Genomic DNA, 63,717 nt, shown 5'->3' with positions numbered 1-63,717 from the left:
CATAAATTTTTATTCGGATGAAAATTTATCCGGATAAAACACTCTAGTAGAAGCGGGGTTTTAGTTCAAGCACCAGGCGTGGCGGAGTGCGGGCCGAGCACATAGTCTAAGCATAAAGCCTTGGCCAAACTTGGCAACATTGTTGCCCGACAAAGTTGATCGAAATTTTGTTAATTTTTTCGTCGCCGAAACATGGTGGCCAAACTGGGCAACATTGTCGTGCAGCATCTTTTGATGATGTTGTCAAAACAGCGTGCCAAATATGATCTGATATGTGATTTTCCGCGCCATATTTGATTTGAGCCAAAATTTGGATAATAATGGCAGATAGAAAGCCAGCTGCAGCTACTGGAAGCTGTTTTGACATCACAACACCTTTGTTGCTTAGCACTCTATGGTCGAGCACGCTGGTAGCATTTGGCTGATTTGTTTTTTCAAAGAGCTTGCATTTGGACTTGTTTGAGACGAGACTTTTTATTCTTCCTAAACTATTCTTCTACTCCATGGTTTTCTTCCCATTCGGTCAATCAACTTGAAAGCTTTCAATTTTGACAGGCCATTTTATTTGAATCGAGTAGAGCATACTGTTTTGCAATACATCACTGTGCACGTTGGTTTTTCAGATGGGAAATTAAGGTGAATTGTTGCCCGACAATGTGGCCAAACTGGACAACATAGAGCTGAGCAACAAATGTTGCCGAAAAATGTTTGAGCATGTTCAAACATTCGAGCAACATTAGGAATTTGAGAATGTTGCCCGACAATGTTGCCCAGTTTGGCCAAGGCTTAAGGAAATACCTTGCACAAAGTTGGCGGCATGCCAGTGTGTGACACCTTGTTGTTGTAATTTTTTTTATTTCGATATAAGAAACAATAGCTAACAATATATACATAAATATACAATGTTAACTAATCAAAATCGAATATAGCTACCAGTTAGTACATAAAAAGGAATTATGGATACAAAATTAAAGATTACATTGCATTTTCTGGCAGAAACTGACAGGCACTGCATTTGCAATTCGGTCCGTCCCATTGTTTTATTGGATTTTTAAAACTCTTCAAATCTTCTGCGGATTTCAACTCGTTGGGTAGGCCATTCCAAATCTGTGGCCCGATTGACATAAGACTTTTGGATCCAAATGTTGTTTGCTTAGGTCTTACATGGCCTAAGTTATTCTGATTTCTTAATTAGGTCTAAGATGGGCTAAGTTATTCGGAGTTATTCGTATGATCATTATAGAGAAATCTTAGGGCACGTTCTTGTATTTGTTCAATTTTCTGTAATGATTTCGACGATGAAAAATACCAGACCAAGGGAGAATAACTGAAATTGGAATATACGAAGCTCTGGAAAAAAACTTCAATCTCCTGGAAACCCATAAACGTCTTTAATCTTTAAAGAACATTCAATTGTGTTGCAGCTTTTTTGCAAAGATTCGAAATATGTGAGTCGAAATCAAGTTTGTAATCCGTTACTCCAAAAAGCTTGACGGTCTCATCAGATTGAATTTTTGATCATTAATGATCATTTGTTCTCCACTAGTATTTGTCTTGTTTTTCTTAAGAATTAAAGCATGAAATTTTTCAGGGTTTCCAATCTTTTCCTTTTGTTCTAACCATGATAAGGTAATTCCCGTTTCTTTTTGCAAGGTATTTACAAGATCACGCATGTTTCTAGAAAAATAAGAAAGTGTATTGTCGTCTGCATAATTATAGAGCGTTGCTTGTTTTATGAGTAGAAATAAGTCACTTATGTAAAAATTGAACAGGACTGGTCCTAGCACAGAGCCCTGGGGTACACCAGACATAACCTCTTGAAAAGAGCTGTATGAATTGTTTATCCGAACACACTGATTTCGTTTTTTGAGATAGGAATAAATTAGAACTAGAGCATTTTCATCAAATCCATACGCATGCAGTTTGGCGATAACCAAATCATATGGGATACAATCGAAAGCTTTCGAAAGATCGATTAAGACTGCACCAACGAAATAGCCATTGTCAAGGCTAGTCTTCCAGTCTTCTATCAAACGTATCAAAACATGTTGGGTTGCAAACGTGCTTATAGAGAGTCGGAAACCCCTTCTATCCAATGATGCCATCTCGGAAGTTGTACCCAGCCACCACAAAAAACCATGTTAAAAATTAACACACAGAATCCTACCGATTCCTTGTGCTTATAGAGAGACGGAAACCCCTTCTATCCAAATGCCCATGGCAAATGATGCCACCTCGGAAGTTGTATCCAGTCACCACAAATAACCATGTTAAAAATTTACACACAGAATCCTACCGATTTCTTGTGCTTATAGAGAGACTGAGACCCCTTCTATCCAAGTGCCCATGGCGAACGATGCCACCTAGGAAGTTGTATTCAGCCACCACAAATAACCATGCTAAAAATTTATACACAGAATCCTACCTATTCCTTGTGCTTATAGAGAGACGGAAACCCCTTCTATCCAAGTGCACATGGCAAACGTTGCCACCTCAATATGATTGTACCCAGCCCCCACAAATAACCATGTTCAGAATTTATACACAGAATCCTACGGATTCTTTGTGCTTATAGAGAGACGGAAACCCCTTCTATCCAAGTGCCCATGGCAAACGATGCCACGTCAGTATGATTGTACCCAGCCCCCACAAATAATCATGTTTAGAATTTATACACAGAATCCTACCGATTCCATATGCTTATAGAAAGACAGAAACCCATGTCAAACGATGACACCTCATTATGATTGTACCATAGTTATGACTATGATTGTACCCAGCCACCACAATTAACCATGTTAAAAATTAATATACAGAATCCTACCGATTCTTTTTGCTTACAGAGAGTCGGAAAACCCCTTCCATCCTAGTGCCCATGACAAATTATGCCATCTCAGTATGATTGTACCCAGCCACCACAAATAATGATGTTAAAAATTGATATACAAAATCCCATCGTTTCCTTGTGCTTATAGAAAGACGGAAGAACCCTTTCCACCCCCCTCCCTCTAAACCTATTGGCCTAGTTAGGCCCCTGACTGCAGTCATACTAAATTGACTGACGATAATAAATGAAAACAACTACCTTAAAATGCCACACATAAAATTAATATAAATTGTTTTTTTTCTACTTACTCTTGTTTAAAGGGGAACTGAAGTGAAAAACGATTTTTTTACCACTGATAAAGGTTCCCGTGCTGATTCCAAAACCGTTTGAATTTTTTTAATACGTTATGTAGTTTTTAAGTTATTAAGTTTTTAAAGTCGAAATTTGCCCTCATCGATGGCGGAGCGAGAACGCGGTCGGACCACTGTGTCACGTGACCTTGTGACGTAAAGTGGTGGACACGAAGAGATGTTTTGATGTAATGTAGTAGTGAGTTTGATAAGGTTCATGACAGATAACAATCGTGAAAATTGTGATAAAAGCATGAAACTTGGTGAAAATATAGAATTCGGTATGCGTAACAAGATAGAATATAGAATCATTTTGGGAAAAAAACCCTTGTGCTATTTTTAGCCTGGAGTACTTGTGCCCAGTACTCAGAATACGTTAGTATGGTAAATCTATTTCTGTTAACTATACAACCATGAAACTTGGCAAACCGACACAATTTGACTTGCTGAAAATGATAAGAATGGTCCCCATCCTCAGAAATACCCCTTGTGCTATTTTTAGACTGGGGTACTTGTGCCCAGTACTCAAAATACGTTAGTATGGTAAATCTATTTCTGTTAACTATACAACCATGAAACTTGGCAAACCGACACAATTTGACTTGCTGAAAATGATAAGAATGGTCCCCATCCTCAGAAATACCCCTTGTGCTATTTTTAGACTGGGGTACTTGTGCCCAGTACTCAAAATACGTTAGTATGGTCAATCTATTTCTGTTAACTATACAACCATGAAACTTGGCAAACCGACACAATTTGACTTGCTGAAAATGATAAGAATGGTCCCCATCCTCAGAAATACCCCTTGTGCTATTTTTAGACTGGGGTACTTGTGCCCAGTACTCAAAATACGTTAGTATGGTCAATCTATTTCTGTTAACTATACAACCATGAAACTTGGCAAACCGACACAATTTGACTTGCTGAAAATGATAAGAATGGTCCCCATCCTCAGAAATACCCCTTGTGCTATTTTTAGACTGGGGTACTTGTGCCCAGTACTCAAAATACGTTAGTATGGTCAATCTATTTCTGTTAACTATACAGCCATGAAACTTGGCAAACCGACACAATTTGACTTGCTGAAAATGATAAGAATGGTCCCCTCCCTCAGAAATACCCCTTGTGCTATTTTTAGACTGGGGTACTTGTGCCCAGTACTCAGAATACATTAGTATGGTAAATCTATTTCTGTTAACTATACAGCCATGAAACTTGGCAAACCCACATAATTTACTTGCAGAAAATGATTGAGTGGTCCCCATTTCAGAAATACCTCTTTCGCTAGTTTTAGAATGGGGGTCCTGTGCCCAGCACTCAGAGGACATAACTATGGTTAATCCATTTCTGTTAGCTTTAAAGCCATGAAACTTGCCGAACCTACACAATCCGATTTGCTGAAAAAGACAAAAGTAGTCCCCCACCTCAGAAATACCCCTTTAAACATGATTTCTCATGCTTTGTCTATAGAACATGATATCAAAGCATTTTCTGGTATAACTCCAGGCACAAAAAACAATTCATACCAGGATGTACATAAAGGAGAAGGATTTAAAGCACAACCATTAAATGATGTATATGTTTCCAAGTTTATTAAAAGACCTTATCTTAACAAAAGATATGTCAGGGTTTCTATCTCATAACTGTTCTATGAAAAATGTTGAGTTGAAGCAAATTTCAGAAAAATATAACCATTGGGCACCAAAAAACTTCATTCTCAAAATTTGAAAACAGTGTATCTAAACAACAGGCAGTGACAGAATACATTAAAAGAACATTGTACTGTGAAGGTAAAACATTTTCTTCTGATTATGTATAAAAAATGTTACCAAGCAGGTGGTACAGGACCATTATTGTAAGAGAAAAACTTTATCAAATCCAAACTATTCTACACATTTGGATGTGAGTAAAATATCAGTGATTTGGCCTAGGGCTGACAAGATTTGGCCATTGCCCCACTAGTTTTAACAAATTTCTAACTTATAACATGACCCCACTAGTTCTAAATTTCTCTTCTTGCTATTATGAACTGAAAGTCTGGTCCCTTTGAATAACCCCTGTATATAACCCTGTACTCCACTGTATTTGTAGTAGGTAGCTGATTTTTGCATTTTCATTGTCTCTCTGCATAATTTTGAAACCCTTGTCTTCTTTGACTAAAGTTCTTTTCTTTACATTTTGTGATAAATTCATACTTAAAGTTGTCCAGTTTTTCCAGCACAAATACCCAAAAACCAGCAAACCATCCATTGATCGGCCACTGTTTGTAGATACCTAGCAAAATGGATATAATTTTAGGTATTAATCTATTTTAGGCATATTTATGCAATTCTATTAAATATTTGACATTTTCGAATTATCAGTCCAAAAATCTTAATTGCAGTAAGATTTAATAATACTTGTCAATGTACAAAAAACAAGCCAGTTCTAAAACCAAAGTGGATTAGGTCGATGTATAAACGTTTTATATCAAAGCAAATATTTATTAAATTGTAACATGTAATAATCCTTATTATTTCAGATTTTAGAAATGGAAAGATTATAATATGTAGCCTACATTCTCAGTTGTATCTTACTTTTTATAAGGATATAAGGAAATTGTGTTTGAGTTGTTCTTGCCTTCATTGTCAGAAAAGAAACAAAGATCGACGTACCATTGATTTACTTCCTCATTTCTACCGACAAAACGAGCATGTCGCGAGAGATAATTCATCCTCATCCTCTGGGATCTCATCGGGCCTAGGCTAATCTTCATCGCCACTTTCACAGTTCCCGTTCGCCCTTGGTAGGGCAAGTACTTCACCACCACATGCTCCAAATTCATCGTCGCTCGATCTTAAGTCTGTTGTCATTCCTGAAGAGCTGTCGTGAAAATTGCGAACTGAAATTCTAACCACTAACCGAATTCCCTCCCTCCGATTCACTCTACTACCTACTACAATGTTGTTTTCGTTGCGATCGGGGCACGTGTCCACGACTTTACGTCAGCGCCTGAAACTTGTCTCCAGACCTCTCCGCCACCGAAATGGAGAAATTTCACACTTCGCGTGGTGAATGCAGGAAAACGAAAAGAAAAACACTAATTTCGTGTCGATATTCGAAATCAGCATGATGAAAACTACTAAATAATTGATTTTCATTTTTCACTTCAGTTCCCCTTTAAATTTATAAAATGATAAAAAAACGTACCTGCATTTTAATATTTAATATTGAATAAGCTTAAAGGAAATGTTATTATATTTTTTTCATGCCCATTGCAAATGCAAATATAATTTTTTCTGTCGAATCTTTCTGGGAAAGTATAAAACGAGAATTTCGTGATACATCTATAACAACGTTTCCTGGCGTTACGGCCTCAGGAAGGATTGCTAGTGGTAGTTTGTCTTCTCTTTGATTTTGGCGCGCAGTTTGAGTGGATGGTTTGCAACGGCTTGAAAGGTATGTTACTCTTGACAAATTACTTTTACTGGCGTTATTAAAGATTTTGGAGTTCCATTTTGGTATTAAGGACCTGGTTTATCGCCAGTGTTTGTAGTAATTGTGCTTGCAGTGGCTCGGAGAACCCAAAGGAGTAATTTTGTAAGTTAGATATTCATTTGAACCAAATTTTAAAGTTTTTTTGAATGATCTGCACCTATTTACCTTTGTTTAATTTATTCCTATGAAAAATATCAGTGCAAAGGAAACATTGCTTTTATACACAACGTTACATTATTTCACTAACTTGATAGAATTAAATTACTTCTACGAATTAAAAAACAGTCTGTTTTAGTATAAATTTTGTTGACAATTGCTGACCATGTTTGAACTTGCCGTAACTTCAAAAATAATCTGTTGAATTTTCGTTTCAGTATCTTGCATAGTTTCAGAGAAAATTGCATTCATACAAAGATAAATCAAGATTTTTTGTTTCATATACAAAAACAGAAATCTAAGGGTTTTCTTTGTACGGTTGAGATTTTACAAAAAACTATGAAACTAAGGAACTAGAAAAAGTCAAAATTATCAATTAGAAAGTCAACCACACCAGAAGAACAAGTTTTTGGGACATTTAAAAACACTTTTGAGTTCTCAACTGCCGCTGAAATTTTGAAATTACAAAGTATTTGAGGAATTTTTTCAAGCTACAATATGAAAACTAACATTTCAATTGTGAAAAAACATGAACCAAATATTTTGTTGACGATTGCTGACCATATTTGAACTCGCCGTACCTTCAAGAATAATCTGTTGAATTTTCGTTTCAGTATCTTGCATAGTTTCAGAGAGAATTGCATTCATACAAAGATAAATCAAGATTTTTGTTTCATATACAAAAACAGAAATCTAAGGGTTTACTTTGTACGGTTGAGATTTTACACAAAACTATGAAACTAAGGAACTAGAAAAAGTCAAGATTATCAATTAGAAAGTCAACCACACCAGAAAAACAAGTTTTTGGGACATTTAAAAACGCTTTCGAGTTCTCTAATGCCGCTGAAAGTTTAAAATTACAAAGTTTTTAAGGAAATTTTTTAAGCTGCAAATAGAAAACTAACATTTCAATTGTGAATAAACCATGAACCAAATATTTTTTTGGCAATTTCTGACAATATTTAAACTTACCGTACCTTCAAGAATAATCTGTTGAATTTGCGTTTCAGTATCTTGCATAGTTTCAGAGAAAATTGCGTTCATACAAAGATAAATCAAGATTTTTTGTTTCATATACAAAAACAGAAATCAAATGGTTTACTTTGTACGGTTGAGATTTCACACAAAACTATGAAACTAAGGAACTAGAAGAAGTCAAAATTATCAATTAGAAAGTCAACCACACAAGAAAAACAAGTTTTTGGGACATTTAAAAACGCTTTCGAGTTCTCTAATGCCGCTGAAAGTTTGAAATTACAAAGGTTTTAAGGAAATTTTTTAAGCTGCAAATAGAAAACTAACATTTCAAATGTCAATAAACCATGAACCAAATATTTTTTTTCGCAATTGCTGACAATATTTAAACTTGCCGTACCTTCAAGAATAATCTGTTCAATTTGCGTTTCAGTATCTTGCATAGTTTCAGAGAAAATTGCGTTCATACAAAGATAAATCAAGATTTTTTGTTTCATATACAAAAACAGAAATCTCAGGGGTTACTTTGTACGGTTGAGATTTTACAAAAAACTATGAAACTAAGGAACTAGAAAAAATCAAAATTATCAATTAGAAGGTCAACCACACCAGAAAAATAAGTTTTTTGGACATTTAAAAACACTTTTGAGTTTTCTATTACCGCTGAAAGTTTGAAATTACAAAGTTTTTAAGGAAATTTTTTAAGCTGCAAATAGAAAACTAACATTTCAATTGCTAATTAAACATGAACCAAACATTTTGTTCGCAATTACTGACCATATTTGAACTCGCAGTACCTTCAAGAATAATCTGTTGAATTTTTGTTTCAGTATCTTGCATAGTTTCAGAGAGAATTGCATTCATACAAAGATAAATCAAGATTTTTGTTTCATATACAAAAACAGAAATCGAAGGTTTTACTTTGTACGGTTGAGATTTTACACAAAACTATGAAACTAAGGAACTAGAAAAGGTCAAAATTATCAATTAGAAAGTCAACCAAACCAGAAAAGCAAGTTTTTGGGACATTTAAAAACACTTTTGAGTTCTCTAATGCCGCTGAAAGCGCTGAAATGAACTAGAAAAAGTCAAAATTATCAATTAGAAAGTCAATCACACCAGAAAAACAAGTTTTTGGGACATTTAAAAACACTTTTGAGTTCTCTAATGCCGCTGAAATTTTGAAATTACAAAGTATTTGAAGAATTTTTTCAAGCTACAATATGAAAACTAACATTTCAATTGTGAAAAAAACATGAATCAAATATTTTGTTGACAATTGCTGACCATATTTGAACTCGCCGTACCTTCAAGAATAATCTGTTGAATTTTCGTTTCAGTATCTTGCATAGTTTCAGAGAAAATTGCATTCATACAAAGATAAATCAAGATTTTTTGTTTCATATACAAAAACAGAAATCTAAGGGTTTTCTTTGTACGGTTGAGATTTTACAAAAAACTATGAAACTAAGGAACTAGAAAAAGTCAAAATTATCAATTAGAAAGTCAACCACACCAGAAGAACAAGTTTTTGGGACATTTAAAAACACTTTTGAGTTCTCAACTGCCGCTGAAATTTTGAAATTACAAAGTATTTGAGGAATTTTTTCAAGCTACAATATGAAAACTAACATTTCAATTGTGAAAAAACATGAACCAAATATTTTGTTGACGATTGCTGACCATATTTGAACTCGCCGTACCTTCAAGAATAATCTGTTGAATTTTCGTTTCAGTATCTTGCATAGTTTCAGAGAGAATTGCATTCATACAAAGATAAATCAAGATTTTTGTTTCATATACAAAAACAGAAATCTAAGGGTTTACTTTGTACGGTTGAGATTTTACACAAAACTATGAAACTAAGGAACTAGAAAAAGTCAAGATTATCAATTAGAAAGTCAACCACACCAGAAAAACAAGTTTTTGGGACATTTAAAAACACTTTTGAGTTCTCTAATGCCGCTGAAATTTTGAAATTACAAAATATTTGAGGAATTTTTTCAAGCTACGATATGAAAACTAACATTTCAATTGTGAAAAAACATGAACCAAATATTTTGTTGACAATTGCTGACCATATTTGAACTCGCCGTACTTTCAAGAATAATCTGTTGAATTTTCGTTTCAGTATCTTGCATAGTTTCAAAGCAAATTGCATTCATACAAAGATAAATCAAAATTTTTTGTTTCATATACAAAATAAGAAATCTAAGGTTTTACTTTGTACGGTTGAGATTTTACAAAAAACTATGAAACTAAGGAACTAGTAAAGGTCAAAATTATCAATTAGAAAGTCAACCACACCAGAAAAGCAAGTTTTTGGGACATTTAAAAACACTTTTGAGTTCTCTAATGCCGCTGAAAGTTTGAAATTACAAAGTTTTTAAGGAAATTTTTTAAGCTGCAAATAGAAAGCTAACATTTCATTTGTGAATAAAACATGAACCAAATATTTTTTTGACATTTGCTGACCACATTTGAGCTTGCCGTACCTTCAAGAATGATCTGTTGAATGTTCGTTTCAGTATCTTGCATAGTTTCAGAGAAAATTGCATTCATACAAAGATAAATCAAGATTTTTTGTTTCATATACAGAAACAGAAATCAAATGGTTTACTTTGTACGGTTTAGATTTCACACAAAACTATGAAACTAAGGAACTAGAAAAAGTCAAAATTATCACTTAGAAAGTCAACCACACAAGAAAAACAAGTTTTTGGGACATTTAAAAACGCTTTCGAGTTCTCTAATGCCGCTGAAAGTTTAAAATTACAAAGTTTTTAAGGAAATTTTTTAAGCTGCAAATAGAAAACTAACATTTCAATTGTGAATAAACCATGAACCAAATATTTTTTTGGCAATTTCTGACAATATTTAAACTTGCCGTACCTTCAAGAATAATCTGTTGAATTTGCGTTTCAGTATCTTGCATAGTTTCAGAGAAAATTGCGTTCATACAAAGATAAATCAAGATTTTTTGTTTCATATACAAAAACAGAAATCAAATGGTTTACTTTGTACGGTTGAGATTTCACACAAAACTATGAAACTAAGGAACTAGAAGAAGTCAAAATTATCAATTAGAAAGTCAACCACACAAGAAAAACAAGTTTTTGGGACATTTAAAAACGCTTTCGAGTTCTCTAATGCCGCTGAAAGTTTGAAATTACAAAGGTTTTAAGGAAATTTTTTAAGCTGCAAATAGAAAACTAACATTTCAAATGTCAATAAACCATGAACCAAATATTTTTTTTCGCAATTGCTGACAATATTTAAACTTGCCGTACCTTCAAGAATAATCTGTTCAATTTGCGTTTCAGTATCTTGCATAGTTTCAGAGAAAATTGCGTTCATACAAAGATAAATCAAGATTTTTTGTTTCATATACAAAAACAGAAATCTCAGGGGTTACTTTGTACGGTTGAGATTTTACAAAAAACTATGAAACTAAGGAACTAGAAAAAATCAAAATTATCAATTAGAAGGTCAACCACACCAGAAAAATAAGTTTTTTGGACATTTAAAAACACTTTTGAGTTTTCTATTACCGCTGAAAGTTTGAAATTACAAAGTTTTTAAGGAAATTTTTTAAGCTGCAAATAGAAAACTAACATTTCAATTGCTAATTAAACATGAACCAAACATTTTGTTCGCAATTACTGACCATATTTGAACTCGCAGTACCTTCAAGAATAATCTGTTGAATTTTTGTTTCAGTATCTTGCATAGTTTCAGAGAGAATTGCATTCATACAAAGATAAATCAAGATTTTTGTTTCATATACAAAAACAGAAATCGAAGGTTTTACTTTGTACGGTTGAGATTTTACACAAAACTATGAAACTAAGGAACTAGAAAAGGTCAAAATTATCAATTAGAAAGTCAACCACACCAGAAAAGCAAGTTTTTGGGACATTTAAAAACACTTTTGAGTTCTCTAATGCCGCTGAAAGCGCTGAAATGAACTAGAAAAAGTCAAAATTATCAATTAGAAAGTCAATCACACCAGAAAAACAAGTTTTTGGGACATTTAAAAACACTTTTGAGTTCTCTAATGCCGCTGAAATTTTGAAATTACAAAGTATTTGAAGAATTTTTTCAAGCTACAATATGAAAACTAACATTTCAATTGTGAAAAAAACATGAATCAAATATTTTGTTGACAATTGCTGACCATATTTGAACTCGCCGTACCTTCAAGAATAATCTGTTAAATTTTCGTTTCAGTATCTTGCATAGTTTCAGAGCAAATTGCATTCATACAAAGATAAATCAAGATTTTTTGTTTGATATACAAAATCAGAAATCTAAGGTTTTACTTTGTACGGTTGAGATTTTACACAAAACTATGAAACTAAGGAACTAGGAAAAGTCAAAATTATCAATTAGAAGGTCAACCACACCAGAAAAATAAGTTTTTAGGACATTTAAAAACACTTTTGAGTTCTCTAATGCCGCTGAAAGTTTGAAATTACAAAGTTTTTAAGGAAATTTTTTAAGCTACAATATGAAAACTAACATTTCAATTGTAAAAAAAACATGAACCAAATATTTTGTTGACAATTGCTGACCATATTTGAACTCGCCGTTCCTTCAAGAATAGTCTGTTGAATTTTCGTTTCAGTATCTTGCATAGTTTCAGAGCAAATTGCATTCATACAAAGATAAATCAAAATTTTTTGTTTCATATACAAAATCAGAAATCTAAGGTTTTACTTTGTACGGTTGAGATTTTACAAAAAACTATGAAACTAAGGAACTAGTAAAGGTCAAAATTGTCAATTAGAGAGTCAACCACACCAGAAAAGCAAGTTTTTGGGACATTTAAAAACACTTTTGAGTTCTCTAATGCCGCTGAAAGTTTGAAATTACAAAGTTTTTAAGGAAATTTTTTAAGCTGCAAATAGAAAGCTAACATTTCATTTGTGAATAAAACATGAACCAAATATTTTTTTGACATTTGCTGACCATATTTGAACTTGCCGTACTTTCAAGAATGATCTGTTGAATGTTCGTTTCAGTATCTTGCATAGTTTCAGAGAAAATTGCGTTCATACAAAGATAAATCAAGATTTTTTGTTTCATATACAAAAACAGAAATCAAATGGTTTACTTTGTACGGTTGAGATTTCACACAAAACTATGAAACTAAGGAACTAGAAAAAGTCAAAATTATCAATTAGAAAGTCAACCACACAAGAAAATCAAGTTTTTGGGACATTTAAAAACGCTTTCGAGTTCTCTAATGCCGCTGAAAGTTTGAAATTACAAAGATTTTAAGGAAATTTTTTAAGCTGCAAATAGAAAACTAACATTTCCATTGTGAATAAACCATGAACCAAATATTTTTTTGGCAATTTCTGACAATATTTAAACTTGCCGTACCTTCAAGAATAATCTGTTGAATTTGCGTTTCAGTATCTTGCATAGTTTCAGAGAAAATTGCGTTCATACAAAGATAAATCAAGATTTTTTGTTTCATATACAAAAACAGAAATCAAATGGTTTACTTTGTACGGTTGAGATTTCACACAAAACTATGAAACTAAGGAACTAGAAAAAGTCAAAATTATCAATTAGAAAGTCAACCACACAAGAAAAACAAGTTTTTGGGACATTTAAAAACGCTTTCGAGTTCTCTAATGCCGCTGAAAGTTTGAAATTACAAAGATTTTAAGGAAATTTTTTAAGCTGCAAATAGAAAACTAACATTTCAATTGTGAATAAACCATGAACCAAATATTTTTTTTGGCAATTGCTGACAATATTTAAACTTACCGTACCTTCAAGAATAATCTGTTCAATTTGCGTTTCAGTATCTTGCATAGTTTCAGAGAAAATTGCGTTCATACAAAGATAAATCAAGATTTTTTGTTTCATATACAAAAACAGAAATCTCAGGGGTTACTTTGTACGGTTGAGATTTTACAAAAAACTATGAAACTAAGGAACTAGAAAAAATCAAAATTATCAATTAGAAGGTCAACCACACCAGAAAAATAAGTTTTTAGGACATTTAAAAACACTTTTGAGTTCTCTAATGCCGCTGAAAGTTTGAAATTACAAAGTTTTTAAGGAAATTTTTTAAGCTACAATATGAAAACTAACATTTCAATTGTAAAAAAAACATGAACCAAAAATTTTGTTGACAATTGCTGACCATATTTGAACTCGCCGTTCCTTCAAGAATAATCTGTTGAATTTTCGTTTCAGTATCTTGCATAGTTTCAGAGCAAATTGCATTCATACAAAGATAAATCAAAATTTTTTGTTTCATATACAAAATCAGAAATCTAAGGTTTTACTTTGTACGGTTGAGATTTTACAAAAAACTATGAAACTAAGGAACTAGTAAAGGTCAAAATTGTCAATTAGAGAGTCAACCACACCAGAAAAGCAAGTTTTTGGGACATTTAAAAACACTTTTGAGTTCTCTAATGCCGCTGAAAGTTTGAAATTACAAAGTTTTTAAGGAAATTTTTTAAGCTGCAAATAGAAAGCTAACATTTCATTTGTGAATAAAACATGAACCAAATATTTTTTTGACATTTGCTGACCATATTTGAACTTGCCGTAGTTTCAAGAATGATCTGTTGAATGTTCGTTTAAGTATCTTGCATAGTTTCAGAGAAAATTGCGTTCATACAAAGATAAATCAAGATTTTTTGTTTCATATACAAAAACAGAAATCAAATGGTTTACTTTGTACGGTTGAGATTTCACACAAAACTATGAAACTAAGGAACTAGAAAAAGTCAAAATTATCAATTAGAAAGTCAACCACACAAGAAAATCAAGTTTTTGGGACATTTAAAAACGCTTTCGAGTTCTCTAATGCCGCTGAAAGTTTGAAATTACAAAGATTTTAAGGAAATTTTTTAAGCTGCAAATAGAAAACTAACATTTCAATTGTGAATAAACCATAAACCAAATATTTTTTTGGCAATTTCTGACAATATTTAAACTTGCCGTACCTTCAAGAATAATCTGTTGAATTTGCGTTTCAGTATCTTGCATAGTTTCAGAGAAAATTGCGTTCATACAAAGATAAATCAAGATTTTTTGTTTCATATACAAAAACAGAAATCAAATGGTTTACTTTGTACGGTTGAGATTTCACACAAAACTATGAAACTAAGGAACTAGAAAAAGTTAAAATTATCAATTAGAAAGTCAACCACACAAGAAAAACAAGTTTTTGGGACATTTAAAAACGCTTTCGAGTTCTCTAATGCCGCTGAAAGTTTGAAATTACAAAGATTTTAAGGAAATTTTTTAAGCTGCAAATAGAAAACTAACATTTCAATTGTGAATAAACCATGAACCAAATATTTTTTTTGGCAATTGCTGACAATATTTAAACTTACCGTACCTTCAAGAATAATCTGTTCAATTTGCGTTTCAGTATCTTGCATAGTTTCAGAGAAAATTGCGTTCATACAAAGATAAATCAAGATTTTTTGTTTCATATACAAAAACAGAAATCTCAGGGGTTACTTTGTACGGTTGAGATTTTACAAAAAACTATGAAACTAAGGAACTAGAAAAAATCAAAATTATCAATTAGAAGGTCAACCACACCAGAAAAATAAGTTTTTTGGACATTTAAAAACACTTTTGAGTTCTCTATTACCGCTGAAAGTTTGAAATTACAAAGTTTTTAAGGAAATTTTTTAAGCTGCAAATAGAAAACTAACATTTCAATTGTGAATAAACCATGAACCAAATATTTTTTTGGCAATTTCTGACAATATTTAAACTTGCCGTACCTTCAAGAATAATCTGTTGAATTTGCGTTTCAGTATCTTGCATAGTTTCAGAGAAAATTGCGTTCATACAAAGATAAATCAAGATTTTTTGTTTCATATACAAAAACAGAAATCAAATGGTTTACTTTGTACGGTTGAGATTTCACACAAAACTATGAAACTAAGGAACTAGAAAAAGTCAAAATTATCAATTAGAAAGTCAACCACACAAGAAAAACAAGTTTTTGGGACATTTAAAAACGCTTTCGAGTTCTCTAATGCCGCTGAAAGTTTGAAATTACAAAGATTTTAAGGAAATTTTTTAAGCTGCAAATAGAAAACTAACATTTCAATTGTGAATAAACCATGAACCAAATATTTTTTTTGGCAATTGCTGACAATATTTAAACTTACCGTACCTTCAAGAATAATCTGTTCAATTTGCGTTTCAGTATCTTGCATAGTTTCAGAGAAAATTGCGTTCATACAAAGATAAATCAAGATTTTTTGTTTCATATACAAAAACAGAAATCTCAGGGGTTACTTTGTACGGTTGAGATTTTACAAAAAACTATGAAACTAAGGAACTAGAAAAAATCAAAATTATCAATTAGAAGGTCAACCACACCAGAAAAATAAGTTTTTTGGACATTTAAAAACACTTTTGAGTTCTCTATTACCGCTGAAAGTTTGAAATTACAAAGTTTTTAAGGAAATTTTTTAAGCTGCAAATAGAAAACTAACATTTCAATTGCTAATTAAACATGAACCAAACATTTTGTTCACAATTACTGACCATACTTGAACTCGCAGTACCTTCAAGAATAATCTGTTGAATTTTCGTTTCAGTATCTTGCATAGTTTCAGAGAGAATTGCATTCATACAAAGATAAATCAAGATTTTTGTTTCATATACAAAAACAGAAATCGAAGGTTTTACTTTGTACGGTTGAGATTTTACACAAAACTATGAAACTAAGGAACTAGAAAAGGTCAAAATTATCAATTAGAAAGTCAACCACACCAGAAAAGCAAGTTTTTGGGACATTTAAAAACACTTTTGAGTTCTCTAATGCCGCTGAAAGTTTGAAATTACAAAGTTTTTGAGGATTTTTTTCAAGCTGCAAATTGAAAACTAACATTTCAATTGTGAATAAAACATGAACCAAATATTTTGTTGACAATTGCTGACCATATTCGAACTCGCCGTACCTTCAAGAATAATCTGTTGAATTTTCGTTTCAGTTTCTTGCATAATTTCAGAGAAAATTGCATTCATACAAAGATAAATCAAGATTTTTTGTTTCATATACAATATCAGAAATGTAAGGTTTTACTTTGTACGGTTGAGATTTTACAAAAAAACTTTGAAACTAAGGAACTAGAAAAAGTCAAAATTATTAATTAGAAAGTCAACCACACCAGAAAAACAAGTTTTAGGACATTTAAAAACACTTATGAGTTCTCTAATGCCGCTGAAAGTTTGAAATTACAAAGTTTTTGAGGATTTTTTTCAAGCTGCAAATTGAAAACTAACATTTCAATTGTGAATAAAACATGAACCAAATATTTTGTTGACAATTGCTGACCATATTCGAACTCGCCGTACCTTCAAGAATAATCTGTTGAATTTTCGTTTCAGTTTCTTGCATAATTTCAGAGAAATTTGCATTCATACAAAGATAAATCAAGATATTTTGTTTCATATACAAAATCAGAAATCTAAGGGTTTACTTTGTACGGTTGAGATTTTACAAAAAACTATGAAACTAAGGAACTAGAAAAAGTCAAAATTATCAATTAGAAAGTCAACCACACCAAAAAAACAAGTTTATGGGACATTCAAAAACACTTTTGAGTTCTCTAATGCCGCTCAAAGTTTGAAATTACAAAGTTTTTGAGGAATTTCTTCAAGCTGCAAATTGAAAACCAACATTTCAATTGTAAATAAAACATGAACCAAATATTTTGTTGACAATTAATGACCATATTTTAACTTGCCGTACCTTCAAGAATAATCTGTGAAATATTCGTTTCAGTATCTTGCATAGTTTCAGAGAAAATTGCATTCATACAAATATATTGTTTGCTTCATATACAAAATCAGAAAATTAAGGGTTTACTTTGTACGGTTGAGCTTTTACAAAAAACTATGAAACTAAGGAACTAGAAAAAGTCAAAATTATCAATTAGAAAGTCAACCACACCAGAAGAACAAGTTTTTGGGACATTTAAAAACACTTTCGCGTTCTCTAATGCCTCTGAAATTGTGAAATTACAAAGTTTTTAAGGAAATTTTTTAAGCTGCAAACTGAAAACTGTGAAAACTGTGAACATTTCAATTGTGAATAAACCATGAACCAAATATTTTGTTGACAATTGATGACCATATTTTAACTTGCCGTACCTTCAAAAATAATCTGTGAAATTTTCGTTTCAGTATCTTGCATAGTTTCAGAGAAAATTGCGTTCATACAAAGATAAATCAAGATTTTTTGTTTCATATACAAAAACAGAAATCAAATGGTTTACTTTGTACGGTTGAGATTTCACACAAAACTATGAAACTAAGGAACTAGAAAAAGTCAAAATTATCAATTAGAAAGTCAACCACACAAGAAAAACAAGTTTTTGGGACATTTAAAAACGCTTTCGAGTTCTCTAATGCCGCTGAAAGTTTGAAATTACAAAGATTTTAAGGAAATTTTTTAAGCTGCAAATAGAAAACTAACATTTCAATTGTGAATAAACCATGAACCAAATATTTTTTTTGGCAATTGCTGACAATATTTAAACTTACCGTACCTTCAAGAATAATCTGTTCAATTTGCGTTTCAGTATCTTGCATAGTTTCAGAGAAAATTGCGTTCATACAAAGATAAATCAAGATTTTTTGTTTCATATACAAAAACAGAAATCTCAGGGGTTACTTTGTACGGTTGAGATTTTACAAAAAACTATGAAACTAAGGAACTAGAAAAAATCAAAATTATCAATTAGAAGGTCAACCACACCAGAAAAATAAGTTTTTTGGACATTTAAAAACACTTTTGAGTTCTCTATTACCGCTGAAAGTTTGAAATTACAAAGTTTTTAAGGAAATTTTTTAAGCTGCAAATAGAAAACTAACATTTCAATTGCTAATTAAACATGAACCAAACATTTTGTTCACAATTACTGACCATACTTGAACTCGCAGTACCTTCAAGAATAATCTGTTGAATTTTCGTTTCAGTATCTTGCATAGTTTCAGAGAGAATTGCATTCATACAAAGATAAATCAAGATTTTTGTTTCATATACAAAAACAGAAATCGAAGGTTTTACTTTGTACGGTTGAGATTTTACACAAAACTATGAAACTAAGGAACTAGAAAAGGTCAAAATTATCAATTAGAAAGTCAACCACACCAGAAAAGCAAGTTTTTGGGACATTTAAAAACACTTTTGAGTTCTCTAATGCCGCTGAAAGTTTGAAATTACAAAGTTTTTGAGGATTTTTTTCAAGCTGCAAATTGAAAACTAACATTTCAATTGTGAATAAAACATGAACCAAATATTTTGTTGACAATTGCTGACCATATTCGAACTCGCCGTACCTTCAAGAATAATCTGTTGAATTTTCGTTTCAGTTTCTTGCATAATTTCAGAGAAAATTGCATTCATACAAAGATAAATCAAGATTTTTTGTTTCATATACAATATCAGAAATGTAAGGTTTTACTTTGTACGGTTGAGATTTTACAAAAAAACTTTGAAACTAAGGAACTAGAAAAAGTCAAAATTATTAATTAGAAAGTCAACCACACCAGAAAAACAAGTTTTAGGACATTTAAAAACACTTATGAGTTCTCTAATGCCGCTGAAAGTTTGAAATTACAAAGTTTTTGAGGATTTTTTTCAAGCTGCAAATTGAAAACTAACATTTCAATTGTGAATAAAACATGAACCAAATATTTTGTTGACAATTGCTGACCATATTCGAACTCGCCGTACCTTCAAGAATAATCTGTTGAATTTTCGTTTCAGTTTCTTGCATAATTTCAGAGAAATTTGCATTCATACAAAGATAAATCAAGATATTTTGTTTCATATACAAAATCAGAAATCTAAGGGTTTACTTTGTACGGTTGAGATTTTACAAAAAACTATGAAACTAAGGAACTAGAAAAAGTCAAAATTATCAATTAGAAAGTCAACCACACCAAAAAAACAAGTTTATGGGACATTCAAAAACACTTTTGAGTTCTCTAATGCCGCTCAAAGTTTGAAATTACAAAGTTTTTGAGGAATTTCTTCAAGCTGCAAATTGAAAACCAACATTTCAATTGTAAATAAAACATGAACCAAATATTTTGTTGACAATTAATGACCATATTTTAACTTGCCGTACCTTCAAGAATAATCTGTGAAATTTTCGTTTCAGTATCTTGCATAGTTTCAGAGAAAATTGCATTCATACAAATATATTGTTTGCTTCATATACAAAATCAGAAAATTAAGGGTTTACTTTGTACGGTTGAGCTTTTACAAAAAACTATGAAACTAAGGAACTAGAAAAAGTCAAAATTATCAATTAGAAAGTCAACCACACCAGAAGAACAAGTTTTTGGGACATTTAAAAACACTTTCGCGTTCTCTAATGCCTCTGAAATTGTGAAATTACAAAGTTTTTAAGGAAATTTTTTAAGCTGCAAACTGAAAACTGTGAAAACTGTGAACATTTCAATTGTGAATAAACCATGAACCAAATATTTTGTTGACAATTGATGACCATATTTTAACTTGCCGTACCTTCAAAAATAATCTGTGAAATTTTCGTTTCAGTATCTTGCATAGTTTCAGAGAAAATTGCATTCATACAAATATAAATCAAGATTTTTTGTTTCATATACAAAATCAGAAATCTAAGGTTTTACTTTGTATGGTTGAGATTTCACAAAAAACTATCAAACTAAGGAACTAGAAAAAGTCAAAATGATCAATTAGAAAGTCACCCACACCAGAAAAACAAATTTTTGGGATATTTAAAAACACTTTGGAATTCTCTAATGCCGCTGAAAGTTTGAAATTACAAAGTTTTTAAGGAAATTTTTTAAGCTGCAAATAGAAAACTAACATTTCAATTGTGAATAAAACATGAACCAAATACTTTTTTGGCAATTGCTGACAATATTCAAAACTTACCGTACCTTCAAGAATAATCTGTTGAATTTTCGTTTCAGTATCTTGCATAGTTTCAGAGAAAATTGCATTCATACAAAGATAAATCAAGATTTTTTGTTTCATATACAATATCAGAAATCTAAGGTTTTACTTTGTACGGTTGAGATTGTACAAAAAACTACTAAACTAAGGAACTAGAAAAAGTCAAAATTATCAATTAGAAAGTCAGCCACACCAGAAAAACAAGTTTTTAGGACATTTAAAAACACTTTTGAGTTTTCTAAAGCCGCTGAAAGTTTGAAATTACAAAGTTTTTAAGTAATTTTTTTAAACTGCAAATAGAAAACTAACATTTCAATTTTGAATGAAACATGAACCAAATTTTTTTTGGCAATTGCTGAACATATTTGAACTTGCCGTACCTTCAAGAAAAATCTGTTGAATTTTCGTTTCAGTATCTTGCATAGTTTCAGAGAAAATTGCATTCATACAAAGATCAATCAAGATTTTTTGTTTCATACACAAAAACAGAAATCTAAGGGTTTACTTTGTACGGTTGAGATTTTACAAAAAACTAAGAAACTAAGGAACTAGAAAAAGTCAAAATTATCAATTAGAAAGTCACCCACACCAGAAAAAGAAGTTTTTGGGACATTTAAAAACACTTTTGAGTTCTCTAATGCCGCTGAAAGTTTGAAATTACAAAGTTTTTGAGGAATTTTTTCAAGCTGCAAATTGAAAACTAACATTTCAATTGTGAATAAAACATGAACCAAAAATTTTGTTGACAATTGCTGACAAAATTTAAACTTGCCGTACCTTCAAGAATAATCTGTTGAATTTTCGTTTAAGTATCTTGCATAGTTTCAAAGAAAATTGCATTCATACAAAGATAAATCAAGATTTTTTGCTTCATATACAAAAATAGAAATCTCAGGGTTTACTTTGTACGGTTGAGATTTTACAAAAAACTATGAAACTAAGGAACTAGAAAAAGTCAAAATTATCAATTAGAAGGTCAACCACACCAGAAAAATAAGTTTTTTGGACATTTAATAACACTTTTGAGTTCTCTATTACCGCTGAAAGTTTGAAATTACAAAGTTTTTAAGGAAATTTTTTAAGCTGCAAATAGAAAACTAACATTTCAATTGCTAATTAAACATGAACCAAACATTTTGTTTACAATTACTGACCATATTTGAACTCGCAGTACCTTCAAGAATAATCTGTTGAATTTTCGTTTCAGTTTCTTGCATAATTGCAGAGAAAATTGCATTCATACAAAGATGAATCAAGGTATTTTGTTTTATATACATAATCAGAAATCTAAGGTTTTACTTTGTACGGTTGAGATTTTACAAAAAAACTCTGAAACTAAGGAACTAGAAAAAGTCAAAATTATCAATTAGAAAGTCAATCACAACAGAAAAACAAATTTTTGGGACATTTAAAAACACTTTTGAATTCTCTAATGCCGCTGAAAGTTTGAAATTACAAAGTTTTTATGGAAAATTTTTAAGCTGCAAATAGAAAACTAACATTTCAATTGTGAATAAAACATGAACCAAATACTTTTCTGGCAATTGCTGACAATATTCAAAACTTGCCGTACCTTCAAGAATAATCTGTTGAATTTTCGTTTCAGTATCTTGCATAGTTTCAGAGAAAATTGCATTCATACAAAGATAAATCAAGATTTTTTGTTTCATATACAAAAACAGAAATCTCAGGGTTTACTTTGTACGGTTGAGATTTTACAAAAAACTATGAAACTGAGGAACTAGAAAAAGTCAAAATTATCAATTAGAAGGTCAACCACACCAGAAAAATAAGTTTTTAGAACATTTAAAAACACTTTTGAGTTCTCTATTACCGCTGAAAGTTTGAAATTACAAAGTTTTTAAGGAAATTTTTTAAGCTGCAAATAGAAAACTAACATTTCAATTGCTAATTAAACATGAACCAAACATTTTGTTTACAATTACTGACCATATTTGAACTCGCAGTACCTTCAAGAATAATCTGTTGAATTTTCGTTTCAGTTTCTTGCATAATTGCAGAGAAAATTGCATTCATACAAAGATAAATCAAGGTATTTTGTTTTATATACACAATCAGAAATCTAAGGTTTTACTTTGTACGGTTGAGATTTTACAAAAAAACTATGAAACTAAGGAACTAGAAAAAGTCAAAATTATCAATTAGAAAGTCAATCACAACAGAAAAACAAATTTTTGGGACATTTAAAAACACTTTTGAATTCTCTAATGCCGCTGAAAGTTTGAAATTACAAAGTTTTTATGGAAAATTTTTAAGCTGCAAATAGAAAACTAACATTTCAATTGTGAATAAAACATGAACCAAATACTTTTCTGGCAATTGCTGACAATATTCAAAACTTGCCGTACCTTCAAGAATAATCTGTTGAATTTTCGTTTCAGTATCGTGCATAGTTTCAGAGAAAATTGCATTCATACAAAGATAAATCAAGATTTTTTGTTTCATTTACAAAAACAGAAATCTCAGCGGTTACTTTGTACGGTTGAGATTTTACAAAAAACTATGAAACTAAGGAAATGGAGAAAGTCAAAATTATCAATGAGAAGGTCAACCACACCAGAAAAACAAGTTTTTAGGACATTTAAAAACACTTTTTAGTTCTCTATTACCGCTGAAAGTTTGAAATTACAAAGTTTTTAAAATACATTTTTTAAGCTGCATATAGAAAATTAACATTTCAATTGCTAATAAAACATGAACCAAACATTTTGTTCACAATTACTGACCATATTTGAACTCGCAGTACCTTCAAGAATAATCTGTTGAATTGTCGTTTCAGTATCTTGCATAGTTTCAGAGAAAATTGCATTCATACAAAGATAAATCAAGATTTTTTGTTTCATATACAAAAACAGAAATCTAAGGGTTTACTTTGTACGGTTGAGATTTTACAAAAAACTATTAAGCTAAGGAACTAGAAAAGGTCAAAATTTTCAATTAGAAGGTCAACCACACCAGAAAAATAAGTTTTTGGGACATTTAAAAACATTTTTGAGTTCTCTAATGCCGCTGAAAGTTTGAAACTACAAAGTTTTTGAGGAATTTTTTCAAGCTGCGAATTGAAAACTAACATTTCAACTGTGAATAAAACATTAACCAAATATTTTGTTGACAATTGCTGACCATATTTGATCTCGCCGTACCTTCAAGAATAATCTGTTGATTTTTCGTTTCAGTATCTTGCATAGTTTCAGAGAAAATTGCATTCATACAAAGATAAATCAAGATTTTTTGTTTCATATACAAAAACAGAAATCTAAGGGTTTACTTTGTACGGTTGAGATTTTACAAAAAAATAATGAAACTAAGGAACTAGAAAAAGTCAAAATTATCAATTAGAAAGTCACCCACACCAGAAAAACAAGTTTTTAGAACATTTAAAAACACTTTTGAGTTCTCTAATGCCGCTGAAAGTTTGAAACTACAAAGTTTTTGAGGAATTTTTTCAAGCTGCAAATTGAAAACTAACATTTCAATTGTAAATAAAACACGAACCAAATATTTTGTTGACAATTGCTGACCATATTTGAACTCGCCGTACCTTCAAGAATAATCTGTTGAATTTTCGTTTCAGTATCTTGCATAGTTTCAGAGAAAATTGCATTCATACAAAGATAAATCAAGATTTTTTGTTTCATATACAAAAACAGAAATCTAAGGGTTTACTTTGTACGGTTGAGATTTTACAAAAAACTATGAAACTAAGGAACTAGAAAAAGTCAAAATTATCAATTAGAAAGTCACCCACACCAGAAAAACAAGTTTTTAGAACATTTAAAAACACTTTTGAGTTCTCTAATGCCGCTGAAAGTTTGAAATTACAAAGTATTAAAGGAAATTTTTTAAGCTGCAAATAGAAAACTAACATTTCAATTGTAAATAAAACATGAACCAAATATTTTGTTGACAATTGCTGACCATATTTGAACTGGCCGTACTTTCAAAAATAATCTGTTGAATTTTCGTTTGAGTATCTTGCATAGTTTTAGAGAAAAATGCATTCATACAAATATAAATCAAGATTTTTTGTTTCATATACAAAATCAGAAATCTCTGGCTTTATTTTGTACGGTTGAGATTTTACAAAAAACTATGAAACTAAGGAACTAGAAATAGTCAAAATTACCAATTAGAAAGTCAACCACACCAGAAAAACAAGTTTTTAGGACCTTTAAAAACACTTTTGTGTTCTCTAATGCCGCTGAAAGTTTGAAATTACAAAGTTTTTGAGGAATTTTTTCAAGCTGCAAATTGAAAACTAACATTTCAATTGTAAATAAAACATGAACCAAATATTTTGTTGACAATTGCTGACCATATTTAAACTTGCCGTACCTTCAAAAACAATCTGTTGAATTTTCGTTTCAGTATCTTGCATAGTTTCAGAAAAAATTGCATTCATACAAAGATAAATCAAGATTTTTTGTTTCATATACAAAAACAGAAATCTAAGGGTTTACTTTGTACGGTTGAGATTTTACAAAAAACTTTGAAACTAAGGAACTAGAAAAAGTCAAAATTATCAATTGGAAAGTGAACCACACCAGAAGAAAAAGTTTTTTGGACATTTGAAAACACTTTTGATTTCTCTAATATCGCTGAAAGTTTGAAATTACAAGGTTTTTAAGGAAATTTTTTAAGCTGCAAATTGAAAACTAACATTTCAATTGTAAATAAAACATGAACCAAATATTTTGTTGACAATTGTTGACCATATTTGAACTTGCCGTACCTTCAAGAGAAATCTGTTGAATTTTCGTTTCAGTATCTTGCATAGTTTCAGAGAAAATTGCATTCATACAAAGATAAATCAAGATTTTTTGTTTCATATACAAAAACAGAAATCTAAGGGTTTACTTTGTACGGTTGAGATTTTACAAAAAACTATGAAATTAAGGAACTAGAAAAAGTCAAAATTATGAATTAGAAAGTCACCCACACCAGAAAAACAAGTTTTTAGAACATTTAAAAACAATTTTGAGTTCTCTAATGCCGCTGAAAGTTTGAAATTACAAAGTTTTTGAGGAATTTTTTCAAGCTGCAAATTGAAAACTAACATTTCAACTGTGAATAAAACATTAACCAAATATTTTGTTGACAAGTGCTGACCATATTTGAAATCGCCGTACCTTCAAAAATAATTTGTTGAATTTTCGTTTCAGTATCTTGCATAGTTTCAGAGAAATTGCATTCATACAAAGATAAATCAAGATTTTTTGTTTCATATACAAAATCAGATATCTAAGGGTTTTCCTTGTACTGTTGAGATTTTACAAAAAACTATGAAAGTAAGGAACTAGAAAAAGGCAAAATTATCAATTAGAAAGTCAACCACACCAGAAAAACAAGTTTTTAGGACATTTAAAAACAATTTTGAGTTCTCTAATGCCGCTGAAAGTTTGAAATTACAAAGTTTTTGAGGAATCTTTTCAAGCTGCAAATTGAAAACTAACATTTCAACTGTGAATAAAACATTAACCAAATATTTTGTTGACAAGTGCTGACCATATTTGAAATCGCCGTACCTTTAAAAATAATCTGTTGAATTTTCGTTTCAGTATCTTGCATAGTTTCAGAGAAAATTGCATTCATACAAAGATAAATCAAGATTTTTTGTTTCAAATACAAAAACAGAAATCTAAGCTTTTACTTTGTACGGTTGACATTTTACAAAAAAACTATGAAACTAAGGAACTAGAAAAAGTCAAAATTATCAATTACAAAGTCAATCAAACCAGAAAAACAAGTTTTTGGGAATATTTAAAAACACGTTTGAGTTCTCTAATGCCGCTGAAAGTTTGAAATTACAAAGTTTTTAAGGAATTTTTTTCAAGCTACAAAATGAAAACTAACATTTCAATTGTGAATAAAACATGAACCAAATATTTTGTTGACAATTGCTGACCATATTTGAACTCGCCGTACCTTCAAGAATAATCTGTTAAATTTTCGTTTCAGTATCTTGCATAGTTTCAGAAAAATTGCATTCATACAAAGATAAATCAAGATTTTTTGTTTCATATACAAAATCAGATATCTAAGGGTTTTCTTTGTACGGTTGAGATTTTACAAAAAACTATGAAACTAAGGAACTAGAAAATGCCAAAATTATCAGTTAGAAGTTCAACCACACCAGAAGAAAAAGTTTTTTGGACATTTGAAATTACTTTTGAGTTCTCTAATATCGCTGAAAGTTTGGAATTACAAAGTTTCTAAGGAAATTTTTTAAGCTGCAAATAGAAAACTAACATTTTAATTGTAAATAAAACATGAACCAAATATTTTGTTGACAATTACTTACCATATTTGACCTCGCCCTACTTTCAAAAATAATCTGTTGAATTTTCGTTTTATTATCTTGCATAGTTTCAGAGAAAAATGCATTCATACAAAGATAAATCAAGATTTTTTGTTTCATATACAAAATCAGAAATCTCTGGCTTTATTTTGTACGGTTGAGAATTTACAAAAAACTATGAAACTAAGGAACTAGAAAAAGGCAAAATTATCAATTAGAAAGTCAACCAAACCAGAAAAACAAGTTTTTAGGACATTTAAAAACACTTTTGAGTTCTCTAATGCCGCCGAAAGTTTGAAATTACAAAGTTTTTAAGGAAATTTTTAAAACTGCAAATAGAAAACTAACATTTCAATTGTAAATAAAACATGAACCAAAATTTTTGTTGACAATTACTTACCATATTTGACCTCGCCGTACTTTCAAAAATAATCTGTTGAATTTTCGTTTGAGTATCTTGCATAGTTTCAGAGAAAAATGCATTCATACAAAGATAAATCAAGATTTTTTGTTTCATATACAAAAACAGAAATCTAAGGGTTTACTTTGTACGGTTGAGATTTTACAAAAAACTATGAAACGAAGGAGCTAGAAAAAGTCAAAATTATCAATCGGAAAGTGAACCACACCAGAAAAACAAGTTTTTAGGACATTTAAAAACACTTTGATTTTTCTAATGCCGCTGAAAGTTTGAAATTACAAAGTTTTTAAGGAAATGTTTTAAACTGCAAATAGAAAACTAACATTTCAATTGTAAAAAGAACATGAACCAAAAATTTTGTTGACAATTACTTACCATATTTGACCTCGCCGTACTTTCAAAAATAATCTGTTGAATTTTCGTTTCAGTATCTTGCATAGTTTCAGAGAAATTGCATTCATACAAAGATAAATCAAGATTTTTTGTTTCATATAAAAAATCAGATATCTAAGGGTTTTCTTTTTACTGTTGAGATTTTACAAAAAACTATGAAAGTAAGGAACTAGAAAAAGTCAATATTATCAATTAGAAAGTCAACCACACCAGAAGAAAAAGTTTTTTGGACATTTGAAATTACTTTTGAGTTCTCTAATACCGCTGAAAGTTTGGAATTACAAAGTTTCTAAGGAAATTTTTTAAGCTGCAAATAGAAAACTAACATTTTAATTGTAAATAAAACATGAACCAAATATTTTGTTGACAATTACTTACCATATTTGACCTCGCCCTACTTTCAAAAATAATCTGTTGAATTTTCGTTTTATTATCTTGCATAGTTTCAGAGAAAAATGCATTCATACAAAGATAAATCAAGATTTTTTGTTTCATATACAAAATCAGAAATCTCTGGCTTTATTTTGTACGGTTGAGAATTTACAAAAAACTATGAAACTAAGGAACTAGAAAAAGGCAAAATTATCAATTAGAAAGTCAACCAAACCAGAAAAACAAGTTTTTAGGACATTTAAAAACACTTTTGAGTTCTCTAATGCCGCCGAAAGTTTGAAATTACAAAGTTTTTAAGGAAATTTTTAAAACTGCAAATAGAAAACTAACATTTCAATTGTAAATAAAACATGAACCAAAATTTTTGTTGACAATTACTTACCATATTTGACCTCGCCGTACTTTCAAAAATAATCTGTTGAATTTTCGTTTGAGTATCTTGCATAGTTTCAGAGAAAAATGCATTCATACAAAGATAAATCAAGATTTTTTGTTTCATATACAAAAACAGAAATCTAAGGGTTTACTTTGTACGGTTGAGATTTTACAAAAAACTATGAAACGAAGGAGCTAGAAAAAGTCAAAATTATCAATCGGAAAGTGAACCACACCAGAAAAACAAGTTTTTAGGACATTTAAAAACACTTTGATTTTTCTAATGCCGCTGAAAGTTTGAAATTACAAAGTTTTTAAGGAAATGTTTTAAACTGCAAATAGAAAACTAACATTTCAATTGTAAAAAGAACATGAACCAAAAATTTTGTTGACAATTACTTACCATATTTGACCTCGCCGTACTTTCAAAAATAATCTGTTGAATTTTCGTTTCAGTATCTTGCATAGTTTCAGAGAAATTGCATTCATACAAAGATAAATCAAGATTTTTTGTTTCATATACAAAATCAGATATCTAAGGGTTTTCTTTTTACTGTTGAGATTTTACAAAAAACTATGAAAGTAAGGAACTAGAAAAAGTCAATATTATCAATTAGAAAGTCAACCACACCAGAAAAACAAGTTTTTAGGACATTTAAAAACACTTTTGAGTTCTGTGATGTCGCTGAAAGTTTGAAATTACAAAGTTTTTGAGGAATTTTTTCAAGCTGCAAATTGAGAACTAACATTTCAATTGTGAATAAAACATGAACCAAATATTTTGTTGACAATTGCTGACCATAATTGAACTTGCCGTACCTTCAAGAAGAATCTGTTGAATTTTCGTTTCAGTATCTTGCATAGTTTCAGAAAAAATTGCATTCATACAAAGATAAATCAAGATTTTTTGTTTCATATACAAAAACAGAAATCTAAGGGTTTACTTTGTACGGTTGAGATTTTACAAAAAACTATGAAACTAAGGAACTAGAAAAAGTGAAAATTATCAATTGGAAAGTGAACCACACCAGAAAAACAAGTTTTTAGGACATTTAAAAATACTTTTGATTTTTCTAATGCCGCTGAAAGTTTGAAATTACAAAGTTTTTAAAGAAATTTTTTAAACTGCAAATAGAAAACTAACATTTCAATTGTAAATAAAACATGAACCAAAAATTTTGTTGACAATTACTTACCATATTTGACCTCGCCCTACTTTCAAGAATAATCTGTTGAATTTTCGTTTCAGTATCTTGCATAGTTTCAGAGAAAAATGCATTCATACAAAGATAAATCAAGATTTTTTGTTTCCTATACAAAAACAGAAATTTAAGGGTTTACTTTGTACGGTTGAGATTTTACAAAAAACTATGAAACTAAGGAACTAGAAAAAGTCACAATTATCAATTGGAAAGTGACCCACACCAGAAAAACAAGTTTTTAGGACATTTAAAAACAATTTTGATTTTTCTAATGCCGCTGAAAGTTTGAAATTACAAAGTTTTTAAGGAAATTTTTTAAACTGCAAATAGAAAATTAACATTTCAATTGTAGATAAAACATGAACCAAAATCTTTGTTGACAATTACTTACCATATTTGACCTCGCCGTACCTTCAAAAATAATCTGTTGAATTTTCGTTTCAGTATTTTGCATAGTTTCAGAGAAAAATGCATTCATACAAAGATAAATCAAGATTTTTTGTTTCATATACAAAATCAGAAATCTCTGGCTTTATTTTGTACGGTTGAGATTTTACAAAAAACTATGAAACTAAGGAACTAGGAATAGTCAAAATTACCAATTAGAAAGTCAACCACACCAGAAAAACAAGTTTTTAGGACCTTTAAGAACACTTTTGAGTTCTCTAATGCCGCTGAAAGTTTGAAATTACAAAGTTTTTGAGGAATTTTTTCAAGCTGCAAATTGAAAACTAACATTTCAACTGTGAATAAAACATTAACCAAATATTTTGTTGACAAGTGCTGACCATATTTGAAATCGCCGTACCTTCAAAAATAATCTGTTGAATTTTCGTTTCAGTATCTTGCATAGTTTCAGAGAAAATTGCATTCATACAAAGATAAATCAAGATTTTTTGTTTCATATACAAAAACAGAAATCTAAGCTTTTACTTTGTACGGTTGACATTTTACAAAAAACTATGAAACTAAGGAACTAGAAAAAGTCAAAATTGTCAATTACAAAGTCAATCAAACCAGAAAAACAAGTTTTTGGGAATATTTAAAAACACGTTTGAGTTCTCTAATGCCGCTAAAAGTTTGAAATTACAAAGTTTTTAAGGAAATTTTTTCAAGCTACAAATTGAAAACTAACATTTAAATTGTGAATAAAACATGAACCAAATATTTTATTGACAATTGCTGACCATATTTGAACTCGCCGTACCTTCAAGAATAATCTGTTGAATTTTCGTTTTAGTATCTTGCATAGTTTCAGAAAAAATTGCATTCATACAAAGATAAATCAAGATTTTTTGTTTCATATACAAAATCAGATATCTAAGGGTTTTCTTTTTACTGTTGAGATTTTACAAAAAACTATGAAAGTAAGGAACTAGAAAAAGCCAAAATTATCAATTAGAAAGTCAACCACACCAGAAAAACAAGTTTTTAGGACATTTAAAAACACTTTTGAGTTCTGTGATGTCGCTGAAAGTTTGAAATTACAAAGTTTTTGAGGAATTTTTTCAAGCTGCAAATTGAGAACTAACATTTCAATTGTGAATAAAACATGAACCAAATATTTTGTTGACAATTGCTGACCATAATTGAACTTGCCGTACCTTCAAGAAGAATCTGTTGAATTTTCGTTTCAGTATCTTGCATAGTTTCAGAAAAAATTGCATTCATACAAAGATAAATCAAGATTTTTTGTTTCATATACAAAAACAGAAATCTAAGGGTTTACTTTGTACGGTTGAGATTTTACAAAAAACTATGAAACTAAGGAACTAGAAAAAGTGAAAATTATCAATTGGAAAGTGAACCACACCAGAAAAACAAGTTTTTAGGACATTTAAAAATACTTTTGATTTTTCTAATGCCGCTGAAAGTTTGAAATTACAAAGTTTTTAAAGAAATTTTTTAAACTGCAAATAGAAAACTAACATTTCAATTGTAAATAAAACATGAACCAAAAATTTTGTTGACAATTACTTACCATATTTGACCTCGCCCTACTTTCAAGAATAATCTGTTGAATTTTCGTTTCAGTATCTTGCATAGTTTCAGAGAAAAATGCATTCATACAAAGATAAATCAAGATTTTTTGTTTCCTATACAAAAACAGAAATTTAAGGGTTTACTTTGTACGGTTGAGATTTTACAAAAAACTATGAAACTAAGGAACTAGAAAAAGTCACAATTATCAATTGGAAAGTGACCCACACCAGAAAAACAAGTTTTTAGGACATTTAAAAACAATTTTGATTTTTCTAATGCCGCTGAAAGTTTGAAATTACAAAGTTTTTAAGGAAATTTTTTAAACTGCAAATAGAAAATTAACATTTCAATTGTAGATAAAACATGAACCAAAATCTTTGTTGACAATTACTTACCATATTTGACCTCGCCGTACCTTCAAAAATAATCTGTTGAATTTTCGTTTCAGTATTTTGCATAGTTTCAGAGAAAAATGCATTCATACAAAGATAAATCAAGATTTTTTGTTTCATATACAAAATCAGAAATCTCTGGCTATATTTTGTACGGTTGAGATTTTACAAAAAACTATGAAACTAAGGAACTAGGAATAGTCAAAATTACCAATTAGAAAGTCAACCACACCAGAAAAACAAGTTTTTAGGACCTTTAAGAACACTTTTGAGTTCTCTAATGCCGCTGAAAGTTTGAAATTACAAAGTTTTTGAGGAATTTTTTCAAGCTGCAAATTGAAAACTAACATTTCAACTGTGAATAAAACATTAACCAAATATTTTGTTGACAAGTGCTGACCATATTTGAAATCGCCGTACCTTCAAAAATAATCTGTTGAATTTTCGTTTCAGTATCTTGCATAGTTTCAGAGAAAATTGCATTCATACAAAGATAAATCAAGATTTTTTGTTTCATATACAAAAACAAAAATCTAAGCTTTTACTTTGTACGGTTGACATTTTACAAAAAACTATGAAACTAACGAACTAGAAAAAGTCAAAATTATCAATTACAAAGTCAATCAAACCAGAAAAACAAGTTTTTGGGAATATTTAAAAACACGTTTGAGTTCTCTAATGCCGCTAAAAGTTTGAAATTACAAAGTTTTTAAGGAAATTTTTTCAAGCTACAAATTGAAAACTAACATTTAAATTGTGAATAAAACATGAACCAAATATTTTATTGACAATTGCTGACCATATTTGAACTCGCCGTACCTTCAAGAATAATCTGTTGAATTTTCGTTTTAGTATCTTGCATAGTTTCAGAGAAATTGCATTCATACAAAGATAAATCAAGATTTTTTGTTTCATATACAAAATCAGATATCTAAGGGTTTTCTTTGTACGGTTGAGATTTTACAAAAAACTATGAAACTAAGGAATTAGAAAAAGTCAAAATTATCAATTTGAAAGTCAACCAAACCAGAAAAACAAGTTTTTAGGACATTTAAAAACAATTTTGAGTTCTCTAATGCCGCTGAAAGTTTGAAATTACAAAGTTTTTGAGGAATTTTTTCAAGCTGCAAATTGAAAACTAGCATTTCAACTGTGAATAAAACATTAACCAAATATTTTGTTGACAAGTGCTGACCATATTTGAAATCGCCGTACCTTCAAAAATAATCTGTTGAATTTTCGTTTCAGTATCTTGCATAGTTTCAGAGAAATTGCATTCATACAAAGATAAATCAAGATTTTTTGTTTCATATACAAAATCAGATATCTAAGGGTTTTCTTTGTACTGTTGAGATTATACAAAAAACTATGAAAGTAAGGAACTAGAAAAAGGCAAAATTATCAATTAGAAAGTCAACCACACCAGAAAAACAAGTTTTTAGGACATTTAAAAACAATTTTGAGTTCTCTAATGCCGCTGAAAGTTTGAAATTACAAAGTTTTTGAGGAATTTTTTCAAGCTGCAAATTGAAAACTAACATTTCAACTGTGAATAAAACATTAACCAAATATTTTGTTGACAAGTGCTGACCATATTTGAAATTGCCGTACCTTTAAAAATAATTTGTTGAATTTTCGTTTCAGTATCTTGCATAGTTTCAGAGAAAATTGCATTCATACAAAGATAAATCAAGATTTTTTGTTTCATATACAAAATCAGAAATCTCTGGCTTTATTTTGTACGGTTGAGATTTTACAAAAAACTATGAAAGTAAGGAACTAGAAAAAGGCAAAATTATCAATTAGAAAGTCAACCACACCAGAAAAACAAGTTTTTAGGACATTTGAAAACAATTTTGAGTTCTCTAATGCCGCTGAAAGTTTGAAATTACAAAGTTTTTGAGGAATTTTTTCAAGCTGCAAATTGAAAACTAACATTTTAACTGTGAATAAAACATTAACCAAATATTTTGTTGACAAGTGCTGACCATATTTGAAATCGCTGTACCTTCACAAATAATCTGTTGAATTTTCGTTTCAGTATCTTGCATAGTTTCAGAGAAAATTGCATTCATACAAAGATAAATCAAGATTTTTTGTTTCATATACAAAAACAGAAATCTAAGCTTTTACTTTGTACGGTTGACATTTTACAAAAAACTATGAAACTAAGGAACTAGAAAAAGTCAAAATTGTCAATTACAAAGTCAATCAAACCAGAAAAACAAGTTTTTGGGAATATTTAAAAACACGTTTGAGTTCTCTAATGCCGCTGAAAGTTTGAAATTACAAAGTTTTTAAGGAAATTTTTTCAAGCTACAAAATGAAAACTAACATTTCAATTGTGAATAAAACATGAACCAAAAAATTTGTTGACAATTGCTGACCATATTTGAACTCGCCGTACCTTCAAGAATAATCTGTTAAATATTCGTTTCAGTATCTTGCATAGTTTCAGAAAAATTGCATTCATACAAAGATAAATCAAGATTTTTTGTTTCATATACAAAATCAGATATCTAAGGGTTTTCTTTGTACGGTTGAGATTTTACAAAAAACTATGAAACTAAGGAACTAGAAAATGCCAAAATTATCAGTTAGAAGGTCAACCACACCAGAAGAAAAAGTTTTTTGGACATTTGAAATTACTTTTGAGTTCTCTAATACCGCTGAAAGTTTGGAATTACAAAGTTTCTAAGGAAATTTTTTAAGCTGCAAATAGAAAACTAACATTTTAATTGTAAATAAAACATGAACCAAATATTTTGTTGACAATTACTTACCATATTTGACCTCGCCCTACTTTCAAAAATAATCTGTTGAATTTTCGTTTTATTATCTTGCATAGTTTCAGAGAAAAATGCATTCATACAAAGATAAATCAAGATTTTTTGTTTCATATACAAAATCAGAAATCTCTGGCTTTATTTTGTACGGTTGAGAATTTACAAAAAACTATGAAACTAAGGAACTAGAAAAAGGCAAAATTATCAATTAGAAAGTCAACCACACCAGAAAAACAAGTTTTTAGGACATTTAAAAACAATTTTCAGTTCTCTAATGCCGCTGAAAGTTTGAAATTACAAAGTTTTTGAGGAATTTTTTCAAGCTGCAAATTGAAAACTAACATTTCAACTGTGAATAAAACATTAACCAAATATTTTGTTGACAAGTGCTGACCATATTTGACCTCGCCGTACTTTCAAAAATAATCTGTTGAATTTTCGTTTCAGTATCTTGCATAGTTTCAGAGAAATTGCATTCATACAAAGATAAATCAAGATTTTTTGTTTCATATACAAAATCAGATATCTAAGGGTTTTCTTTTTACTGTTGAGATTTTACAAAAAACTATGAAAGTAAGGAACTAGAAAAAGGCAAAATTATCAATTAGAAAGTCAACCACACCAGAAAAACAAGTTTTTAGGACATTTAAAAACACTTTTGAGTTCTGTGATGTCGCTGAAAGTTTGAAATTACAAAGTTTTTGAGGAATTTTTTCAAGCTGCAAATTGAGAACTAACATTTCAATTGTGAATAAAACATGAACCAAATATTTTGTTGACAATTGCTGACCATAATTGAACTTGCCGTACCTTCAAGAAGAATCTGTTGAATTTTCGTTTCAGTATCTTGCATAGTTTCAGAAAAAATTGCATTCATACAAAGATAAATGAAGATTTTTTGTTTCATATACAAAAACAGAAATCTAAGGGTTTACTTTGTACGGTTGAGATTTTACAAAAAACTATGAAACTAAGGAACTAGAAAAAGTGAAAATTATCAATTGGAAAGTGAACCACACCAGAAAAACAAGTTTTTAGGACATTTAAAAATACTTTTGATTTTTCTAATGCCGCTGAAAGTTTGAAATTACAAAGTTTTTAAAGAAATTTTTTAAACTGCAAATAGAAAACTAACATTTCAATTGTAAATAAAACATGAACCAAAAATTTTGTTGACAATTACTTACCATATTTGACCTCGCCCTACTTTCAAGAATAATCTGTTGAATTTTCGTTTCAGTATCTTGCATAGTTTCAGAGAAAAATGCATTCATACAAAGATAAATCAAGATTTTTTGTTTCCTATACAAAAACAGAAATTTAAGGGTTTACATTGTACGGTTGAGATTTTACAAAAAACTATGAAACTAAGGAACTAGAAAAAGTCACAATTATCAATTGGAAAGTGACCCACACCAGAAAAACAAGTTTTTAGGACATTAAAAAATAATTTTGATTTTTCTTATGCCGCTGAAAGTTTGAAATTACAAAGTTTTTAAGGAAATTTTTTAAACTGCAAATAGAAAATTAACATTTCAATTGTAGATAAAACATGAACCAAAATCTTTGTTGACAATTACTTACCATATTTGACCTCGCCGTACCTTCAAAAATAATCTGTTGAATTTTCGTTTCAGTATTTTGCATAGTTTCAGAGAAAAATGCATTCATACAAAGATAAATCAAGATTTTTTGTTTCATATACAAAATCAGAAATCTCTGGCTTTATTTTGTACGGTTGAGATTTTACAAAAAACTATGAAACTAAGGAACTAGGAATAGTCAAAATTACCAATTAGAAAGTCAACCACACCAGAAAAACAAGTTTTTAGGACCTTTAAGAACACTTTTGAGTTCTCTAATGCCGCTGAAAGTTTGAAATTACAAAGTTTTTGAGGAATTTTTTCAAGCTGCAAATTGAAAACTAACATTTCAACTGTGAATAAAACATTAACCAAATATTTTGTTGACAAGTGCTGACCATATTTGAAATCGCCGTACCTTCAAAAATAATCTGTTGAATTTTCGTTTCAGTATCTTGCATAGTTTCAGAGAAAATTGCATTCATACAAAGATAAATCAAGATTTTTTGTTTCATATACAAAAACAGAAATCTAAGCTTTTACTTTGTACGGTTGACATTTTACAAAAAACTATGAAACTAAGGAACTAGAAAAAGTCAAAATTATCAATTACAAAGTCAATCAAACCAGAAAAACAAGTTTTTGGGAATATTTAAAAACACGTTTGAGTTCTCTAATGCCGCTAAAAGTTTGAAATTACAAAGTTTTTAAGGAAATTTTTTCAAGCTACAAATTGAAAACTAACATTTAAATTGTGAATAAAACATGAACCAAATATTTTATTGACAATTGCTGACCATATTTGAACTCGCCGTACCTTCAAGAATAATCTGTTGAATTTTCGTTTTAGTATCTTGCATAGTTTCAGAGAAATTGCATTCATACAAAGATAAATCAAGATTTTTTGTTTCATATACAAAATCAGAAATCTCTGGCTTTATTTTGTACGGTTGAGATTTTACAAAAAACTATGAAACTAAGGAACTAGGAATAGTCAAAATTACCAATTAGAAAGTCAACCACACCAGAAAAACAAGTTTTTAGGACCTTTAAGAACACTTTTGAGTTCTCTAATACCGCTGAAAGTTTGAAATTACAAAGTTTTTAAGGAAAGTTTTTAAACTGCAAATAGAAAACTAACATTTCAATTGTAAATAAAACATGAACCAAAAATTTTGTTGACAATTACTTACCATATTTGACCTCGCCCTACTTTCAAAAATAATCTGTTGAATTTTCGTTTCAGTATCTTGCATAGTTTCAGAGAAAAATGCATTCATACAAAGATAAATCAAAATTTTTTGTTTCCTATACAAAAACAGAAATTTAAGGGTTTACTTTGTACGGTTGAGATTTTACAAAAAACTATGAAACTAAGGAACTAGAAAAAGTCACAATTATCAATTGGAAAGTGACCCACACCAGAAAAACAAGTTTTTAGGACATTTAAAAACAATTTTGATTTTTCTAATGCCGCTGAAAGTTTGAAATTACAAAGTTTTTAAGGAAATTTTTTAAACTGCAAATAGAAAATTAACATTTCAATTGTAGATAAAACATGAACCAAAATCTTTGTTGACAATTACTTACCATATTTGACCTCGCCGTACCTTCAAAAATAATCTGTTGAATGTTCGTTTCAGTATCTTGCATAGTTTCAGAGAAAAATGCATTCATACAAAGATAAATCAAGATTTTTTGTTTCATATACAAAATCAGAAATCTCTGGCTTTATTTTGTACGGTTGAGATTTTACAAAAAACTATAAAACTAAGGAACTAGGAATAGTCAAAATTACCAATTAGAAAGTCAACCACACCAGAAAAACAAGTTTTTAGGACCTTTAAGAACACTTTTGAGTTCTCTAATGCCGCTGAAAGTTTGAAATTACAAAGTTTTAAAGGAATTTTTTCAAGCTGCAAATTGAAAACTAACATTTCAATTGTGAATAAAACATGAACCAAATATTTTGTTGACAATTGCTGACCATAATTGAACTTGCCGTACCTTCAAGAAGAATCTGTTGAATTTTCGTTTCAGTATCTTGCATAGTTTCAGAAAAAATTGCATTCATACAAAGATAAATCAAGATTTTTTGTTTCATATACAAAAACAGAAATCTAAGGGTTTACTTTGTACGGTTGAGATTTTACAAAAAACTATGAAACTAAGGAACTAGAAAAAGTGAAAATTATCAATTGGAAAGTGAACCACACCAGAAAAACAAGTTTTTAGGACATTTAAAAATACTTTTGATTATTCTAATGCCGCTGAAATTTTGAAATTACAAAGTTTTTAAAGAAATTTTTTAAACTGCAAATAGAAAACTAACATTTCAATTGTAAATAAAACATGAACCAAAAATTTTGTTGACAATTACTTACCATATTTGACCTCGCCCTACTTTCAAGAATAATCTGTTGAATTTTCGTTTCAGTATCTTGCATAGTTTCAGAGAGAAATGCATTCATACAAATATAAATCAAGATTTTTTGTTTCATATACAAAATCAGAAATCTCTGGCTATATTTTGTACGGTTGAGATTTTACAAAAAACTATGAAACTAAGGAACTAGAAATAGTCAAAATTACCAATTAGAAAGTCAACCACACCAGAAAAACAAGTTTTTAGGACCTTTAAAAACACTTTTGAGTTCTCTAATGCCGCTGAAAGTTTGAAATTATAAAGTTTTTTAGGAATTTTTTCAAGCTGCAAATTGAAAACTAACATTTCAATTGTAAATAAAACATGAACCAAATATTTTGTTGACAATTGCTGACCATATTTAAACTTGCCGTACCTTCAAGAATAATCTGTTGAATTTTCGTTTCAGTATCTTGAAAAGTTTCAGAAAAAATTGCATTCATACAAAGATAAATCAAGATTTTTTGTTTCATATACAAAAACAGAAATCGAAGGGTTTACTTTGTACGGTTGAGATTTTACAAAAAACTATGAAACTAAGGAACTAGAAAAAGTCAAAATTATCAATTGGAAAGTGAACCACACCAGAAGCAAAAGTTTTTTGGACATTTGAAAACACTTTTTTGTTCTCTAATATCGCTGAAAGTTTGAAATTACAAAGTTTTTAAGGAAATTTTTTAAGCTGCAAATAGAAAACTAACATTTCAATTGTTAATAAAACATGAACCAAACATTTTGTTCACAATTGCTGACCATATTTGAACTCGCCGTACCTTCAAGAATAATCTGTTGAATTTTCGTTTCAGTATCTTGCATAGTTTCAGAGAAAATTGCATTCATACAAAGATAAATCAAGATTTTTTGTTTCATATACAAAAACAGAAATTTAAGGGTTTTTTTTGTACGGTTGAGATTTTACAAAAAACTATGAAACTAAGGAACTAGAAAAAGTCACAATTATAAATTGGAAAGTGACCCACACCAGAAAAACAAGTTTTTAGGACATTTAAAAACAATTTTGATTTTTCTAATGCCGCTGAAAGTTTGAAATTACAAAGTTTTTATGGAAATTTTTTAAACTGCAAATAGAAAACTAACATTTCAATTGTAAATAAAACATGAACCAAAATTTTTGTTGACAATTACTTACCATATTGGACCTCGCCGTACTTTCAAAAATAATCTGTTGAATTTTCGTTTCAGTATCTTGCATAGTTTCAGAGAAAAATGCATTCATACAAAGATAAATCAAGATTTTTTGTTTCATATACAAAATCAGAAATCTCTGGCTTTATTTTGTACGGTTGAGATTTTACAAAAAACTATGAAACTAAGGAACTAGGAATGGTCAAAATTACCAATTAGAAAGTCAACCACACCAGAAAAACAAGTTTTTAGGACCTTTAAGAACACTTTTGAGTTCTCTAATGCCGCTGAAAGTTTGAAATTACAAAGTTTTAAAGGAATTTTTGCAAGCTGCAAATTGTAAACTAACATTTCAATTGTGAATAAAACATGAACCATATATTTTGTTGACAATTACTGACCATATTTAAACTTGCCGTACTTTCAAAAATAATCTGTTGAATTTTCGTTTCAGTATCTTGCATAGTTTCAGAGAAAATTGCATTCATACAAAGATAAATCAAGATTTTTTGTTTCATATAAAAAAACAAATATCTAAGGGTTTTCTTTGTACGGTTGAGATTTTCAAAAAACTATGAAACTAAGGAACTAGAAAATATTAAAATTATCAATTAGAAGGTCAACCACACCAGAAGAAAAAGTTTTTGGGACATTTAAAAACACTTTCGCGTTCTCTAATGCCTCTGAAATTGTGAAATTACAAAGTTTTTAAGGAAATTTTTTAAGCTGCAAACTGAAAACTGTGAAAACTGTGAACATTTCAATTGTGAATAAACCATGAACCAAATATTTTGTTGACAATTGATGACTATATTTTAACTTGCCGTACCTTCAAAAATAATCTGTGAAATTTTCGTTTCAGTATCTTGCATAGTTTCAGAGAAAAATGCATTCATACAAAGATAAATCAAGATTTTTTGTTTCCTATACAAAAACAGAAATTTAAGGGTTTTTTTTGTACGGTTGAGATTTTACAAAAAACTATGAAACTAAGGAACTAGAAAAAGTCACAATTATAAATTGGAAAGTGATCCACACCAGAAAAACAAGTTTTTAGGACATTTAAAAACAATTTTGATTTTTCTAATGCCGCTGAAAGTTTGAAATTACAAAGTTTTTATGGAAATTTTTTAAACTGCAAATAGAAAACTAACATTTCAATTGTAAATAAAACATGAACCAAAATTTTTGTTGACAATTACTTACCATATTTGACCTCGCCGTACTTTCAAAAATAATCTGTTGAATTTTCGTTTCAGTATCTTGCATAGTTTCAGAGAAAATCGCATTCATACAAAGATAAATCAAGATTTTTTGTTTCATATACAAAATCAGAAATCTAAGGTTTTACTTTGTACGGTTGAGATTGTACAAAAAACTATTAAACTAAGGAGCTAGAAAAAGTCAAAATTATCAATTAGAAAGTCAACCACACCAGAAAAACAAGTTTTTAGGACATTTAAAAACACTTTTGAGTTTTCTAAAGCCGCTGAAAGTTTGAAATTACAAAGTTTTTGAGGAATTTTTTCAAGCTGCAAATTGAAAACTAACATTTCAACTGTGAATAAAACATTAACCAAATATTTTGTTGACAAGTGCTGACCATATTTGAAATCGCCGTACCTTCAAAAATAATCTGTTGAATTTTCGTTTCAGTATCTTGCATAGTTTCAGAGAAAATTGCATTCATACAAAGATAAATCAAGATTTTTTGTTTCATATACAAAAACAGAAATCTAAGCTTTTACTTTGTACGGTTGAGAATTTACAAAAAACTATGAAACTAAGGAACTAGAAAAAGGCAAAATTATCAATTAGAAAGTCAACCAAATCAGAAAAACAAGTTTTTAGGACATTCAAAAACACTTTTGAGTTCTCTAATGCCGCTGAAAGTTTGAAATTACAAAGTTTTTGAGGAATTTTTTCAAGCTGCAAATTGAAAACTAACATTTCAATTGTGAATAAAACATGAACCAATCATTTTGTTGACAATTGCTGCCCACATTAAACTTGCCGTACCTTCAAGAATAATCTGTTGAATTTTCGTTTCAGTATCTTGCATAGTTTCAGAGAACATTGCATTCATACAAAGATAAATCAAGATTTTTTGTTTCATATACAAAATCAGAAATCTAAGGTTTTCTTTGTACGGTTGAGATTTTACAAAAAACTATGAAACTAAGGAACTAGAAAATGTCAAAATTATCAGTTAGAAGGTCAACCACACCAGAAGAAAAAGTTTTTTGAACATTTGAAATTACTTTTGAGTTCTCTAATACCGCTGAAAGTTTGAAATTACAAAATTTTTAAGGAAATTTTTTAAGCTGCAAAAAGAAAACTAACATTTCCATTGTAAATAAAACATGAACCAAATATTTTGTTGATAATTACTTACCATATTTGACGTCGCCCTACTTTCAAAAATAATCTGTTGAATTTTCGTTTCATTATCTTGCATAGTTTCAGAGAAAAATGCATTCATACAAAGATAAATCAAGATTTTTTGTTTCATATACAAAATCAGAAATCTCTGGCTTTATTTTGCACGGTTGAGAATTTACAAAAAACTATGAAACTAAGGAACTAGAAAAAGGCAAAATTATCAATTAGAAAGTCAGCCAAATCAGAAAAACAAGTTTTTAGGACATTTAAAAACACTTTCGCGTTCTCTAATGCCTCTGAAAGTTTGAAATTACAAAGTTTTAAAGGAATTTTTGCAAGCTGCAAATTGTAAACTAACATTTCAATTGTGAATAAAACATGAACCATATATTTTGTTGACAATTACTGACCATATTTAAACTTGCCGTACTTTCAAAAATAATCTGTTGAATTTTCGTTTCAGTATCTTGCATAGTTTCAGAGAAAATTGCATTCATACAAAGATAAATCAAGATTTTTTGTTTCATATAAAAAAACAAATATCTAAGGGTTTTCTTTGTACGGTTGAGATTTTCAAAAAACTATGAAACTAAGGAACTAGAAAATATTAAAATTATCAATTAGAAGGTCAACCACACCAGAAGAAAAAGTTTTTGGGACATTTAAAAACACTTTCGCGTTCTCTAATGCCTCTGAAATTGTGAAATTACAAAGTTTTTAAGGAAATTTTTTAAGCTGCAAACTGAAAACTGTGAAAACTGTGAACATTTCAATTGTGAATAAACCATGAACCAAATATTTTGTTGACAATTGATGACTATATTTTAACTTGCCGTACCTTCAAAAATAATCTGTGAAATTTTCGTTTCAGTATCTTGCATAGTTTCAGAGAAAAATGCATTCATACAAAGATAAATCAAGATTTTTTGTTTCCTATACAAAAACAGAAATTTAAGGGTTTTTTTTGTACGGTTGAGATTTTACAAAAAACTATGAAACTAAGGAACTAGAAAAAGTCACAATTATAAATTGGAAAGTGATCCACACCAGAAAAACAAGTTTTTAGGACATTTAAAAACAATTTTGATTTTTCTAATGCCGCTGAAAGTTTGAAATTACAAAGTTTTTATGGAAATTTTTTAAACTGCAAATAGAAAACTAACATTTCAATTGTAAATAAAACATGAACCAAAATTTTTGTTGACAATTACTTACCATATTTGACCTCGCCGTACTTTCAAAAATAATCTGTTGAATTTTCGTTTCAGTATCTTGCATAGTTTCAGAGAAAATCGCATTCATACAAAGATAAATCAAGATTTTTTGTTTCATATACAAAATCAGAAATCTAAGGTTTTACTTTGTACGGTTGAGATTGTACAAAAAACTATTAAACTAAGGAGCTAGAAAAAGTCAAAATTATCAATTAGAAAGTCAACCACACCAGAAAAACAAGTTTTTAGGACATTTAAAAACACTTTTGAGTTTTCTAAAGCCGCTGAAAGTTTGAAATTACAAAGTTTTTGAGGAATTTTTTCAAGCTGCAAATTGAAAACTAACATTTCAACTGTGAATAAAACATTAACCAAATATTTTGTTGACAAGTGCTGACCATATTTGAAATCGCCGTACCTTCAAAAATAATCTGTTGAATTTTCGTTTCAGTATCTTGCATAGTTTCAGAGAAAATTGCATTCATACAAAGATAAATCAAGATTTTTTGTTTCATATACAAAAACAGAAATCTAAGCTTTTACTTTGTACGGTTGAGAATTTACAAAAAACTATGAAACTAAGGAACTAGAAAAAGGCAAAATTATCAATTAGAAAGTCAACCAAATCAGAAAAACAAGTTTTTAGGACATTCAAAAACACTTTTGAGTTCTCTAATGCCGCTGAAAGTTTGAAATTACAAAGTTTTTGAGGAATTTTTTCAAGCTGCAAATTGAAAACTAACATTTCAATTGTGAATAAAACATGAACCAATCATTTTGTTGACAATTGCTGCCCACATTAAACTTGCCGTACCTTCAAGAATAATCTGTTGAATTTTCGTTTCAGTATCTTGCATAGTTTCAGAGAACATTGCATTCATACAAAGATAAATCAAGATTTTTTGTTTCATATACAAAATCAGAAATCTAAGGTTTTCTTTGTACGGTTGAGATTTTACAAAAAACTATGAAACTAAGGAACTAGAAAATGTCAAAATTATCAGTTAGAAGGTCAACCACACCAGAAGAAAAAGTTTTTTGAACATTTGAAATTACTTTTGAGTTCTCTAATACCGCTGAAAGTTTGAAATTACAAAATTTTTAAGGAAATTTTTTAAGCTGCAAAAAGAAAACTAACATTTCCATTGTAAATAAAACATGAACCAAATATTTTGTTGATAATTACTTACCATATTTGACGTCGCCCTACTTTCAAAAATAATCTGTTGAATTTTCGTTTCATTATCTTGCATAGTTTCAGAGAAAAATGCATTCATACAAAGATAAATCAAGATTTTTTGTTTCATATACAAAATCAGAAATCTCTGGCTTTATTTTGCACGGTTGAGAATTTACAAAAAACTATGAAACTAAGGAACTAGAAAAAGGCAAAATTATCAATTAGAAAGTCAGCCAAATCAGAAAAACAAGTTTTTAGGACATTTAAAAACACTTTCGCGTTCTCTAATGCCTCTGAAATTGTGAAATTACAAAGTTTTTAAGGAAATTTTTTAAGCTGCAAACTGAAAACTGTGAAAACTGTGAACATTTCAATTGTGAATAAACCATGAACCAAATATTTTGTTGACAATTGATGACCATATTTTAACTTGCCGTACCTTCAAAAATAATCTGTGAAATTTTCGTTTCAGTATCTTGCATAGTTTCAGAGAAAAATGCATTCATACAAAGATAAATCAAGATTTTTTGTTTCCTATACAAAAACAGAAATTTAAGGGTTTTTTTTGTACGGTTGAGATTTTACAAAAAACTATGAAACTAAGGAACTAGAAAAAGTCACAATTATAAATTGGAAAGTGACCCACACCAGAAAAACAAGTTTTTAGGACATTTAAAAACAATTTTGATTTTTCTAATGCCGCTGAAAGTTTGAAATTACAAAGTTTTTATGCAAAAATTTTTTAAACTGCAAATAGAAAACTAACATTTCAATTGTAAATAAAACATGAACCAAAATTTTTGTTGACAATTACTTACCATATTGGACCTCGCCGTACTTTCAAAAATAATCTGTTGAATTTTCGTTTCAGTATCTTGCATAGTTTCAGAGAAAATTGCATTCATACAAAGATAAATCAAGATTTTTTGTTTCATATAAAAAAACAAATATCTAAGGGTTTTCTTTGTACGGTTGAGATTTTCAAAAAACTATGAAACTAAGGAACTAGAAAATATTAAAATTATCAATTAGAAGGTCAACCACACCAGAAGAAAAAGTTTTTTGGACATTTGAAAACACTTTTGAGTTCTCTATTACCGCTGAAAGTTTGAAATTACAAAGTTTTAAAGGAAATTTTTTAAGCTGCAAATAGAAAACTAACATTTCAATTGTAAATAAAACATGAACCAAAAATTTTGTTGACAATTACTTACCATATTTGACCTCGCCGTACTTTCAAAAATAATCTGTTGAATTTTCGTTTCAGTATCTTGCATAGTTTCAGAGAAAATCGCATTCATACAAAGATAAATCAAGATTTTTTGTTTCATATACAATATCAGAAATCTAAGGTTTTACTTTGTACGGTTGAGATTGTACAAAAAACTATTAAACTAAGGAACTAGAAAAAGTCAAAATTATCAATTAGAAAGTCAACCACACCAGAAAAACAAGTTTTTAGGACATTTAAAAACACTTTTGAGTTTTCTAAAGCCGCTGAAAGTTTGAAATTACAAAGTTTTTGAGGAATTTTTTCAAGCTGCAAATTGAAAACTAACATTTCAACTGTGAATAAAACATTAACCAAATATTTTGTTGACAAGTGCTGACCATATTTGAAATCGCCGTACCTTCAAAAATATTCTGTTGAATTTTCGTTTCAGTATCTTGCATAGTTTCAGAGAAAATTGCATTCATACAAAGATAAATCAAGATTTTTTGTTTCATATACAAAAACAGAAATCTAAGCTTTTACTTTGTACGGTTGACATTTTACAAAAAACTATGAAACTAAGGAACTAGAAAAAGTCAAAATTATCAATTACAAAGTCAATCAAACCAGAAAAACAAGTTTTTGGGAAAATTTAAAAACACGTTTGAGTTCTCTAATGCCGCTGAAAGTTTGAAATTCCAAAGTTTTCAAGGAAATTTTTTCAAGCTACAAATAGAAAACTAACATGTCAATTGTAAATAAAACATGAACCAAATATTTGGTTGACAATTACTTACCATATTTGACCTCGCCCTACTTTCAAAAATAATCTGTTGAATTTTCGTTTCATTATCTTGCATAGTTTCAGAGAAAAATGCATTCATACAAAGATAAATCAAGATTTTTTGTTTCATATACAAAATCAGAAATCTCTGGCTTTTTTTTGTACGGTTGAGAATTTACAAAAAACTACGAAACTAAGGAATTAGAAAAAGGCAAAATTATCAATTAGAAAGTCAACCAAACCAGAAAAACACGCTTTTAGGACATTTAAAAACACTTTTGAGTTCTCTAATGCCGCTGAAAGTTTGAAATTACAAAGTTTTTGTGGAATTTTTTCAAACTGCAAATTGAAAACTAACATTTCAACTGTGAATAAAACATTAACCAAATATTTTGTTGACAAGTGCTGACCATATTTGAAATCGCCGTAACTTCAAAAATAATCTGTTGAATTTTCGTTTCAGTATCTTGCATAGTTTCAGAGAAAATTGCATTCATACAAAGATAAATCAAGATTTTTTGTTTCATATACAAAATCAGATATCTAAGGGTTTTCTTTGTACGGTTGAGATTTTACAAAAAACTATGAAACTAAGGAACTAGAAAATGTCAAAATTATCAGTTAGAAGTTCAACCACACCAGAAGAAAAAGTTTTTTGGACATTTGCAATTACTTTTGAGTTCTCTAATACCGCTGATAGTTTGAAATTACAAAGTTTTTAAGGAAATTTTTTAAGCTGCAAATAGAAAACTAACATTTCCATTGTAAATAAAACATGAACCAAATATTTGGTTGACAATTACTTACCATATTTGACCTCGCCCTACTTTCAAAAATAATCTGTTGAATTTTCGTTTCATTATCTTGCATAGTTTCAGAGAAAAATGCATTCATACAAAGATAAATCAAGATTTTTTGTTTCATATACAAAATCAGAAATCTCTGGCTTTATTTTGTACGGTTGAGAATTTACAAAAAACTATGAAACTAAGGAACTAGAAAAAGGCAAAATTATCAATTAGAAAGTCAACCAAACCAGAAAAACAAGTTTTTAGGACATTTAAAAACACTTTTGAGTTCTCTAATGCCGCTGAAAGTTTGAAATTACAAAGTTTTTGAGGAATTTTTTCAAACTGCAAATTGAAAACTAACATTTCAACTGTGAATAAAACATTAACCAAATATTTTGTTGACAAGTGCTGACCATATTTGAAATCGCCGTAACTTCAAAAATAATCTGTTGAATTTTCGTTTCAGTATCTTGCATAGTTTCAGAGAAAATTGCATTCATACAAAGATAAATCAAGATTTTTTGTTTCATATACAAAATCAGATATCTAAGGGTTTTCTTTGTACGGTTGAGATTTTACAAAAAACTATGAAACTAAGGAACTAGAAAATGTCAAAATTATCAGTTAGAAGTTCAACCACACCAGAAGAAAAAGTTTTTTGGACATTTGCAATTACTTTTGAGTTCTCTAATACCGCTGATAGTTTGAAATTACAAAGTTTTTAAGGAAATTTTTTAAGCTGCAAATAGAAAACTAACATTTCCATTGTAAATAAAACATGAACCAAATATTTGGTTGACAATTACTTACCATATTTGACCTCGCCCTACTTTCAAAAATAATCTGTTGAATTTTCGTTTCATTATCTTGCATAGTTTCAGAGAAAAATGCATTCATACAAAGATAAATCAAGATTTTTTGTTTCATATACAAAATCAGAAATCTCTGGCTTTAATTTGTACGGTTGAGATTTTACAAAAAACTATGAAACTAAGGAACTAGAAAAAGGCAAAATTATCAATTAGAAAGTCAACCAAACCAGAAAAACAAGTTTTTAGGATATTTAAAAACACTTTTGAGTTCTCGAATGCCGCTGAAAGTTTGAAATTACAAAGTTTTTGAGGAATTTTTTCAAGCTGCAAATTGAAAACTAACATTTCAATTGTGAATAAAACATGAACCAAATATTTTGTTGACAATTGCTGACCAAATTTAAACTTGCTGTACCTTCAAGAATAATCTGTTGAATTTTCGTTTCAGTATCTTGCATAGTTTCAGAGAAAATTGCATTCATACAAAGATAAATCAAGATTTTTTGTTTCATATACAAAATCAGAAATCTAAGGTTTTCTTTGTACGGTTGAGATTTTACAAAAAACTATGAAACTAAGGAACTAGAAAATGTCAAAATTATCAGTTAGAAGGTCAACCACACCAGAAGAAAAAGTTTTTTGGACATTTGAAATTACTTTTGAGTTCTCTAATACCGCTGAAAGTTTGAAATTACAAAAGTTTTAAGGAAATTTTTTAAGCTGCAAATAGAAAACTAACATTTCCATTGTAAATAAAACATGAACCAAATATTTTGTTGATAATTACTTACCATATTTGACGTCGCCCTACTTTCAAAAATAATTTGTTGAATTTTCGTTTCATTATCTTGCATAGTTTCAGAGAAAAATGCATTCATACAAAGATAAATCAAGATTTTTTGTTTCATATACAAAATCAGAAATCTAAGGTTTTCTTTGTACGGTTGAGATTTTACAAAAAACTATGAAACTAAGGAACTAGGAAATGTTAAAATTATCAGTTAAAAGGTCAACCACACCAGAAAAAAAAGTTTTTTGGACATTTGAAAACACTTTTGAGTTCTCTTATACCATTGAAAGTTTGAAATTACAAAGTTTTTAAGGAAATTTTTTAAGCTGCAAATAGAAAACTAACATTTCAATTGTGAATAAAACATGAACCAAATATTTTGTTGACAATTGCTGACCAAATTTAAACTTGCCGTACCTTCAAGAATAATCTGTTGAATTTTCGTTTCAGTATCTTGCATAGTTTCAGAGAAAATTGCATTCATACAAAGATAAATCAAGATTTTTTGTTTCATATACAAAATCAGAAATCTAAGGTTTTCTTTGTACGGTTGAGAATTTACAAAAAACTATGAAACTAAGGAACTAGAAAAAGGCAAAATTATCAATCAGAAAGTCAACCAAATCAGAAAAACAAGTTTTTAGGACATTTAAAAACACTTTTGAGTTCTCTAATGCCGCTGAAAGTTTGAAATTACAAAGTTTTTGAGGAATTTTTTCAAGCTACAAATTGAAAACTAACATTTCAATTGTGAATAAAACATGAACCAATCATTTTGTTGACAATTGCTGCCCACATTAAACTTGCCGTACCTTCAAGAATAATCTGTTGAATTTTCGTTTCAGTATCTTGCATAGTTTCAGAGAACATTGTATTCATACAAAGATAAATCAAGATTTTTTGTTTCATATACAAAATCAGAAATCTAAGGTTTTTCTTTGTACGGTTGAGATTTTACAAAAAACTATGAAACTAAGGAACTAGGAAATGTTAAAATTATCAGTTAAAAGGTCAACCACACCAGAAGAAAAAGTTTTTTGGACATTTGAAAACACTTTTGAGTTCTCTTATACCGCTGAAAGTTTGAAATTACAAAGTTTTTAAGGAAATTTTTTAAGCTGCAAATAGAAAACTAACATTTCAATTGTGAATAAAACATGAACCAAATATTTTGTTGACAATTGCTGACCAAATTTAAACTTGCCGTACCTTCAAGAATAATCTGTTGAATTTTCGTTTCAGTATCTTGCATAGTTTCAGAGAAAATTGCATTCATACAAAGATAAATCAAGATTTTTTGTTTCATATACAAAATCAGAAATCTAAGGTTTTCTTTGTACGGTTGAGAATTTACAAAAAACTATGAAACTAAGGAACTAGAAAAAGGCAAAATTATCAATTAGAAAGTCAACCAAATCAGAAAAACAAGTTTTTAGGACATTTAAAAACACTTTTGAGTTCTCTAATGCCGCTGAAAGTTTGAAATTACAAAGTTTTTGAGGAATTTTTTCAAGCTGCAAATTGAAAACTAACATTTCAATTGTGAATAAAACATGAACCAATCATTTTGTTGACAATTGCTGCCCACATTAAACTTGCCGTACCTTCAAGAATAATCTGTTGAATTTTCGTTTCAGTATCTTGCATAGTTTCAGAGAACATTGTATTCATACAAAGATAAATCAAGATTTTTTGTTTCATATACAAAATCAGAAATCTAAGGTTTTTCTTTGTACGGTTGAGATTTTACAAAAAACTATGAAACTAAGGAACTAGAAATAGTCAAAATTACCAATTAGAAAGTCAACTACACCAGAAAAACAAGTTTTTAGGACCTTTAAAAACACTTTTGAGTTCTCTAAAGCCGCTGAAAGTTTGAAATTACAAAGTTTTTGAGGAATTTTTTCCAGCTGCAAATTGAAAACTAACATTTCAATTGTAAATAAAACATGAACCAAATATTTTGTTGACAATTGCTGACCATATTTAAACTTGCCGTACCTTCAAGAAGAATCTGTTGAATTTTCGTTTCAGTATCTAGCATAGTTTCAGAAAAAATTGCATTCATACAAAGATAAATCAAGATTTTTTGTTTCATATACAAAAACAGAAATCTAAGGGTTTACTTTGTACGGTTGAGATTTTACAAAAAACTATGAAACTAAGGAACTATAAAAAGTCAAAATTATCAATTACAAAGTCAACCACACCAGAAAAACAAGTTTTTGGGAATATTTAAAAACACTTTTGAGTTCTCTAATGCCGCTGAAAGTTTGAAATTACAAAGTTTTTAAGGAAACTTTTTAAGCTGCACATTGAAAACTAACATTTCAATTGTGAATAAAACATGAACAAAATATTTTGTTGACAATTGCTGACCATATTTGAACTTGCCGTACCTTCAAGAATAATCTGTTGAATTTTCGTTTCAGTATCTTGCATAGTTTCAGAGAAAATTGCATTCATACAAAGATAAATCAAGATTTTTTGTTTCATATACAAAAACAGAAATCTAAGGTTTTACTTTGTACGGTTCAGATTTTACAAAAAACTATGAAACTAAGGAACTAGGAAATGTTAAAATTATCAGTTAAAAGGTGAACCACACCAGAAGAAAAAGTTTTTTGGACATTTGAAAACACTTTTGAGTTCTCTAATACCGCTGAAAGTTTGAAATTACAAAGTTTTTAAGGAAATTTTTTTAGCTGCAAATAGGAAACTAACATTTCAATTGTAAATAAAACATGACCCAAATATTTTGTTGACAATTACTTACCATATTTGACCTCGCCCTACTTTCAAAAATAATCTGTTGAATTTTCGTTTCATTATCTTGCATAGTTTCAGAGAAAAATGCATTCATACAAAGATAAATCAAGATTTTTTGTTTCATATACAAAATCAGAAATCTCTGGCTTTATTTTGTACGGTTTAGAATTTACAAAAAACTATGAAACTAAGGAACTAGAAAAAGGCAAAATTATCAATTAGAAAGTCAACCAAACCAGAAAAACAAGTTTTTAGGACATTTAAAAACACTTTTGAGTTCTCTAATGCCGCTGAAAGTTTGAAATTACAAAGTTTGCAGGTCAACCAAACCAGAAGAAAAAGTTTTTTGGACATTTGAAATTACTTTTGAGTTCTCTACTACCGCTGAAAGTTTGAAATTACAAAGTCTTTAAGGAAATTTTTTAAGCTGCAAAAAGAAAACTAACATTTCAATTGTGAATAAAACATGAACCAAATATTTTGTTGACAATTGCTGACCAAATTTAAACTTGCCGTACCTTCAAGAACAATCTGTTGAATTTTCGTTTCAGTATCTTGCATAGTTTCAGAGAAAATTGCATTCATACAAAGATAAATCAAGATTTTTTGTTTCATATACAAAATCAGAAATCTAAGGTTTTCTTTGTACGGTTGAGATTTTACAAAAAACTATGAAACTAAGGAACTAGAAAATGTCAAAATTATCAGTTAGAAGGTCAACCACACCAGAAGAAAAAGTTTTTTGGACATTTGAAATTACTTTTGAGTTCTCTAATACCGCTGAAAGTTTGAAATTACAAAGTTTTTGAGGAATTTTTTCAAGCTGCAAATTGAAAACTAACATTTCAATTGTGAATAAAACATGAACCAAATATTTTGTTGACAATTGCTGACCATATTTGAACTCGCCGTACCTTCAAGAATAATCTGTTGAATTTTCGTTTTAGTATCTTGCATAGTTTCAGAGAAATTGCATTCATACAAAGATAAATCAAGATTTTTTGTTTCCTATACAAAAATAGAAATCTAAGGGTTTACTTTGTACGGTTGAGATTTTACAAAAAACTATGAAACTAAGGAACTATAAAAAGTCAAAATTATCAATTACAAAGTCAACCACACCAGAAAAACAAGTTTTTGGGAATATTTAAAAACACTTTTGAGTTCTCTAATGCCGCTGAAAGTTTGAAATTACAAAGTTTTTAAGGAAACTTTTTAAGCTGCACATTGAAAACTAACATTTCAATTGTGAATAAAACATGAACAAAATATTTTGTTGACAATTGCTGACCATATTTGAACTTGCCGTACCTTCAAGAATAATCTGTTGAATTTTCGTTACAGTATCTTGCATAGTTTCAGAGAAAATTGCATTCATACAAAGATAAATCAAGATTTTTTGTTTCATATACAAAATCAGAAATCTCTGGCTTTATTTTGTACGGTTGAGATTTTACAAAAAACTATGAAACTAAGGAACTAGAAATAGTCAAAATTACCAATTAGAAAGTCAACTACACCAGAAAAACAAGTTTTTAGGACCTTTAAAAACACTTTTGAGTTCTCTAAAGCCGCTGAAAGTTTGAAATTACAAAGTTTTTGAGGAATTTTTTCCAGCTGCAAATTGAAAACTAACATTTCAATTGTAAATAAAACATGAACCAAATATTTTGTTGACAATTGCTGACCATATTTTAACTTGCCGTACCTTCAAGAATAATCTGTTGAATTTTCGTTTCAGTATCTAGCATAGTTTCAGAAAAAATTGCATTCATACAAAGATAAATCAAGATTTTTTGTTTCATATACAAAAACAGAAACCTAAGGTTTTACTTTGTAGGGTTCAAATTTTACAAAAAACTATGAAACTAAGGAACTAGAAAAAGTCAAAATTATCAATTAGAAAGTCAACCACAACAGAAAAACAAGTTTTTAGGACATTTGAAAACACTTTTGAGTTTTCTTATGCCGCTGAAAGTTTGAAATTACAAAGTTTTTGAGGAATTTTTTCAAGCTGCAAATTGAAAACTAACATTTCAATTGTGAATAAAACATGAACCAAAACTTTTGTTGACAATTGCTGACCATATTTGAACTCGCCGTACCTTCAAGAATAATCTGTTGAAATTTCGTTTCAGTATCTTGCATAGTTTCAGAGAAATTGTATTCATACAAAGATAAATCAAGATTTTTTGTTTCATATACAAAATCAGATATCTAAGGGTTTTCTTTGTACGGTTGAGATTTTACAAAAAACTTTGAAACTAAGGAACTAGAAAAAGTCAACGTTATCAATTAAAAAGTCAACCACACCAGAAAAACAAGTTTTTGGGACATTTAAAAACACTTTTGAGTTCTCTAATGCCGTTGAAAGTTTGAAATTACAAAGTTTTTAAGGAAACTTTTTAAGCTGCAAATTGAAAACTAACATTTCAATTGTGAATAAAACAAGAACCAAATATTTTGTTGACAATTGCTGACCATATTTGAACTTGCCGTACCTTCAAAAATAATCTGTTAAATTTTCGTTTCGGTATCTTGCATAGTTTCAGAGAAAATTGCATTCATACAAAGATAAATCAAGATTTTTTGTTTCATATACAAAATCAGAAATCTAAGCTTTTACTTTGTACGGTTCAGATTTTACAAAAAACTTTGAAACTAAGGAACTAGAAAAAGTCAAAATTATCAATTACAAAGTCAACCACACCAGAAAAACAAGTTTTTGGGAAATTTTTTCAAGCTACAAATTGAGAACTAACATTTCATGTGTGAATAAAACATGAACCAAATATTTTGTTGACAATTGCTGACCTTATTTGAACTCGCCGTACCTTCAAGAATAATCTGTTGATATTTCGTTTCAGTATCTTGCATAGTTTCAGAGAAAATTGCATTCATACAGAGATAAATCAAGATTTTTTGTTTCTTTTACAAAAACAGATATCTAAGGGTTTTCCTTTTACGGTTGAGATTTTACAAAAAACTATGAAACTAAGGAACTAGAAAATGCTAAAATTATCAATAAGAAGGTCAACAACACCAGAAGAAAAAGTTTTTTGGACATTTGAAAACACTTTTGAGTTCTCTAATACCGCTGAAAGTTTGAAATTACAAAGTATTAAAGGAAATTTTTTAAGCTGCAAAAAGAAAACTAACATTTAAATTGTAAATAAAACATGAACCAAATATTTTGTTGACAATTACTTACCATATTTGAACTGGCCGTACTCTTAAAAATAATCTGTCGAATTTTCGTTTCAGTATCTTGCATAGTTTCAGAGAAAAATGCATTCATACAAAGTTAAATCAAGATTTTTTGTTTCATATACAAAATCATAAATCTAAGCTTTTACTTTTTACGGTTGAGTTTTTACAAAAAACTATGAAACTAAAGAACTAGAAAAAGTCAAAATCATCAATTACAAAGTCAACCACACCAGAAAAACAAGTTTTTGGGAATATTTAAAAACACTTTTGAGTTCTCTAATGCCGCTGAAAGTTTGAAATTACAAAGTTTTTAAGGAAACTTTTTAAGCTGCACATTGAAAACTAACATTTCAATTGTGAATAAAACATGAACCAAATATTTTGTTGACAATTGCTGATCATATTTGAACTTGCCGTACCTTCAAAAATAATCTGTTGAATTTTCGTTTCAGTATCTTGCATAGTTTCAGAGAAAAATGCATTCATACAAAGTTAAATCAAGATTTTTTGTTTCATATACAAAATCATAAATCTAAGCTTTTACTTTTTACGGTTGAGATTTTACAAAAAACTATGAAACTAAGGAACTAGAAAAAGTCAAAATCATCAATTACAAAGTCAACCACACCAGAAAAACAAGTTTTTGGGAATATTTAAAAACACTTTTGAGTTCTCTAATGCCGCTGAAAGTTTGAAATTGAAAAGTTTTTGAGGAATTTTTTCAAGCTGCAAATTGAAAACTAACATTTCAATTGTGAATAAAACATGAACCAAATATTTTGTTGACAATTGCTGACCATAATTGAACTCGCCGTACCTTCAAGAATAATCTGTTGAATTTTCGTTGCAGTATCTTGCATAGTTTCAGAAAAAATTGCATTCATACAAAGATAAATCAAGATTTTTTGTTTCATATACAAAAACAGAAATCTAAGGGTTTACTTTGTACGGTTGAGATTTTACAAAAAACTATGAAACTAAGGAACTAGAAAAAGTCAAAATTATCAATTGGAAAGTGAACCACACCAGAAGAAAAAGTTTTTTGGACATTTGAAAACACTTTTGAGTTCTCTAATATCGCTGAAAGTTTGAAATTACAAAGTTTTTAAGGAAATTTTTTAAGCTGCAAATAGAAAACTAACATTTCAATTGTGAATAAAACATGAACCAAACATTTTGTTTACAATTGCTGACCATATTTGAACTCGCCGTACCTTCAAGAATAATCTGTTGAATTTTCGTTTCAGTATCTAGCATAGTTTCAGAAAAAATTGCATTCATACAAAGATAAGTCAAGATTTTTTGTTTCATATACAAAAACAGAAATCTAAGGGTTTACTTTGTACGGTTGAGATTTTACAAAAAACTATGAAACTAAGGAACTATAAAAAGTCAAAATTATCAATTACAAAGTCAACCACACCAGAAAAACAAGTTTTTGGGAATATTTAAAAACACTTTTGAGTTCTCTAATGCCGCTGAAAGTTTGAAATTACAAAGTTTTTAAGGAAACTTTTTAAGCTGCACATTGAAAACTAACATTTCAATTGTGAATAAAACATGAACAAAATATTTTGTTGACAATTGCTGACCATATTTGAACTTGCCGTACCTTCAAGAATAATCTGTTGAATTTTCGTTACAGTATCTTGCATAGTTTCAGAGAAAATTGCATTCATACAAAGATAAATCAAGATTTTTTGTTTCATATACAAAAACAGAAACCTAAGGTTTTACTTTGTAGGGTTCAAATTTTACAAAAAACTATGAAACTAAGGAACTAGAAAAAGTCAAAATTATCAATTAGAAAGTCAACCACAACAGAAAAACAAGTTTTTAGGACATTTGAAAACACTTTTGAGTTTTCTTATGCCGCTGAAAGTTTGAAATTACAAAGTTTTTAAGGAAACTTTTTAAGCTGCAAATTGAAAACTAACATTTCAATTGTGAATAAAACAAGAACCAAATATTTTGTTGACAATTGCTGACCATATTTGAACTTGCCGTACCTTCAAAAATAATCTGTTAAATTTTCGTTTCGGTATCTTGCATAGTTTCAGAGAAAATTGCATTCATACAAAGATAAATCAAGATTTTTTGTTTCATATACAAAATCAGAAATCTAAGCTTTTACTTTGTACGGTTCAGATTTTACAAAAAACTTTGAAACTAAGGAACTAGAAAAAGTCAAAATTATCAATTACAAAGTCAACCACACCAGAAAAACAAGTTTTTGGGAAATTTTTTCAAGCTACAAATTGAGAACTAACATTTCATGTGTGAATAAAACATGAACCAAATATTTTGTTGACAATTGCTGACCTTATTTGAACTCGCCGTACCTTCAAGAATAATCTGTTGATATTTCGTTTCAGTATCTTGCATAGTTTCAGAGAAAATTGCATTCGTACAGAGATAAATCAAGATTTTTTGTTTCTTTTACAAAAACAGATATCTAAGGGTTTTCCTTTTACGGTTGAGATTTTACAAAAAACTATGAAACTAAGGAACTAGAAAATGCTAAAATTATCAATAAGAAGGTCAACAACACCAGAAGAAAAAGTTTTTTGGACATTTGAAAACACTTTTGAGTTCTCTAATACCGCTGAAAGTTTGAAATTACAAAGTATTAAAGGAAATTTTTTAAGCTGCAAATAGAAAACTAACATTTAAATTGTAAATAAAACATGAACCAAATATTTTGTTGACAATTACTTACCATATTTGAACTGGCCGTACTCTTAAAAATAATCTGTCGAATTTTCGTTTCAGTATCTTGCATAGTTTCAGAGAAAAATGCATTCATACAAAGTTAAATCAAGATTTTTTGTTTCATATACAAAATCATAAATCTAAGCTTTTACTTTTTACGGTTGAGATTTTACAAAAAACTATGAAACTAAGGAACTAGAAAAAGTCAAAATCATCAATTACAAAGTCAACCACACCAGAAAAACAAGTTTTTGGGAATATTTAAAAACACTTTTGAGTTCTCTAATGCCGCTGAAAGTTTGAAATTACAAAGTTTTTAAGGAAACTTTTTAAGCTGCACATTGAAAACTAACATTTCAATTGTGAATAAAACATGAACCAAATATTTTGTTGACAATTGCTGATCATATTTGAACTTGCCGTACCTTCAAGAATAATCTGTTGAATTTTCGTTTCAGTATCTTGCATAGTTTCAGAGAAAAATGCATTCATACAAAGTTAAATCAAGATTTTTTGTTTCATATACAAAATCATAAATCTAAGCTTTTACTTTTTACGGTTGAGATTTTACAAAAAACTATGAAACTAAGGAACTAGAAAAAGTCAAAATCATCAATTACAAAGTCAACCACACCAGAAAAACAAGTTTTTGGGAATATTTAAAAACACTTTTGAGTTCTCTAATGCCGCTGAAAGTTTGAAATTGAAAAGTTTTTGAGGAATTTTTTCAAGCTGCAAATTGAAAACTAACATTTCAATTGTGAATAAAACATGAACCAAATATTTTGTTGACAATTGCTGACCATAATTGAACTCGCCGTACCTTCAAGAATAATCTGTTGAATTTTCGTTGCAGTATCTTGCATAGTTTCAGAAAAAATTGCATTCATACAAAGATAAATCAAGATTTTTTGTTTCATATACAAAAACAGAAATCTAAGGGTTTTCTTTGTACGGTTGAGATTTTACAAAAAACTATGAAACTAAGGAACTAGAAAAAGTCAAAATTATCAATTGGAAAGTGAACCACACCAGAAGAAAAAGTTTTTTGGACATTTGAAAACACTTTTGAGTTCTCTAATATCGCTGAAAGTTTGAAATTACAAAGTTTTTAAGGAAATTTTTTAAGCTGCAAATAGAAAACTAACATTTCAATTGTTAATAAAACATGAACCAAACATTTTGTTTACAATTGCTGACCATATTTGAACTCGCCGTACCTTCAAGAATAATCTGTCGAATTTTCGTTTCAGTATCTTGCATAGTTTCAGAGAAAATTGCATTCATACAAAGATAAATCAAGATTTTTTGTTTCATATACAAAATCAGAAATCTAAGCTTTTACTTTGTACGGTTGAGATTTTACAAAAAACTATGAAACTAAGGAACTATAAAAAGTCAAAATTATCAATTACAAAGTCAACCACACCAGAAAAACAAGTTTTTGGGAATATTTAAAAACACTTTTGAGTTCTCTAATGCCGCTGAAATTTTAAAATTACAAAGTATTTGAGGAATTTTTTCAAGCTACGATATGAAAACTAACATTTCAATTGTGAAAAAAACATGAACCAAATATTTTGTTGACAATTGCTGACCATATTTGAACTCGCCGTACCTTCAAGAATAATCTGTTGAATTTCCGTTTCAGTATCTTGCATAGTTTCAGAGAGAATTGCATTCAAACAAAGATAAATCAAGTTCTTTTGTTTCATATACAAAATCAGAAATCTAAGGGTTTTCTTTGTACGGTTGAGATTTTACAAGAAACTATGAAAGTAAGGAACTAGAAAAAGTCGAAATTATCAATTAGAAAGTCAACCACACCAGAAGAACAAGTTTTTGGGACAATTAAAAACACTTTTGCGTTTTCTAATGCCTCTGAAATTTTGAAATTACAAAGTTTTTAAGGAAATTTTTTAAGCTGGAAATAGAAAACAAACATTTCAATTGTTAATAAAACATGAACCAAATATTTTGTTGACAATTGCTGACCATATTTGAATTCGACGTACCTTAAAGAATAATCTATTGAATTTTCGTTTCAGTATCATGCATAGTTTCAGAGAAAATTGCATTCATACAAAGATAAATCAAGATTTTTTGTTTCATATACAAAATCAGAAATCTAAGGTTTTACTTTGTACGGTTGAGATTTTACAAAAAACTATGAAACTAAGGAACTAGAAAAAGCTAAAATTATCAATTAGAAAGTCAACCACACCAGAAAAACAAGTTTTTGGGACTTTTAAAAACACTTATGAGTTCTCCAATGCCGCTGAAAGTTTAAAATCACAAAGTTTTTGAGGAATTTTTTCAAGCTGCGAATTGAAAACTAACATTTCAATTGTAAATAAAACATGAACCAAATATTTTGTTGACAATTGCTGACCATATTAACTCGCCGTACCTTCAAGAATAATCTGTTGAATTTTCGTTTCAGTATCTTGTATAGTTTTAGAGAAAATTGCATTCATACAAAGATAAATCAAGATTTTTTTTTTCATATACAAAATCAGAAATCTAAGGTTTTACTTTGTACGGTTGAGATTTTACAAAAAACTATGAAACTAAGGAACTAGAAAAAGCTAAAACTATCAATTAGAAAGTCAACCACACCAGAAAAATAAGTTTCTGGGACATTTAAAAACACTTTTGAGTTCTCTAATGCCGCTGAAATTTTGAAATTACAAAGTATTTGAGGAATTTTTTCAAGCTACAATATGAAAACTAACATTTCAATTGTGAAAAAAACATGAACCAAATATTTTGTTGACAATTGCTGACCATAATTGAACTCGCCGTACCTTCAAGAATAAACTGTTGAATTTTCGTTTCAGTATCTTGCATAGTTTCAGAGAGAATTGCATTCAAACAAAGATAAATCAAGATTTTTTGTTTCATATACAAAATCAGAAATCTAAGGGTTTTCTTTGTACGGTTGAGATTTTACAAGAAACTATGAAAGTAAGGAACTAGAAAAAGTCGAAATTATCAATTAGAAAGTCAACCACACCAGGAAAACAAGTTTTTGGGACTTTTAAAAACACTTATGAGTTCTCTAATGCCGCTGAAATTTTGAAATTACAAAGTATTTGAGGAATTTTTTCAAGCTACAATATGAAAACTAACATTTCAATTGTGAAAAAAACATGAACCAAATATTTTGTTGACAATTGCTGACCATATTTGAACTCGCCGTACCTTCAAGAATAAACTGTTGAATTTTCGTTTCAGTATCTTGCATAGTTTCAGAGAGAATTGCTTTCAAACAAAGATAAATCAAGATTTTTTGTTTCATATACAAAATCAGAAATCTAAGGGTTTTCTTTGTACGGTTGAGATTTTACAAGAAACTATGAAAGTAAGGAACTAGAAAAAGTCGAAATTATCAATTAGAAAGTCAACCACACCAGAAAAACAAGTTTTTGGGACTTTTAAAAACACTTATGAGTTCTCCAATGCCGCTGAAAGTTTAAAATTACAAAGTTTTTGAGGAATTTTTTCAAGCTGCAAATTGAAAACTAACATTTCAATTGTAAATAAAACATGAACCAAATATTTTGTTGACAATTGCTGACCATATTTGATCTCACCGTGCTCTCAAAAAAATCTGTCGAATTTTCGTTTCAGTATCTTGCATAGTTTCAGAGAAAAATGCATTCATACAAAGATTAATCAAGATTTTTTGTTTCATATACAAAATCATAAATCTAAGCTTTTACTTTTTACGGTTGAGATTTTACAAAAAACCATGAAACTAAGGAACTAGAAAAAGTCAAAATTATCAATTACAAAGTCAGCCACACCAGAAAAACAAGTTTTTGGGAATATTTAAAAACACTTTTGAGTTCTCTAATGCCGCTGAAAGTTTGAAATTACAAAGTTTTTGAGGAATTTTTTCAAGCTGCAAATTGAAAACTTACATAACACTTGTGAATAAAACATGAACCAAATATTTTGTTGACAATTGCCTACCATATTTGAACTCGCCGTATCTTCGAGAATAATCTATTGAATTTTCGTTTCAGTATCTTGCATAGTTTCAGAGAAAATTGCATTCATACAAAGATAAATCAAGATTTTTTGTTTCATTTACAAAAACAGAAATCTAAGGGTTTACTTTGTACGGTTGAGATTTTACAAGAAACTATGAAACTAAGGAACTAGAAAAAGTCAAAATTATCAATTACAAAGTCAACCACACCAGTAAAACAAGTTTTCGGGAATATTTGAAAACACTTTTGAGTTCTCTAATGCCGCTGAAAGTTTGAAATTACAAAGTTTTTAAGGAAATTTTTTCAAGCTACAAATTGAAAACTAACATTTCAATTGTGAATAAAACATGAGCCAAATATTTTGTTGACAATTCCTGACCATATTTGTACTCGCCGTACCTTCAAGAATAATCTGTTGTATTTTAATTTCAGTATCTTGCATAGTTTCAGAGAAAATTGCATTCATACAAAGATAAATCAAGATTTTTTGTTTCATATACAAAATCAGAAAATTAAGGGTTTACTTTGTATGGTTGAGATTTTACAAAAAACTATGAAACTAAGGAACTAGAAAAAGTCAAAATTATCAATTAGAAAGTCAACCAGATTAAAAAAACAAGTTTTTGGGAGAATTAAAAACACTTTTGAGTTCTCTAATGACGCTGAAAGTGTGAAATTACAAAGTTTTTAAGGAAATTTTTTAAGCTTCAAATTGAAAACTAACATTTCAATTGTGAATAAAACATGAACAAATGTTTTGTTGACAATTGCTGAACATATTTGAACTTGCCGTACCTACAAGAATGATCTGTTGAATTTTCGTTTCAGTATCTTGCATAGTTTCAGAGAGAATTGCATTCATACAAAGATAAATCAAGATTTTTTGTTTCATGTACAAAATCAGAAATCTAAGGTTTTACTTTGTACGGTTGAGATTTTACAAAAAACTATGAAACTAAGGTACTAGAAAAAGTCAAAATTATCAATTAGAAAGTCAACCACACCAGAAAAAAAAGTTTTTGGGACATTTAAAAACACTTTTGCGTCCTCTAATGCGTCTGTAATTTTCAAACTACAAAGTTTTTAAGGAAATTTTTTAATCCGCAAATTGAAAACTAACATTTCAATTGTGAATAAAACATGAACCAAAAATTTTGTTGACAATTGCTGACCATATTTGAACTTGCCGTACCTTCAAGAATAATCTGTTGAATTCTCGTTTCAGTATCTTGCATAGTTTCAGAAAAAATTGCATTCATACAAATATAAATCAAGATTTTTTGTTTCATATACAAAATCAGAAAATTAAGGGTTTACTTTGTATGGTTGAGATTTTACAAAAAACTATGAAACTAAGGAACTAGAAAAAGTCAAAATTATCAATTAGAAAGTCAACCAGATTAAAAAAACAAGTTTTTGGGACATTTAAAAACACTTTTGAGTTCTCTAATGACGCTGAAAGTGTGAAATTACAAAGTTTTTAAGGAAATTTTTTAAGCTTCAAATTGAAAACTAACATTTCAATTGTGAATAAAACATGAACAAATGTTTTGTTGACAATTGCTGAACATATTTGAACTCGCCTTACCTTCAAGAATAATCTGTTGAATTTTCGTTTCAGTATCTTGCATAGTTTCAAAGAGAATTGCATTCATACAAATATAAATCAAGATTGTTTGTTTCATATACAAAATCAGAAAA

The 63,717-nt window shown here is 29.2% G+C and overlaps 1 long non-coding RNA gene across 1 annotated transcript; it reads right to left on the bottom strand.

The window, feature by feature from the left end:
* Positions 1 to 3,142: 3,142 nt before the first annotated feature.
* LOC148957170 (uncharacterized) lies at positions 3,143 to 6,339 on the bottom strand. The gene is made up of 2 exons (XR_016145260.1): positions 5,832 to 6,339; positions 3,143 to 5,451 (listed from the first exon to the last, which is right to left on the bottom strand). It is a non-coding gene; the product is annotated as an uncharacterized LOC148957170 (long non-coding RNA).
* Positions 6,340 to 63,717: the final 57,378 nt, after the last annotated feature.

The sequence above is a fragment of the Rhopilema esculentum genome, unplaced genomic scaffold (assembly GCF_057945365.1).
Source record: "Rhopilema esculentum isolate cy_ngs unplaced genomic scaffold, ASM5794536v1 HiC_scaffold_36, whole genome shotgun sequence".
NCBI classification, from domain to species: domain Eukaryota; kingdom Metazoa; phylum Cnidaria; class Scyphozoa; order Rhizostomeae; family Rhizostomatidae; genus Rhopilema; species Rhopilema esculentum.
The sequence above is the reverse complement of the archived record's forward strand: the minus strand, read 5'-3'. Positions and strand labels throughout refer to the sequence as shown.